We start from the raw sequence: 72,089 nt of genomic DNA on the forward strand, positions 1-72,089 counted from the left end.
CAAAATCTCAAGCCTGATGTAGACCTACAGAACTAGAACGGGTATTTGTCAATTTGTCAATTGGGTGCACATCAAACTTTGAGAAGTACTGTGCTACCCTATCTCCAATATGCCTGACAGCATTTCTAGTATTCTTGAAAATAATTCAAAGCAAAAAATAAAAGTTTAAATATATCATGAATAAAAATTATTTTTACTTTTTGTTTGAATGATTTTTCCAACAAATTAAACTTCATACTATTTTATGCAAGAAATACATAACAAATAAAATAGTCAATGTTTTATATGAAGAATTTCACCTGCTGAAAGGTTAAATTTGATGTTATGATGCTAACATAAATAATGAATAAAAGAATTATTGATTAGGAAGGTAATGGTGCCTAAGAATAGAAACATAGAAATTGTACTGCAAAGTTCAGTTATATTCAACTAGCTGAGAGAAAATTAGAACTATAAATGAGATACTTTATTTTGAGTACTGAAACTTCAAGGATGTAAAGACCTTAGCTAATTTTTTTATAAGAGTATCTTTTTTATTATTAGCATATTATAGTTGTGACACACAAATGCTTACACTATATCTTAATTAGATTCACACCATCCATCTTTCTCCTTTATCCCCCACCCTTCTTAGAACAATTTCAACAGGTTTCATTTCTGTTTCCATACATGAATACAAAATACTTCCACCACATTCACCATCCTTTTTCACTCTTTACTTATACACTCCCCCTTCCACTGGTACCTACTTACCTCTGGACAGAGCCTGTTTTATCTTCCTGTCCTTCATTTATTGAAAAAGAAAATTTTTGTTAGTTTATGAAAGCAATACAAGGAGGTTCATTATGACATTTCCATACATACATATATTATACCTTAAAATGCATCATTGCCTCCATTATTATACCTTCTATCCTGTTTCCCTTCTTATTGTGACTTCCAACAGGTTTCAATGTTCCATATACATATTTGCATAGAAAGTACATCAGCCACATTCACTCTCTTTCTTCATTTACTCTCCCCCTCCCACTGGTGCCCTTCCCTTAACATGACTTCCTTTACATTTCTGACCATCATTGTTTAGGTGACTGTTGTTCAGTGAGAATTCTGCATTGGTATTTTACCTGTAAATATGTTGTGCTTAAGTCAGTCTACCCCCTCAACTACTTTTCCTCACTCTTTTCCACCTATCCTGTGTTGTTCAAGTTTTCAGTGTGTTTCCTTGTGTCCTGTTCCTATATAGATCTATTTCATTATTATTTACTTTCCATAATTCTTTCCTTCTCCCTTAGTCCCACATTTGGAAAAATGATCTGTATAACTTTATATGAACATACAATGTTTGTATTTGTATTAAATTAAAGAGAAAACAGGACACCTTTGTCTTTCTGAACCTGGTTTACTTTACTTAATATGATGTTCTCCAGTCCCATCCACTGTACATAAATACCATTTTCTTAATCTATTCATCACTTATAGAGCACCTTGGCTATTTCCATAGCTTGACTATTGTGAATAATGCTGCAATAACCATGGTGTGCAAGTGTCTTTATTGTAACCTGACTTACATACCTTTTGGTATATGCCTAGGAGTGGTATTGCTGGATCATATGGCAGTTCTAGTTTTAGTTTTATGAAGAGACTCCATATTGCTTTTCATAGAGGTTATACTAATTTACATTCTCACCAACAGAGTATGAAGGTTTCATTTCCCTGAATCCTCATTAACATTTATTGTTGTGTATGTTCTTAACGATAGACACTCTAACAGAAGTTGAAGGCTTTACCACATTTCGTAAACTCAAATAGCTTTTCCTTTCATGTCTCTGGAGAAAACTGAAAACATCAAATGCTCTTGCAGATTCCTGACTCATATCCTCCAGAGTAAGTTTTTTCATGTAATGGAAGAGAAATGGAACATGTAAAGCCTCCACCATGTTTCTTCCACACATACAGATTTTTACCAGTATGAATTTTTTTATGTTTTCTAAAAGAACCTGAAAAACTGAATGTTTTCCCACATTCTTACATTATAGAGCTTCTCTCTACTATGAGTACTTTCATATTTAAGAAGAGAAGTGACCCATCAAACATTCAGAGGTCTTGTTTTCCAATAAGAATGCTTTTATGTTTTTGAAGGATGTTGGGGAAATTGAAGCATTTTTACTTTGGTTACATATGAAGCATTTTCACAGGCTGGGAAGATAGCTGAGGTATAAAGTTTGCATAACACATATAAAGCACTAAGTTTAATCACTTGCATGACAACAACAAAATTCTGCAGTCCTTTTATACCTTTAAAGATAATTGGAACATTGAACATTTTACCACTTTAAAATTTTTTTTGCATTTAAAGGGTTCTTCTGTAATACAAGTTCTATTATGTTTCTTTTTTGCAGTACTGAGGCTTGAACTCATGGCCTTCATCTTGCACCACTCCACCAGCCCTATTTTTCTGAAGGTTTTTTCAAGATAGGGTCTCAGGGAACTATTTGCCTGGGCCAACTTTGAACCATGATCCTCCTGATTTCTGCCACCTGCATAGCTAGGATTACAGGTGTGAACCACTGGCACATGGGTAAGTTCTTTTATGTTTACAAAGAGCACTGTAATAGTGAAAGGCTTTACTCTATTTTTTTTCATTAATAGGGCTCTTCTTTAGTATGAACTCTTTCATGCTTTCGAACATAATTGGTAAAGAAGACTTTACCACACTGTTTACATTCATAGGGCTTCTCTCTACTGTGGACTCGTTCACATCTTCGAAAGCAACTAGAATAAGGAAAGGTTTTACCACACTGTTTACATTCATAGGGCTTCTCTCCAGTATGAATTTTTTTGTGTCTTCTAAATGTACTACCATAATTGAAGGCTTTACCACATTGTCTGCATGTATAGGGCTTCTCTCCCATGTGAGTTCTCACATGTGCTTGAAGGGAACCAGAACACTTGAAGCTTTTACCACATTGTTTACATTCATAGGGCTTCTCCCCAGAATGACTTCACTTATGTCTATGAAAGGAACTGGAAACACTGAAGGCCTTACCACACTGTTCACATTCATAGGGCTTCTCTCCAGTATGAGCTCTTTCATGTCTTCTAAATTCACAGAGAAATTGATAGGCTTTCCCACATAACTTACATTTAAAAGGCTTGTTTTTGGGGTGCTTTAGCATATGTCTTTGAACATCTTTGGCAAAAAAGAAGGCTTTATCACATTGTTTACATTCATAGGGCTTCTCGACAGCATGAACTCTTACATGTATTTTACATGCTTTCCCACCAGCCTTACATTTAAAACATCCATTCCCACTGTGTGCTGTCATATGTTTTTGAACATTTTTTTAAATAAGTAAAAGTCTTACCACATTGTTTACATTCATAGGGCTTCTGTTCAGTATGAGTTCTTTTATGAACTTGAAGGTACTTGGATGAACTGAAGGATTTACTATATTGCTTACATTTATGGGACTTCTCCCCAGTATGAGTTTGTTCATGTACTTGAAGGGAAACAGAATATTTAAAGTTTTTACCACATTGTTTACATTTGTAGGGATTCTGTCCAGAATGAGTTTTTTCATGTTTTCGAAGGTAACTAGGATAACTGAAGGCTTTCCCACATGTTATGCGTTTATAAGGCCCATTTTCAATGCGTGTTACTATTTCTCTTTGATTACTTTTCAGAGTAATAAAGGATTTCCTGTCATCTATAAATTCATAGGGTTTTCCTCCATTTTCCTCACTGTTATATGGTTTAGGTTCAGAGTGAGATATGATGCACCTTAGATTTCTTCTAGAATTTTTGTTCTGGTTTTCAATATCCTGCTCTTCCCACTTGCTACAGCAACCAAGTTCCTGAAGACTTCCTCCATCACATCCCTGTAGAGGTTCTTCTGGGAAGGACCCAGCAAAGCCCACTCATCCTGGGTGAAGTTCACAGCCACATCCTCCAAGGTCACTGAGTGCATGACTGGCTTCTGGGGTGACCCTGGCCCGCCTTAGGAACTTCCCAGCACCCGTAGGTCAAGGAGATAGAGGGTGGTAGGCAACCTGGGTCTTCCCCTTAACTAATTTTATAGTTAAAATTACTCTCTCAGAATCCAATATGCCTTTTATTCTTTTTATAGGCACAATACATTAATCAGATAATTTTCCATACCTACTAATACATTATATATTTTAACATAAATAAATGCCATTGTCTATAAAAAGTCTAAGGTGAGAGAAGCAACTTCAATTTGCTTTCTTGGATTTAAATAATATTACTCCTTTGTCAACTACTCATTCATTTATTTCATTTTCACTTTTACAGAGCTTCAGGCAACTACTTTCTGGCATTAGAGAAATTGATTAAACATATCCATATCTTCATTGCACTGAGTCTGGTAATAGAGTTTTGAATATGAAACTAAAAACACAATAAAAGAAAAACTAAATATATTGTACTTCATCAAAATGAAGAACTCTTGTGTGTCTAAGGACAATGTTAAGAAAGTGAAATGAATTACAAAATGGAAAAAATATTTGAAAATTATGTTTGTTATAGGATAAATATTGAAAATACATAAAGAAATATTATAACTCAACCACAAAAAGTCACACAATAAAAAATGAACAAAGTAATAGAACATGCATTTCTGCAAAGAAAGTATATAAATAGCTAATGAGTATAGTAAAAAATGCCAGCACCATTAGTCATTTAAGAAATTTAAATCAGAAGAACAGTGATATTACTTTGCAGACACTATGATGTTTACAATAAACAACAAGTATTAGTGAGGATATGTAAAATGGTTAGGCCATTGTGGGAAACCATTTGCCAGTCCTCAAAACATTAAACATAGAATTACCAACCCACCAGTTCCACCTTCCAAATTAAAATCAGGTAGACAAATGATACCCTGTGCATAAGAGTTCTTGCCAACGGTACTCACAATAGCTGAAAAATGTAAACAACTCAACGTTCACGAACTGAAGAATGGATAAGCAAATGGGGTATGTTCACATGGGATGTTAGCCAGTCATAAAAAGTAATGATATTTTAATACAGGCTACAATATGACTGAACATCAAAAACATTATGCTAAAATGTCTGGAAAAAAAAGTAAAATATACTGTGATTATACTAAACAATATGCCCAAAATAGGTGAATCCATAGAGACAGACAACAAAGTTTGTGATTACCAGGGCTTGATGGAGGAGGGAGGTACAGTAACTGATGGCTATGGGATATCCTATTGGAATGATAGTGTTTTAGAATAAAAGGAAGGTAATGGCTGTGTAACATTGTAAATGTGTTAGATACACTGTATATGTTGTAATACATTAATGCCACTGTATATTTTGTAATGTATTAATACTACTATGTACTTCATAATGTTTAATTGTATTTTAGGTGAATTTTTCTTCAAGAAACAAGAAAATAAGAGTTAGATAAATGTTAACTCAAAGCTGATGTTAGGACAGTAGGCATAGACCAAGCAAAACTTTGTGCATTATTAGGATTTAACGCTGATGTTTTAAAACAAGGTTGAAACCTGTATAAGCCACATACTCTCTTACTAAATTTTTCATTATCCTCTCTTGGTTATAACTGAAATCCAGACTAAAATAGCAATATTTTCCTCTTACTCTCTCTTCCAGTTAGGAATTTGCTTGGATTATTTGTGATTTCCTTCTATAGGAGAACTTCACATAGGAAATTTGAATGTAGCGGTCTTATTTTCTGTCTCCCAAGAAGTCAACTGTCATATTGGAATATTCTAGAAACAACTGGCTTTTTTTCCAGAGTTAATATGTGTTCTTCATTTTCCTTCTCCAAATCATCTCACAGGGAATTAAGATTAAAAACATATGTCCTGCCACTGGTAAAGGAAGACATGTAAATGTGGAGAGTAGATGGTTGAAATATACAAAGAATGGAGTTTGCACCAGGAGAAGACACCTCACCTGTAAGAAGTTCAAATTCATAATTTAGGCACTACACCAGTTGCACCAAATCTACCTGAAATTCATAATTTAGCCCGTAGTCTGTGAGTTTAAAACTTCAACAAATAAAACCACTGTGTTCTAATAAAAACTGTTTCCATACTCTTACTCAAAAATATTTGAAGATAATGCATAGTAGACAAAAGTTTCTTTATTAAAATTTCCTAAATGTTGACAAAAAATACAGCTAGTAATTTGCTATTTTTCCCTTCAGTTGGACTGTAGTGGTTACTCCAGTGACAATCGGCGTGAGTGTGCTTCCATCACAATCACTGTACTAAAAATTGATAATATCAGAGAAGAAGAACCTTTTAAAAGGTACAAGTGGGTACATAAAATGTTCTCTGTTATCATTCTTACTTAAAATTCAGAGGTTCTTGTACCATGAAAATTCTTTTCAGGCTTCAGTTTTGCTCTTGTTGAGTTTTTCTTTCACCCAGTCATGACCTAGTTTCCTCAACTGTTTCAAAACTCTCAATTATGCACTCTTAGGGACAGTAAAAGATGTGCTGAATTCTGACTTGTCTTCAGAGAAATTAAGAGAGGGGAAGTACACAGGATCTGATGGTTTTCTTCAGTACTATCTTTAGAACTTGCTCTCCTCATTTCTCACATTATTGCCAAACCAAGATTGCTCTGTCCCTGTAAATTTCAGACTGCTCATTATCTGCTGTTATTTGGAAATCAGAGATTTTCCAATCTGCTGGATCCTATTCTAGCTCCCTGACTCTATCTTCTTTCTATATGCACAGTATATTCCTCACACGCTTTTTCCTGTTGCCTTAACTCTCATATAATTTTATGACAAAACTATTATGTGTGTTTTCCATTTTAAGTATAATCATTAATTTTTAGTGCTGTGAAGCAAATTATTCACACCCCCCATATTCATATGTTCAAGCCCTGACCACCAATGTAAGGGTATTTTGACATAGGGTGTGTGAGAAGCAATAGGGTTGGATGAGTGTCTAGAGTGAAACCCAGTGATGGTATCAGTGACTTCACAGGGAGAGAGAGAGAGAGAGAGAATAAGGACACAGAAAGTGGTGGTCTACAAACCATGGAAAACTCCTCCCTAGAACTCAACTATGCTGGCACCCTGACCTCTTACTTCCAGGTTCCATTACTTTGGAAAAAATTAATTTCTGTTGTTTAAATGACTCATCCTATAGCATTTTGTTTTGACAATAGAAAATTCAATTCATCAAGACACTTACTTGTCCTTGAAGAATTTTCTCTCATTTTTGAGATGTTTACTTTTCCAGAGATTTGTAGGGAAATAGGAAGATAGTAACTCTCTCTTCAGTAAACTGGTTTTGACAAATTGAGAGTGCCAATTCACAGAAATTTTCAAATGAAATTCTTAGTAAGCATGATGGAGTATACCTGAAGTACCATTACTCAGGAGGCAGAGGCTGGAGGACCACTGGAGTCCAGGAACTCAAGATCATCCTGACTGTTTCACAGAAAGACCCTGTCTCAAAAATGAAATAAAATATAATATAAATTTCTTATCCAGGCTCAATAAAAGTAAAGGAGAATTTTAACATATTAAGTAATTCAAGGCTATCATCCTATTTCATTCGTTCAATGAACTAAAGAATAGATAGCAGTCAACTTTTACTAAAATATTTCAATCTATTGTTCTTGGTGTCTTCTCTGTTTAATGATCCAGATTGAAGCATCTCCGATCTTGCATATACTCTTCTTATAGTAGTAGGTAGTAAAAGTTAGTCTTGGCAAAATCTTGCAATGAGTAGATTCTTCTTGGATGTCATATGCAATGGTTTATTCTCAAATCCTATTATCCAGAGAAAGTGACACAGCCAAGACTGCAATGTGGATGGGAAGAGGTACAAGTCTCTCCCCAGGAGATACTAGAAGCCAAATGAGCACGGGCAGGGTGTGCACCCTATCCTAGCAAGGGCAGCATCTACCAGGGGCACTTACGAAATCTCACATGGTGTTAAGCAGCTTAAACATGAATGAGTTTTGCAAGCAAAGTTACAGCATACCTAATACTTAATGTGAAAAATTATAATAACATGAATAAGACAGGAATGCATGAAAATAATATTATTAGTCATCTCTGTTTTAGTCAATCAATAATTTACAATGTAAAAATAAAATAATCAGGTTAAGCAAAAAAAAGGCAGTGTATTTTCCTTACTTTGGTAATTTTAATTATTCATATTACAATATTTAGAAAGCCCATGATTCTAAAATTAGAAAGATAGATAAAAGACTGTGGAGTGGCTCAAGTGGTAGAGCACCTACCTTGCAAGAGTGAGGTCCTGAGTTCAAACCCCTGTACTGCCAAAAGAAAAAGGATAGATAGATAGATAGATAAGAGAGAGAGACCAAGAACTTAGGAACAAAATGAATTTTTGTAAAGTCTCTCTAAATAAGCTGGTAATGAAACAACAATCTTGCACTATAGTAGGAAAAACTATACAGTAACTTGGAAGAAAAATAAATAAAGATAAAGAACTGCCTGGGAATGGTGACTGATGCCTATAATACATACCAGCTGCTTCAGAGTAGGAGACAGGAGAATCTCAGTTTGAGGACAGCCTTGGCAAAAAGTTAGTGGGAGCCTATCTCAAAGAACAAGTCAATAATGATGATTCATACCTGTAATCCCAGCAATGTGGGAGGCAGAAGTAGGAGGATCACCATCTGAGACTTGCCCTGGGCAAATGTATGAAATTCTATCTGAAAAATAACTAAAGCAAAAAGGGGGTGTGTCTTAAGTGATAGAGTATTTGCCTAAAAAACACAAGGCCCTGAGTTTAAACCCCAGTAATGATATTATATATATTGACATTATATATATATATATATAATTGTATGTATATTATGCATGTATTATATGTATATGAATATATACACATCATTAAAACATAAAACTCCTAAATAATTTAAGGTATAACCTGAAGATAAGATAAAATACTAAATTCCTAGATTAAATTTTTTTTCTATTTTCCCAGGCTGGTTTCAAACCATAGTCCTCCTGATTGCTGCCTCCTGAGTAGTTAGGATGAGCCACACAAGCCTGGCTTAAAATATTTTATAGAACAAAACAATTGCAGTCATTATGGAAGATTCCTTAAATAAATATAGAACCTAGCATGTATTCTTCGGTAGCAGTGATGTATCGAAACAAAACAGTAGAATTTTGATTTTTTAGTGAAGTTCCTTTAGCATAGTTCTTATACAAAGGATGACTCATGTGTCTGTTTAAATTAGGAAGTTAAAAAAAAAAAAGATTTGCTGGGTGCAGGTGACTCATGCCTGTAATCCTTGCTGCTCAGGAGCCAGAGAACAGGAGGATCACTGTTTGAAGCAAGCCTGGGCATAAGGCTTGTGAGACCTTATCTCAAAAAAACTATCACAAAAAAGGGCTGCTGGAGTGGCTCAAGGTATTGGCCCTGAGTTCAAATCCCTGTACAGAAAAAAAAAGAAGGTTGCTAGTCCTGGTGGCTTACACTGGTAATCCTAGGAGGCAGAGATCAGAAAGATCATAGTTTGAGGCCAGCCTGGGCCAAAAGTTAATGAGACCCCCTCTCAAACCAATAAGCTGAGCATGATGGTGCTTGCCTGTGATTTCAGCTATGAAGGAGGCCTTAGGTAGAAGGATCATCATCTGAGCTGGCCTGGGCAAAAATAGGAGACCTTGCCTGAAAAGTTACTAACACAAAAAATGGCTGGGGGCTTGGCTCAAGTGGTGGAGCACCTGCCTAGCAAGCACAAGGCCCTAAGCTCAAACTCCAGTGAAAAAAAGAAAGAAGAAGGAAGGAATGAAGGGGGGGGGGGGAAAGGAGGGAGGGAGGGAGGAAGGAAGGAAGGAGAGAAAAAAACTAAGAAACATGAAAATATATGTCAGAAATCCACTTATTTTTCAATGAAGTGACCTTCTTTGCTGAATTGGGTAATAGTGTTTAAATTCTGGAAAAATGTTCCTTTTATTTTTGTGTTACTTACAATGTAATGCCTATAGACACAACCAGTTTTAAACTTATTCTATATTATTAAAATTTTTTCTCAAATCTAGAAAAATATAAAATACCTCAAGTCTAATTTGTAGGGTGTTTTCTTTTTATTCTCTGATTTCTATGGTGTAATCCTCCCTCCACTATCAATTTCAAGGTACAATTTTGATGTCAGTGAATGTATTGTTGGAAGACATGTACAGCATGCAGCTTCTGAATATATATATGTATGTCTACAATGTTAATACAATAAATTAAATAACCTCAGCAGCAAAATGTAAAAACACAATCAGAGAGTGATGTATTTGGGGCATTTACTGCCTTTGTTTTTAATTAAATTTATTTTAACAATGACTGCATTTAACTACCAACTTAGAAAACTCCCCTTAATGTGCTGATGAGCTCTACCAGCTGAGCTCAGAGTAACTATTCATTTCACAGAACTGAACTTAGATCCACTCTGGCTAGCATGCAGAGGGAGGTTGGGCGCTACTTTCTTTTTGTCTTCTCCATAGCAGGAAATGGTCCTGTCAAACATCTAGGTGCGTGTATCAGAAATTATTTCCGCTATGCCTAATGGAAGCTTGTTTATGGTCATGCAGACAAATGGGAATTATTTGGTATCATATGAACACAAGTTGGAACGTAGGTAGCCAAGTCAACATTTAGGTAATGCTTCACCCTGATATTAGGAACCGGGATCCTCCCATCTTCCTGATTAGCCATCCTCAGTGTATTGACTATTCTATCATGGTCTCAAATTTATTGTTCAATCACCACAGTAGAGTGCAAGCAAAAGACAAAGAGCTATCAGTTGAGTCTCTTTCTTTCTAGAAAGCTAGGGATTCTCTGAAAGTTCTATCTAGATACTCACTTAAATGATTTTGGCTTGAACTGTGTTAACTGGTGACACTTTTTTTCCATAAATGAGGCTACAAAGAGCAGGCTGGTGGTATCAACCCCTACACTGATGTGATAAATTTTCAATTCTTCTCCATATTGTCCTTAAACCACTTTCCCTACTTCATGAAAATGGACTTCCTAAAGTGCACTTTTGATTATATAACTCCATTGCTCATAACTCTTGATTTCACTGTTTTTCTTTATAAATTTCATTTTCTTTAGCAACACATTAGTTTTTTGACTGTTTTCCTTTCTATTCTTCTCACCAATCCTTCATCAAAAGGTTCAGGTGGCAGTGAAGGGAAGTACAGCTGTAGACCAGAGATAATTCATGCCGAGGGATATTTCTTTGCTTCTCTTTTTCAGTTTTCTTCTTATAAATCTCTGCAGGGACATCTCCTTTTTTAAAATTCTAGAATTAAAATGTTATGAGATTAGAGTTGGCAGGAGAAGAAAAAAAGCAGTTGAAAATCCTGCCCAGAAAACATTTGGAGAGTTCTCATTAGTACAGGTCTTCAAACAGCACTTTTTCAGTTTATGTCAGGCCATCCTGCCATCCCTGAATCCCCAGCTAATCTAAATACTAAGCCAGTGGCTTGGGAACTCTAGATCACTTCTGAGCAATTTTGGTCCTTTTGATAGTAAAACATCAAGTCAATTCACTTAAAATCTTTCAACTTCCTATACACTAATAATCTGGTGGATATGAATTAAATGTAATCATGCAATTATGTTACAGGAATAGCTGTCAAAATGGGTAAGAAGATCAAAGCAGACATTCAAATCCAAAGAAAGAATATAAGAAAATAATATAAGCAGCTTGTTTTAAAAGTAAAATTACATTAGAAGGGAAAATATTAAGTTCTTCCTATATATAAGGCACATTACTGTGTGATGAGCAGATGCTGTCTCTTCAACATAAATGCCATTAGAAGTCACATGAGGAGACAGAAGTTCTACAAAATAAAAAACTTGACAAAACCACACAGTTATTAAAACACTCATCTGATGTTATAATTTGGGAATTTTATTCACCTTCTACTCTTTTTTTCACTACAGGTTTTTCGAAATAAGTAATTGATTTCACACTATCTGGAAAAAATAAAATTCCTGGGACACATTTCAAGCATGATTTCAATTTAGTCCCCCATATAGAATCTCACATGAAATTATAATCAATATACACCTGAGCATGGTGGTTCATGACTATAGTCCTAGTCTCTTGGGAGTATAGAAATGAAAAAGCAAACATAATCACATATAGATACATTTAACATTTATAATACTTCACTCAAATTTCTGAAAACCAAATTTAATGATAAAGAACTTATAAGTTTTGCTTACAAAATGATTAGCATTTTATGCATCGGTATGGAACACAGGGTCAAATAACTTTCAAAATTTTGCAATAATGTTATTATAAAGAGGTTTTAAACAAAACCAATAGATAATTTTTCATTGATTTCCACATGAAACTTTAATTAGATAGATTTTAAAGTTTTATCTGTTTTAAGTGATAAAATTCAAATACTGTCAGTTTCTCTACCAGTATCATTCTTATACCACAGGGATATCAAACATTTGAAGAAAACAACCAGAACTGATTTAAAGACTTGTGAAGAGAGCTAGCTAAATTTCACACAGAGGCAAGAATGAATTCTATTTACTGTTTGGAGAGGAAGATTTCTTTTCTATTTTCCAATTAATGTCTACCTGTCGAAGTCAATAAACATTATATGTGTGTATAAGCAGTACAAGAGTAGATTCAGAAACTTCAGCATACTAAATCTATTCTAGTTTCAGAAATTGTCCTTTAACCATTTTAAAAGATTAAGCTCTTGCTATTGTTACAAATAGCAGACCATTACTTTGAAGACCTCTTCAATATCTCAAATGCATCTGTTGAACACAGATGTCATCCTTGTGTAGTGAGCTAGGAGCTGTTTGTAATTCCACTGACTTGCACAAAAATGTATTTTCATGAGGCAAGCTGTTTTACTTGCATCAAGAATGGATTGCTTAATAAAAATGTACTTACATTTTATAAATTGAATTAATAATTACTGTTTTTAACACTACATATAAAATAGCTTGAACTCACCCCCCCCTTGAATATACTATGAGGAGTTAAAATTTTATTTTCCTGGTCTGGTAGTGAACATTGTAAATTATAGCTACAATGAAGTTAAAAAGAATTTGCAAACAAAAATATTATATTACTAGAACACAGGTTGGTGTCTTGGCTAATTCATTTACTTTATATAACCATCAGCTGTTACTTTGTTTTAAATCATTCCATATATAAAGTGACTATCTTTATCAATAACTTTTTTTTTCTCTGTAAAATGAAATTATTTCTAAAATGCTTTCCGGTGACAAAATTCTTACATTCTGCATATTCTCCTTTTTTCCATCTTTTTTCCCCCTTTTTTCCTTCTTTTTCTGTCTTACTCCTCATTAATCTCTTCTCACTCACAAAGGGTGTGTGTGTGTGTGTGTGTGTGTGTGTGTGTGTGACCACAGGTAAAAAGAAAGTAAAACAGAAATATATATGCACATTTAATTATAACATATTCATAATTTTAAGCTGGTTATTTAATTATGTGAAATCATTTAGGCATAATAAATTCAAATTAAGCTTGATTCTTAAATGTAAAAAATAGATAAGAAATAAATTTTCTTTGACTTTTATGAATTATTATCAGTAAGTTTATAGAAAGGTGATTCATGACCCAAAACAGAGTGAGGCTGCAATTCTTTTACTGCTGGCAGAGATAGACTTATACATATTCTGAAACATGAATGCGCTGGACATTAGTTTTATGAATGGTCTGTTTAAAATCAGAGTCATTAAAACATATCAACAGTACATTCTTGTTCTTTCTTTCTTTTTTTTAAAAAGACTTTGATAAAATTTGACTAATGAAACTTGCTTTATCCATTTCATATGATGGAAGAGGATCCTCAAGAGAACCAAGAATTTGCTTTTCAATATAAACAAGTCCTACAAAGGTGGTAGCATCCATTATTTTCAGTTTTGATGAAAAGTTATTTGCTTTACAATTACTTCTTATTTATTGTGCTCATATCTGCAAGTGCTGATTATGGCCTTCTAACTTTTTTCAAAGTTAGGGGCTATAGAAATGGTTATGATTTATACATTTACTTAATTGTTAGATTTTGCTTAAATTATATTTTCCATATCAGTTGCATTAATAATGACCTTCTATTGTCTTTTCTTTCACTTTCTGGAACTCTGGTTATTCTCAAGCTTCCCATTATGGTGCTCTGTATTTATATTCTCTCATATTGTATGTCCCTTTCTATTTTTGTCTTGTTTCCTTAAAAATTTCTTTGTGTACTTCTGAGCTGAGTAATGGGAGAAATTTTTCAGCACATTGCCTATTTTGTTCTTTGAATGTTCACTTCTAATGTGCTTATAGCATTTTCCCAAATGTCTCTAAAGCTTCAGCCTTGAGTGCTTCATCCCCTCCACTCAGTTCTCCAGTTCCAACCATTTACCTGTGAATGACAAAATTTCATTCATCTTTGTGGTGGAGTAAAATTCCATTGTGTATAAATACCACATTTTCTTAATCCAATCATCTTGGCTGTTTCCATAGCTTGGCTATTATAAATAGTGCTGCAATAAACATGAGTATGCAGGTGAGTGGTATTGCCAGATCATATGGCAGATGTATGTTTAGTTTTTTAAGAAGCCTCCATATTGTTTTCCAAAGTGGTTGTACTAGCTTACATTCCCACCAGCAGGGTATGAGGGTTCTTTTTTGGCAAAATTCTCACCAACATTTGTTGTTGTTTGTGTTCTTGTTGGTGGTCATTCAAACAGGAGAAAAGTGGAATCTTAGTGTGGCTTTGATTTGCATTTCCTTTATGGCCAGGGATAGTAAGCATTTTTTCATGTGTTTTTTAGCCATTTGGACTTTTTCCTTTGAAAAAGTTCCATTTAGTGCAGTTGCCCATTACATTATTGGTTCATGGATATTTTAGGAGTTTAGTTTTTTGAACTCTCTGTATATCCTGGTTATAAGTCCCTTGTCTTATGTATAGCTAGCAAAAGTTTTGTGTGATTCTGTGGGTGGCCTTTTCAATTTACAGAACATTTCTTTTGTAGTTCAGAAGCTTTTTAATCTCATGTAACCCCATTTGTCCATCCCTTCTCTTAGCTGCTGAGCTGTTTAGTTCTATTGAGGAATTCCTTGCCTATGCCTATTGCTTCCAGTGTATTCCCTGCTCTTTCCTATACTAGCTTTAAGGTTTCAGGTCTGATATCAAGGTCCTGAACCCACTTTCAGTTGATACTAGTACAGGGTGACAAGCATGGATCTAGTTTCAGTTCAGTGCAAGCAGATATCCAGTTTTCCCAGCAACATTTGTTGAAGAGGCTGTCTTTTCTCCATCACACATTTTTGGCAACTTTGTCAAATTTAAGTAAGCATAGCTGAACAGATTTATATCTGGGTCCTCTATTCTGTTCGACTGGTCTTCATATCTGTTTTCACATCAGTACCATGCTTTTTTTATTGCTATGGCTCTGTAGTATAGTTTGAAGTCCAGTATTTTTATACCTATAACATTGCTCTTTTTGCTGAGTATTGCATTGGCTTTTTGCGGTCTTTTGTGTTTCAAAATGAACTTTAGGGTAGATTATTCAATCTCTGTGATGAATGTCATTGTGACTTTGATGGGAATTGCATTGAACATGCAGATTGCTTTCGGTAGTATAGTCATTTTTACTGTTGATTCTTCCAGTCCATAAGCATGGGAGATCTTTCCACCTTTGGTAGTCTTCTTTGATCTTTCTTCAGTGGCTTGTAGTTCTCCTTATAGAGGACATTTATATCCTTTGTTAAGTTTATTATTAAGTATTTGATTTTTTTTAGGCTATTGTAAATGGAATTGTTTTCCTCTATTGTTTCTCAATTTGTTCATTGTTGGTGTATAGAAAGACTACTGATTTTTGTAAATTGATTTTGTATCCTGATATGTTGCTGAAGCTGTTTACAGAGTCTAGGAGTTTTTGGGTGTAATTTTTTTGGGTCTTTAAGGTATAAGATTATGTAATCTGTAAAAAGGGATAGCTTGACTACTTCTTTATCTATTTGTATTCCTTTCATTTCTTCTTCTTCCTTTTTGCACTGGCTAGAAATTCCAGGACTATGTTGAATAGGAATGGGGAAAGTGGGACCCATTGTCTCCTTTCTGACTTTTGGGCAAATGGTTCCAGTTTTTCCCTATTAAACATGATGCTGGCTACAGTTTTGTCATATATAACCTTTATAATATTGAGGTATATTTCTTCTAAGCCTAGTTTCCTCAGAATTTTTAACATGAAGTGGTGTTCAATTTTATTAAAGACTTTTCTGTATCTATTGAGATGGTCAATTGATTTTTTGCCTTTGTTTCTGTTAATGTGCTATATTACATTTAATGATTTGCTTATGTTGAAACATCCCTGCATCCCTGGGATGAAGCCAACTTAGTCATGGTGTATGGTCTTTCCTATGTGTTGTTGGATTTTATTTACCATTATTTTATTGAAGATTTTTGCATGAATATTCATTAAGGATATGGGCTTGTGTTTCTCCTTTTTTGATGTGCCTTTTTTGGGTTTTGGGATGACTGTAATACTGGCTTCATAAAATGAGTTAGGTAGTGCTCCTTCCATTTCTATTTTGTGGAAAAGTTTAAGGAGTTGGTATTAGCTCTTCCTTAAGGGTCTGGTAGAATTCAGCAGAGAATCTGTTAGTTCTGGTCTTTTTTGGGGGGGTGTGGATGGAGATTCTTTATTACTGCTTTGATGTCATTGGATGTTATAGATCTGTTTAGATGATTACTATCCTCTTGGTTTACTTTTAGATGGTCATACATATCTAGAAATTTGTCCTTTTTTTTTTCTAGATTTTCCAATTTCTTTGAATATAGGCTCTCAAAGTAGTCCCTGATTATTTCCTTGTTGTTCACTATTATCTCCCCTTTTTTGTTTCTGATTTTACTAATTTGGGTCTTCTCCCTCCTCATTTTAGTGAGATTTGCCAGGAATTTGTCAATCTTGTTTATTGAAACAAAGATCCAGTTTTCCATTTCGTTGGTTTTTTGTATGGTTTTTCTGGTCTCTCTTTCATTGATGTAGGCCCTTATTTTTATTATTTCTTTCCTTCTGCTTGTTTTGGGTTTAGATTGTTCTTGTTTTTCTAGGAGTTTGAGATATAGCATTATTTGAGATTTTTCTATATTTTTAGTATATGCACCCCTGGCTATAAACTTTCCCATGGATTTGGATAGGTTGTATTTTCATTTTCATTAAATTCCAGGAAGTTTTTGATTTCCTCCTTTATTTCTTCTATGAACCACTGATCATTGATCAATGTGTTGTTCAACTTCCAATTGTTTACATTTTTTCTGCTGCTGATTTGTTGTTGAGTTAATAACAGCAGATTTCTAAACAGAAACATAAAAGCAAGAATGGCCAGGAGTGAGGTATTTCAAGCACTGAAAGAAAACATTTTCAGCCCTAGGATACTTTACCCAGCAAAACTATCTTTCAAAAATGAAGGATGAATAAAAGTCTTCCATGATAAACAGAAATTAAAAAAATATATGACCACCAAGCTACAACTACAGAAGATTCTGCAAGGAATTCTACACACGAAAGATTAAAGTAAACAAAACCATTAGAGGATGGTTTAAACCACAGTATTAAACCACAGGAGAAGAAAAGACAAGTAGCCAGAGAGTAGCACTGAAATGCTGCATACACTCAAATCCTTAAACAAAAACAACCAGATGACAAGAATCATCACATACCTTTCAAACACTGAATGTTAATGGACTCAATTCCCCCATGAAAAGACATTGTTTGGCAAACTAGATTAAAAAAAGAAGATCCAACAATCTGTTATTTACAAGAGGCCAACTTTATTAACTGGCTCTGGGTTAAAGACTGGAAAATTATTTACCAAGCTAATGGCTCCTAAAACAGGCAGGAGAAGCAATACTTATATCAAAAAAGTGGAATTCAAACTTACATTAGTCAAATGAGACACAGAAGGAAAAATTCATACAAATAAAGGGGGCAGCATATCCAGAGGAAATAACAATTATCAACTTTTATGCACCCAATGCTAGTGCACCCAACTTCATTATACATACACTGAACAATTTAAAATCAGATATAGACCTCTACACAGTGGTAGTGGGACACTTTAATACACATCTATGTCCAACAGATAGATCATCCACACAAAAAAATCAAGAAATCTATAACTAAATGACACCATAGATGAAATGGACCTAACATATGTCTATAGAATATTTCACCCTACAATAGCACAATATTCATTCTTCTCAGCAGTCCATGAAATTTTCTCCAAAAATAGATCATATTTTAGAGCACAAAGCAAGTCTTAATATAAGAAACTTGAAATAACCCTCCGCATTTTATCACAATGCAATAATGAATATCTAAATGAAATTATTTTCTCTAAATTGATGAATTTTTTGTGTAGAGGGGGGAAAGGAAAAAGAAAAAGAAAAGTGATTGCCAGATTGAAGACTTGATGACTCCCTGCCAACTCCTGGGGAGAAAGAATGTAGAAAACAGTGAAAGTCAATCATTCCACATAATGATCTTTGAATGATCTCCATCCTTCTCCATGCCCTACTCTCATTTTGTGCATCTCCTGGGCTTCAAGGTCTCCCATAATTGGATGTTAAAATAACTCCCAAATCACCTGCATTTTTATGTAGAAATATACTAAGTTAAAACCTTCACAGCTTTCTTATTTCCTCCTTATTTTCATTCCCTCATATACTGGGTCTTCTAGAAATTTATTTATTTATTATTTATTGAAGGCTTTTAATTATTAAATTGTTACTATTAGTTTTATTACTACTACTATTACTACTTGGCTGCACTGGAATTTGAACTCCAGGCCACCTAATGCTTGCTAGAAAATTGCTCTACTACTTGAACCACAACCCTGTCACTCTTTGTTTTTTTAATAATTTTTCAAATGAGGTCTTATGTTTTGCTTGAACACCTCAGGCTGCCATCCTCTCACCTATGCCTCCCACATAGCTGGAAGCCCAGGAGCATTCCACCATACCCAGCTCATTAAATTATATTTGAGTTCCTCAAATTAGAAAAACTCAGTCTTCTTCCATAAAATATCTGTACTTTTTCTGATATAAAGGAGCCAAGTTAACCCTGGAAACAATAGGTATAGGCATGGACTTCTTCAGGAGAACTCTAGAAGCCGAGTAACTAAGAGAAAGGGTGGACAAATGGACTACATGAAATTTAAAAGCTTCCACACAACAAAAGAAATGATCTTAAAATGAAGAGACCACCCACAGAATGGGCAAAAATATTTGCTAACTATGCATCAGAAAAAGGACTGATAACCAGACTATACAGGGAACTCAAAAAATTAAACTTCTCGCAAAACAATGAACCAATGAAGAAGTGGGCAACTGAAATAAACAGAATCTTTTCAGGAGAAGACATCCAAATGGCCAAAAAACACATGAAAAAATGCTTACCATCCCCATCCACCATCCAGATGCTAACCATTCTAAGAAGGGTGAGGTGGAATTTTAGTGTGGTTTTGATTTGCATTTCCTTTATGGTCAGGGATGGTGGTATAGTTATTGCCTAGCATGGAACCCAGGTTCAATCCTCTGAACTGAAAAAATAAAAATAACCTCAAATACCAATTGATCTCATATTCTTCCTAAAACCCACTTGATATTTTTTCTAGTCAAATTTTGTTTATAAAGACATAGGTTTGAGCAAAAATTAATTGCAATACAAACTGACTTTATGATAAATTTTTTGTCTCCATGAACCTATTTCTTCTGCTTTTCTGTATTATGCCATTTATCCCTCTTCATTAAAATATTACTGTTTAGCAGAATCATTCCACCATCCATCTCTTGAAAGCAAAGCTCATGTCTACCTTAAGCCTTTGAAATAATCTGCAGCATAATCACAAAAATATTTGAGTGCATGGTAGCTCTGCTGTTTTGAGAGTTTTACAGACTTCTCTAATAATCAGCAACAGCAACAACAGAGCTAGTGTTCCCTAACTACATTCAACTCCAGAGATAAATAGCATAGGTAAGGTAGAAATGTTATGACACAGAGACATGTAATTCAGCCAGGAACCTTCCTACCCACATTTAAAACTCTGTTTAGGGGCATTTTTGTTTTTGTACTGAGCCCAAAATGCTTCACCTGATATCAGTAGTTGTTTATTCATTGTTTTATATTGATGGCAATAACTTGTTTGTATTGTCCTATCAAAGCATTATTTTGCCATACCAGGATGAAATTCTGGTTGCATTTTGCTAATGACCAAATTCTCCTGGTGACAATTCTATAGCTTGGAAGCCCCTCCCCCTTTTTCCTCTGAACATTACAGAGGAGACTGCTTTCTTGAGCTTCTGCTTAATGTGTTACACAGAACTTGAATAAGGACACATAGAAAGGAAGGAATAGGGTTTTTTGGTCACTGTAAATACATTGTACATTGCTGAAATATTTGGCTAAATTAGTCAACAAGGGATTACCACCTTCTCACCAGATAAAACATTATATAAATTGGAATAACATTTTGTGTAATCTTTCAGAGGCTATTTTCCTCATTTTTACTATCTGGTCTTTTCTTCCAGTGATTATATCCATTCCACCCCTGCTCTAGGAATTCTTTAAAAATGTGTAGTTCCTGAGTAATTCATCCATTGAACATACAGCTGTCCTTCTCCCATGGGACACAGGAGTAGAATAATTGAAAAAAATCTCCTTTGAAATGCAAATAAAGAAGAGTTTAATTGAATGAAAGGCAAAAAAACCAAAAAACAAACAAAAACTTTAAAGCTGTAGATTTAAAAAAAAAACTTTCCTTCCTGAAGATGAATCTTTTTCTCAGAGGAGAATGAGACTGTACCTCCAGTGAGACTGTGGGATTCCCTAGAAGAAACCATTGTCAGTACATTTCTTTGAACTCTCAAGTTCAATTGTTAAAGGAAGCACATTTTGCATTCTTTTGTATGACCTGATTCCTTACAACTATGTTAAAGAAATGTTTTGAATAAATTGATTGCACCAACACCAACACTGAATATAATATCTTAAGAATGAATATAAGGCTGGATGTGGTGGTACATACCTGCAACCCCAGCTACTTGGGAGGCAAAAAAAGAAAGATTGTAATTTGTGTGCTGCCTGGGCAAAAACGTAAGTGAGACTCTACCTCAAAGAATGAGCTGGGTGTGGTAGTATGCATATAATCCCAGCCACATGGAACACATAGGTAAAAGGATCTGGGTATGAGGCTGGCTCAGGCAAAAAGCAAGAGACTTTCTGAAAAATAACTGAAGAACAATAGGGTTGGGGGTGTGGTTCAAGTGGAATAACACTTACCTAGAAAAAAATGAGGACTTTGATTCTGAGGCTTTCTTTAACTCTGCATGCTTAACAACACTGTATCTGTTACTGATTAAATAAGAAAACTTAGACATAGCCTGAGTAAATAAAAACATCAATCTTAATATTCATGGTACTGTACCATTAGTAGTGCTGCCTCATTTTATGAGAAAACAAGTTATAAAAATAGAAATCACAAATATTTTAAAATAATACAAATTCTAAGTAGTATGTTCTTTTGCTTAAGGAATATCTGTTTACCTTTTCCCATAACTTTTCAAAGCTTTAATCTATTGTTCTATATTTTCTATTTTAGAAGCAGTTTGTACAAGAGGAACACTCATGGACTTTCTGTGAAGAGTGTTGGTGACTTTCCACATTGTCACTCATCTGTTCTGAGTGTTCTGATGTGAATTAGTTTTAAATGCACTCAAATTCATTATTCTCCCTTTACATCATTGGAAGTGATGTGTTCATTCTCTTTATTCACTAGCATCCAGTAATCCCAACACCACTCTACAAGAAAGTTTATCATCCTACTGACTTCAGGGCTGCCTTTGTTTTATAATCATTGTGTATTTTCAAAGACAAAAATATTGAGGTTATTTTGTTTTAGTTGCATTAAATATATACACTGACTTAAGTAAAACTGATAATTTTATAATATTAAATCATTCTTTCTAATTCTAAGATTTAGTATTTAGGATATTTTATAATTTTTAATATATTTTTATTCATGCCCAAGTGTTTTATAATTTTTCTGGATAATTTAATGAAATTTTCCATTTTGTCTTGTGTTTTATATATTCTGACTTTTATTTGTATATCCATACACACTTATAAGGATATAATACACATATACAAAGTAAAAGATGTAGAATAATCAATGAACAATTCATCAACAAAAGAAGTCTAAACTTAAAGATCACTTATAAGTCTATATTTTTTGTAGAGTATTCTATAAATATCAATCTAGTTAAATCAATTGGTAGTACTCTTAAGGACACCTGTAACCTTACTGATTTACTGCTCACATGTTCTACCAATTATTGAAAAGAATGTTACATTCTCCAAGTATCATTGTGAACTTGTGTATTTCTTCTTTCATTCTGTTAAATTTCATTTTGTGTATTTTTCTCAAAGCATATACATTTATGATTGCTATGTCTTCCTTGAGAATAGTGACCTTCATTCTAATGAAATGGCACTGAGCTTCTAGTAACACACATAATATAGAAGACTGAATAAAGACAATAATAGAATCATCTATGCCAGATATGGTTTTAATAGTTTAAGCAGGACAACAAGATAGGAGAAATTGTGATTAATTTGGTTAATACTTTCTTCTCAATTTGTGCTTCAGAAAAAAGTCAAAATCAATTTCCATTTATCTTTATAATTTCTAACACACATTTCCTATAGAGATAGTGAGATCACCCTGCCTTTTATTTTATTTTATTTTATTGTTTTAATTTTTCTTTTATTATTCATATGTGCATACAAGGCTTGGTTCATTTCTCCCCCCTGCCCCCACCCCCTCCCTTACCACCCACTCCGCCCCCTCCCTCTCCCCCCCTCAATACCCAGCAGAAACTATTTTGCCCTTATTTCTAATTTTGTTGTAGAGAGAGTATGAGCAATAATAGGAAGGAACAAGGGTTTTTGCTGGTTGAGATAAGGATAGCTATACAGGGCATTGACTCACATTGATTTCCTGTGCGTGGGTGTTACCTTCTAGGTTAATTCTTTTTGATCTAACCTTTTCTCTAGTACCTGTTCCCCTTTTCCTATTGGCCTCAGTTGCTTTAAGGTATCTGCTTTAGTTTCTCTGCATTAAGGGCAACAAATGCTAGGTGTCTTACCTATCCTCACCCCTCCCTTGTGTGCTCTCGCTTTTATCATGTGCTCATAGTCCAATCCCCTTGTTGTGTTTGCCCTTGATCTAATGTCCACATATGAGGGAGAACATACGATTTTTGGTTTTTTGAGCCAGGCTAACCTCACTCAGAATGATGTTCTCCAATTCCATCCATTTACCAGCGAATGATAACATTTCATTCTTCTCCATGGCTGCATAAAATTCCATTGTGTATAGATACCACATTTTCTTAATCCATTCGTCAGTGCTGGGGCATCTTGGCTGTTTCCATAACTTGGCTATTGTGAATAGTGCCACAATAAACATGGACGTGCAGGTGCCTCTGGAGTAACAGTCTTTTGGGTATATCCCCAAGAGTGGTATTGCTGGATCAAATGGTAGATTGATGTCCAGTTTTTTAAGAAGCCTCCAAATTTTTTTCCAGAGTGGTTGTACTAGTCTACATTCCCACCAACAGTGTAAGAGGGTTCCTTTTTCCCCGCATCCTTGCCAACACCTGTTGTTGGTGGTGTTGCTGATGATGGCTATTCTAACAGGGGTGAGGTGGAATCTTAGCGTGGTTTTAATTTGCATTTCCTTTATTGCTAGAGATTCACCCTGCCTTTTATAAGCCTGCTAAGAAAATATTGAAACGTGATTCAATTGTAAAGTATAGCTATTTATTGTATTGATGAAATAATGTTACTATTTTAATATAAATACCAAGTTAGGACTGAGTTATAAATGCTTCTTAATACTACCACAGGAAGGTAGTTGATTAACTCAAGTAATATTCAAGACTAAACAAGAATATTACATTTATTAGTCATATCTTGAGCCAGTACTACTAGGGACATTAATCAACCAACATATTATCTTTTCTTCTGGCTTAAAGACAATGGGAAGAGAGATTAAGACTGGCTGAATTTTTGTTTTGTTTCCATGCATATGTGTAGCTATCTTTAGCTCAAGCTAACAAAAATGTCATGTTTTCTTTTTCTTTTTTTTCTTCTACAAAATCAGAGAACAGAAGGGTAGAACAGGTTCTGTGGAGTGTGCGGCCAGCACCAGTGAGGTGGAGAGGCGGTGGGAGAATGAATATAGTGCAAATAACCTGTACACATGTATATAAATACAAAAATGATACCTGTTGAAACTGTTCCAGGAATCAGGGGAAGGAAGATGAAGGAGAGCCGTGGAGGGGGTGAATTCAAGTATGATATATTTGATATATTGTGAGAACTTTTGTAAATGCCACAATGTACTCCCAACCCGCACAACAATAAAGGAAAAAAAAAAAAGACTGGACCGCTTGAGCCACTCCACCAGTCCCAGAAACCACTGCTGATACTGTAATATTATTAGTCTCAACCCACCAAATTACTTTGAAACAAATTCCAACAAGCCATATAGTGAAGGACTTTAGTATCTTATGATTCCTATGCTTAAGCTATATTGGGAATGTTTGCAATCTGCAGTCATATTAATCAACGCCTTTTTACAAATGGCCATGACCTTCTCCCAGTATGAATACTAGCATCATGGACCAGAAAATGCTTGATACGTCAAAATCTATCATATTTACAAGGGAAATTTGGGCCTGTTATTTTACTTTGCTTTTAAGTACTTCTACAAGAAAGAACATAAAACTGTTCTGAGACCTGAAATATGCACCGTTTGCAGGTGTCATAAATTTATTTGACAGAAACGTAAATGCAGAGAAGTGTTCCTTTATTTTTAAAAATTCAATAGAGGAAAACACTAAACATTTCCATGAATACAAGAACATGTGGTTACTATTTCTTTAGCCCTAGGTTGTCTGCCTGTAAATAAGTAACATTTCTCAGTCATAAGGGTCCCTTTAAATAAGCCACACAATTTAAATATGGTTGCTCAAGAGTTGCAGGTCAACATTGGATGGTGGTGGCTGTGCTTTGATTTAAGGAGAAAACAAGAACTCAATTGGACAGGTATATGATTTTCATGGTATCAGAGGAACTAGAAAATAACAAGAATTGTGTTGTGGGATTTACACCACTTCTTAGGAAATACCCAATCAACTGGAATTCTAGACCAGGAATAGATTTTAAATAAGATTAATGACAAAATACACCCCACTGTGAGGCAATACATTACAAAACACCTTGTGGATTTGAAAAAGAAAATCAAAATGAGACAAGTCAGTGCTTAACAAAAATCCACTTCTGGGCTGGTTAAGTTGCTCAAATGGTAGAATGTCTGCCTCTCAAGTGAGAGGCCTTGAATTCAAATCCCAGTACTGTCAAAAACAAAACAAAAAAGTCTTAGAAGTTTAGATAACAACTGTAAACAGAAAGTACATTCCTTCTTTGCTGTTAGAAGTGATACCTTGGGTACATGATATGTACCCAAGTGATACCTTGGGAAGAGGTAGCATTTTATCAAAGCAAAAATAGGCAGAAAATAAGATATTCCACTATCCTATGCACAGCTTAAAATGTGATTACTGTTCTATTTATCAATAGAAACTGCAAAGAATAAGAGCATTCTGACTTACGTAGTCAGACTTTTGAAATGGTCTATCTATACCTGGTAAGTATATATATGTGCCAATTGCTACCCATGGTCCCAGGTAAATATCAATAGGCTTTGACTGAGGTCAGTTCTCAATCTAGATTTTTACTTGTGTGCTTACTAATTGATGCTTAGAACAGAATTTTAAAAAAATTCTTCCTGCTTCTGTATCATATGATCAACAAGCCCATTACTATAGACAATGCAAACCTAGGGTAAGAATCATTATTTGCTGTGAACTCATATAAATTTCAATATACAAAGTAATGGGCTGATTCAAAGTTGGAATGAGAGACAACATAGAGCTAATATGAGTAAAAGCACATGATTTGAAGTGGAGTGCTAAATGTGAGCTAGATTAGACTGGGGATAATACAGTAACATACATGCATGTCTTTCTCTCTTATGCAAATATTTCTTCCTTGGTCATATGGTGAATTTAGAAGGCTTAGATTACTAAATATAACATGATAACAATAATTTTAAATATTAATTCCTGACTTCCTATGAGAATAATGTTAGATGTAAGATTTCCTGCTTACCTGCCTAGACTGATATTGGTAGTGTGTGCCTCTTTCACAGCCAGTGGATGTGATACAAATTTGTATCAGTCTAACCTGATTCCTTTGCCTAGGAATGGAAAATGAGGGGAGAAATGTTCAAACTTGTACTGATCCCAGGTATAAAGTCAATTCTCTGGCTAGATGTAAATGGTAGAAGAGTCTAGATGAAATTCCATAATTAAAAGATAAATGATAACTGATGGAGAAGAGTAAGACTGATAATGCAAAAAAAAAAAAGAAAGAAAATATTGCCTTCCAAGAGACTAATTAAAAGAATATTATCTTTTAGCTATAGTTACAGATACCCACAAACTGCTCAGATCTTTAATTGCAGAAACCTCCATAGCTTAAATTTCTACCTGGGCCTCAGAAGACAAGAAGGTTTCAGTCTGAGTCATCTGTGAGCTGTATGTTCATGACACTAATATACCCTCTAAATGAATACTTGGAATAATTTCAATGCAGCTTTGTCATTGGGAGTTTACCATATGAGTTTTTTTTTTCTGTTATAAAGTACATCTTTGGGAGGGTAGGAAGTGGAGACTATAGACTCCCATATGTATACAAAGATCTATATAACAGAGTCACAGATCACTGTTCAACTCTTAACCTGTTGGGGATATGTCTGTATAATGGACATAAACATCTTCTTATGACCATATGTGATAATATTGGAAAATCTAATATGTATAGAGAAATTTTTTTGTGTGTGGATGAAGGGCAATAATAAAAATCTGCTTTAAAATTTGAAATCAATGTTAATTTATGAGTCATTTTGTGCTCTCAAATATGTACCACATATAGTTCCATTTTCAGAAGCCCTTAGGGAATCTCTTTGCATAATCAAAGAAAACATGTATAGTTGATAACTATAGATTTGTCACTTTCCAGGAAACTCAACAATTTGCAGTCCAAAATATGCTCAATCAATAAGCACTTAAAGGTAACAAAACATTTAATGAATAAGCCCACATTGGAAAAAACCCAAAAGCCCTTCTCAAATTAACTTAAGCAAAATTGGTACATGTTTGGAGCTATAAGAAAAGCTGAAATCCCTTTTAATAAAGACAGTGTACTGAGAAAGAATATGCACAGGCCTACATGGATCATCAGAAGAGATATCATTTTAGGAAAAAAGGAAATGGGCATCAGATGGATTGTTGACACAGCACAGGTTGAGAAAAATGGATGAAGCTAATTGCAGAGATAGTATGCTAGAGACAAACATGGAAAATTCACCCTAAAGACATTGTTATTTATGCTTCTCCAATAGATGGTTAGTAGCAGAAAGAAAAGTACAAAACCTTAGGATCTTGTTAATAGACCCACGAGAATGGATTTACAGGAGAATTATAATCCCTCTGGTCCACAGAAATTATGTGAAGAGTATAACTTACATTGGTGCTCTGCAATGTCCAATGTCCCATACATAAACAAAAATGAGACCTAATCAATAGTGTGATTAGTCAGACTTAGGACCTATTAAACTGGGCTAAGACTTTAGCTGTTTGAAGAATGATTAAAGGTAAGGCACAACCGGAATCCCTGGTAGAACAATTTAGTTAAAAAATAATGTTTGTTCATGTGTTACTTGGAGGGGTACAAGAAGAATTGGGAAATGTTAATCAAAGAGTACCGTATAGGAGTGGGGAATTCTGGTGCACTATCACACAGTAAGATGAAAATAGACAAGGATAATATACTATATACTTCAAAAAGCTGGGATAGAGTTTGAATATTTTCATCATAAAAATGACAAATGTTTGAGGAGATAAATCTATTACCCTAACTATGTCATCATACAATGCATACCTGCATAAAATCATTACTTGTACCCCATAAATATGTACAATTATTCTGTTTTTTTATATATCAGTTAAAAAGAAGTTCAAATCCAGAAAGAAACATAGATTTAAGTGAAAAAAATCCTTTATTTATTTCTAAATCTATGACAGAATTTGCCATACAAAGAAAAGCCATCTTTGCTGGGAGAATAAAGGAAATATTAGTCCTTTCAAGGCATGATGTAATTGTTATTTGATGCAATATTGGATTAAATTCTCATATTAATTTGATTGATTTTTACAAACACTTGTAATAATACTGATGAGCAAGTATTTTAGGATATTGTATTGAAACCTCAAAATGACTTTAATATTATTATTTACTATCTCACCAATTGTTATATACTATTCTATCCTTATAAACAATCTTTTCTTTTTTTGGCACTGCCAGGGCTTGAACTCTGGGCCTTGCACATGCTAGGCCTAGCAATTGAGTCCCACCCCAAGCTCTTTTTGCTTTATTTCTCATTTTTTGAACAGAGTCCCATATTGATGCCCAAGCTGGCCTAGACCATGATCCTCACTTTCCCAAATAGCTTTGATAGGAGGTATTTACAACCACATCCAGGATTTTATTGGTTGAGATTTGGGTCTTGTGAACTTTTTGCCTTAGCTGGCCTTGAACCATGATTGTCCTGATCTCTTCCACCTGAGTAGCTAGAATTACAGGCATGAGCCACCAGTTTCTGACTGTTTCAAACAATCTTAAATAAATATATGGCAGGTTTTATAAAAATGCATAGTAATCAGAAATACAAACATATACAGTTATATCTGAAGTGTGTCAGCTGTTTTCAAACTTGGTCCTTTCACTGAGGATGAGGGTTCTACTTTTATCACAGCAAATTACTTATTCTTGGGGAGAAAGGTGGTTTTAAGAAACAATAATGTAAGTGAGATAAATTTTATCAAGGTATATTATATGAGTGTTATAAAATACCACAATAAAGACCCCTTATAAAATTAACTTATACAATTGATTTAAAAGAAAATTACTTAGTTTACATTCATGCTCAGCAATAGACAAGACACAATTTGACCTTGCAACAAAGATGGGAGTTTATTCCAAACCCATGGGATTAAAAAGCCCCGGCTTTTCTTATTTTATTCATTAAGTGACTACATGTGAATATGAGTTGTGCCTTGCAGAAGTAGACTTCTATTCCCATAATTATATCTGTGATAGCAGAATTTTTAAAAGTATATTTCTGTGCCAGTAACAGTTTTATGAGAACCTGGTATTCTTCTCAGAAAAGTAAATTATGGAGATATGTATGGACTTGAAATTTGTTGCTGCTTATAATAGAAACTGAATAGATTGTCACTTCTTGATAATCCAACTCAACAGCAAACTCAATACATTTTTATTTCACTTTTTTCTCTCACTTTTATTTGAATTATAGAGGAAATGGAATAAGCATCAGGAAAGACAATATGGTATCATGAAATACACAATGGTTCGATGCCAACAAGCCTGGTACCTAAAGTAGTTTTACATTCAAACTTCAATTTGTGGGAATAAGATGAGAGGTGATTGATATAACAAACAGAAATTAGAAAAAAATATTTTGATTTAATGATTTTAAGCATTAGGGCCCAGAGAAATTAAATAATTCCACTCATCATTCAATACTCTTACAGTTATCATGATTGACATTCCTTGTCAATATTTCTGAATATTTGTTAATCAGTAGAATACAGTATATTCCTGTTCTTTAAATTGATTTCAAACTACTAAATCTAATCTTAATTATGTAATATTCACAGGGATTTCAAGATTTCAGTAACCAAATGGAATATTGAAAACTGACACTGTTTTTATTAGATGAATGTTACTGATTACTTTTCTTTTTAATGAGAGATACCCCAAGGATGTATTCATGAAAAAGAAGGCAATTTTTCTGGAGACAGGAGCTCACTATGGAGCTCAGTCTGGCTTTGAACTCATGATCTTCCTGCACCTGCCCACCTTGAGTGAGAGGATTGCAACTGCGAACCACTGTGCTTAACTTGAATGTACAGATGGTGATAGTATTCTGTGGACTAATAAATCTTTCTCAGGCTGTTAGGTTATATGACCTTATTGAAAGTTAAATGGAGAAGACCTCAATGAGCTAAAATTAGACCACAGATACCCTGATAATGAGTCTCTGTGAGCCTCTGTAGCAACATCTGTAAAGAAAGTGAATGGATGAGTGAGATGATTTAAAACATCATGTCCTTCTCTAAAAGCCTTTTATATGACCCAAGAAATTGGGCACTAGGGGGTCTCTACATTTCCAATTTTGCAAGCTTTAGTAATTTCTTTAAGAGAGTAAAATTTTACCACTTCATTTACCATTCTGCAAATTTAAGTCCAAATTCTTGCTAATTCTCATTCATATAGTTTCAGTGGTCTTGTGATGGGAATCACTTGTGAGATGTCAAATTTTCCTACCATTAAATTTATGATCACTGAAACAACTTTTAATTAGAGTAAATGGGTTTAAAATGGCAGGCTATCAAACCATCAGATACAGATGTGGCTTCATTTTATTGGGATCTATTTGTGTGATGAATCTTTTCTCCATTGGTAATTTATTACTGTAGTAGCAATTAGGGGCTATTGGTCTTGTTAGATATTGTTCAATTCACTCATCTCTCATATGCATCATATCTAAACTTTTAGTTAGTGTTAGTTAAAGTTGAACAGAATTCTAATGACAACTAGCAATCTAAAATAAGAACTTTATTGCCCTAAGGATAAGCTGAGGCATATGTCAATTTGTTTGTATATAGTTTAACTTTTCTTTAACTAAGCAGCTAAAGGAAACTTCAATAAAATCTATGTAAAATATTTACGTTTGATAACATTTCTTATGTGTAAATGAAATTTAGTCAGCATATTCATTGGGAAATTTAGTTCATAAGTTGGAAAATTAGCACTTTACAATTATTTTCATTCAATAAAAGACATAAAATTCTCAACTTCAGTGGCATTCACTGAATTGTATAATTATGCTCTCTCACGTACTTGCATGAGACAAAACTGCTCTTTAGAAGGTACTCATTTGAATTCTCGTAAAATGAAAACAATGGCCTAATTATTTTAATGACAAATATCAGATCAGTTCCTTGGAAAAATTATGGGTTTAATATCTTAGAATAATTTTACCTGGTCACAAAACATTTGAGTCTTGTTTTATATAGTTTCAATTATGTAGTGTCATTTAAAATGAAAGATTTCTAAAACATGGACACATGAGAATCCATATGAAGAAACTCTAAAACAGTCATTTACAGAAAAATGAAAAAAAAAGGAAATTATTTTCTTTCTGTGACTTACAGCCTGTAGAAGAACCTGTGGTCTAATAACTGGAGTTTATACTTTTGTCACAGCTGGAGTTAATGAACTCACTTTAGTATCTCAATGTCCTCAATCTCTTTTTCTCAGTCCTGAAACTGCATGCATAACAGTTTCTGGGCTCACAATAAGTACTAAAGTGAGTCTGATTCCTTTTTCTATTTTAAGGATGACATTTCTTATTGCTATAAAAGCCTTTCTCTTCATTCCAAGACACCATTATCTACTGATACAACCTGATGTTGAAAACAGAAATTCAAAATTAATCCAAGAGGTAGTGTTAAAGACCTCATATCATTGTAGCTTCTTTTTGTAGTATTTTGTATTTAAAATACCTTATATTTACATTTTAATATCTTCATTTCAATTAAATAAAATATTTGAGTTGGCACACAAAACTTGCAGCTTTTATTTGTATATCTTAATCATAGACTGTCTACTTTATTATCATTTAAATGAGCTGATTTTCATCATCATTTAATGAAACCATAGTCATCTCTTTATAGAAAGCAAATATGTGAGAAAAACCTGGTTTGGGAAAGTTATCAATATGTTTAAAAGGGTTTGATTACATAAATATATACAAAACAACACTGAATATATTCACTTATTATGACAAAGTTTTATTCAAAACTTTATCAACATGTTTCATACAAAACAATGAATTTTATGATACTTTATTCAGTATTCATTGTTTTTTTCTGGTGACCTTGTCACTAAATGCACCAGTTCTTTTAAACAACATATTCAGACTGTGTATTTTTACAAAAAGCTCCTTAAAAGAGCAGTAACATAACCAGACATAGTGCTACATACCTATAATTCCAGCACTAGGGAGTCTGAGGCAGGAGGATCATGAGTTTGCTCCCAGCCTGAGCTATGCCATGTGTTTGAGGCTAGCCTGGCCTGTAACGAAAGCCTGTCTCAAAAGGAAATCAAATGATAGAAAAAAAATTTTTACATTGTTGCTCTTACAAGGTGTGATATTCAAACTTTCATTACAATAACAAAAACATGAGATCAGAGAAAGGTTTATTTTCACAGTTTCAGAGGTTTCAGTCTGTGGTCATTTGGTCCTCTTACTTGTGGACCTGTGGCAAGAGTGAACACAACATGGTGGGGAGTGCATAGTAGAACAATGCTATTCATCTCATGGATGGGATACAAAAGACAGAAAGAGGAAGAAGCATATTCCCATTATCCTCTTTGGCATCACTCCCCCAATAACCTGAAGACTTTCTATGAGACCCACTTCTTAAAATTTCCACCACCTCACAATGGCACCAAATTGTAGTCTAAGCTTTTAGTACATTGGACTTTAAGAGATATTTCAGACCAAAACTATAGAAGGCAAAATATTAAAGTTTCTTATAATAACAGTTGTTTTAATGAACACAGAAAATGAAAAAAGTGGAGATGGTTTAGGATCTCCATTATCTCCCCATTCTCATTCCAAAAATCCATTCTTAACAACTTCCCCACTAATACCCCAGCTGTGATCTGTGATCTTTCTTCATCCAGATCTGAAGAAAGGATGAGAACATGATCAGTCCACATCTCCAGAAGTTTCTCCCTCCCTCCCTTCTTCCATCCCTTCTCTCTCTTTCTATTTTTTCTTCAGTACTGCTGTGGTTTGAACTCAAGGCTTTGTGCCCACTAGACAAGTTCTCCACCACTCCAACCACACTTCCAGCCTTTTTTGCTTTCAAGTTATTTTTTAGGTAGAGTCTTGTGCTTTTTGACCCAAGGTTGCCCTTGCATCTCCTCCTCCCAAGTATCTAGGATTAATAGGTGTGAGTCACCGCACCTGGGCCAGACTCTTGTTTAATGATTCTCACATATCCATTTTCAAGAAGTAACTGTTCCCATTCTTTAAATACTTAGGTTTTGATGTTTTATTTGTATATCATGTTGGTTAACTTCATTGTATATCAGTTGCAAAACAGAATTTAAGACTCTGGATGTTACATAGTTAGACCCTGAAATGCAGACAAATAACAAAGGAAGGTGTGCTTGGATGTAGTCACAGCTTTCTTTAACATAGAGCATATTCTCCTCAAAGGCTATTGTTATAACTATAACATTTCTATTCCGAACATGCTTCATTTGTGATTCTACTGGGCAATAGAAGTTTTGGCACTGATCGTAATCTCTATTCTGTTATTTTGTAATCCATAGCATGTTGAACTCTCCCTATTTTGGGGGCCTGTTGTAAAGCATGGACGTGTACAGACATGAGGACAAACAGAATCACCCCTATCCCAGATGTCCTACACTTGCTCTAGTGCATTTACTCTAACAGCTCTATCAGGGTGTGGGGGATTCCCTTCATACTGTACCAATTATTCTGGCAGTTTAATAAAGTAAATGATTTCTGTACTAATTTAATATTCATCTACTTTACACAATTATTTTTATTTGAGTTATGCTTTGCTTAAATGATTCCCAGATAAAACATCAAAGATTATTTTGCTTCCTTTTTCAATTTTCTGTTTCTTAAATTGATGTCATTTGTTTTATTTTATTGGCTCTTGTACCTATTACAATGTTAAATCATAGTAAATGAGATAGTAAAAAATTTTTCTTGTATGTGATCTTAGCAAAAGTGTTGTCTTTGAGGAAAATACTTTATGCATTCCAAAGATGAATCTATCTATCTTTGTATTAAAACAATTAGGAGCCAAAGGTGTGGCTCAAGTGTTAGTGTCTGCCTAGTGTGAAGCCCCGAGTTCAAACTCCAATACCACCAAAATTTCTTTTTAAATGTTATTCAATTCCATTTTCTTGTATTTTTATCAGAAATGATTGTTGTACTTAGGACATGGCCCTGGCAGACCGCATGGTTTAGGACAAGCATGGGCCCAGTGTCCCACAAGGCCACACCAAAATCATGGGCCCAGAGGTGTTTGGGATTTTTCCTGGCCTTGGGAGTTAGAGGTCAGAGGCCTGTGTTGGAGGGCTTGTGCCAACATCTGGAATTTAGACTTATCTCTCCTCTCCTTATCAGCCCTTTGTTGTTCTTGGTAATTATAGACCTTGAAGGCCACATTTAAAATTTCAGCCTGTGGAGTCTGAAGGACATTTTCTAGCCTTTTAAGTTTTCTTCTTATATTTGGGGCTGACTGGGAGATAAAGAGGGTCATAAGAATGATTGTCTTGTCCTGAGTTTCAGGGTCAACTTTTGAATAGTATCATAGCACCTCTGTGAGCCGGGACAAGAACTAGCTGGATTTTCCTCTTTTTCTTGTTGAATTTTTCTGAGTTTATCAAAATTAACAATCTTTTGGGCTGACTTTTTTAATTCTGCCACTAAACAGGTAACCATCTGATCCCTAAACATTCTACCACTGGTTTGGTAATTCCAATGAGGCTCCTCAGTAGGGATCGCTGTAGCCCCTACAGGATGGGGGGGGTGAGATGGACCTCATCTGCATGTACCCTAGCTGCATCCCAGACCCTTTGTCTCTCCTCTGGAAGGAGGGTGGAAGAAAGAATGAGATAGATGTCATGCTAAGTAAGGTCATAGGATTGAGCCAAGTATTGAAATTCTTTAACATAAGAATCAGGGTTAGTGGTGAAGGAGTCAACGTGCTTTTCTATCTGAGAGAGGTCAGCAAGGGAGAAGGGGACATGGACCATCACAATGCTTCCACTCCAACCACTTCCCGGAGAGGGTAGATGGAAACTGGCTGACTAGGGGATTCATGAGAGCGAGTGTGTGGAGGACTCATGGGATCCTGTGGTCTTGGGAGAGTGGAAGGGTGGGTGGAAGGAGGGGCAGGAGAAGGGGTGGAAGGAAGGGCAGAAGGAGGGATGGAAGGCAATGGCTGAACAATGGAAGCCTGTCTCTGATAAGATGGAGGCTCGTTGGCAGGGTCGAAAGAAGGAAAGGCTTCAGAGTCAGGAGGGGGTTCAGAGAAAGATTTGGCTGGTTTTGAGACTGGTTTAGAGGCTAGTAGGACCTGTGCAGGGGAACAGGAGGAACAGAGGGAAGGTTTGGTGTGCAAATAAGAAAAGGATTGGACGTAGAGAAGTTCCTTCCATTTACCAGTGTGCTCACAAAAATTGTATAAATCCCTTAAAATATTGGGATCAAAAGTGCCATTAAGTGACCATTTGAAGGCATTGTCCAATGGTTATTGGGGCCAGGCCTGATTTCAGAGAAAAATGAGCTTTCAGGGATTAAGATCAGGCTTGAGGCATAGGGGCCCAAGGTTGGCCAGGAGACATCCCAATGGAGAGTCTGAAGGAATTTTGGAAGGTCCAACTCCCATGGTGAGGCCTGACCTGAGGAGAGATATGGCAGGCATCCCCGAGATATCAGGTCCTCAGGAGAGAGAGAGAGATATGAAGCACCTAGAGGGAACATCTTCACCACAGGGGGGTCCACAGTCCCTAGTGGGGAACCCAGTTCCCAGGGACGAGAGTGAGCTGAGACCTAGCACTAGGGTTTTGAGGAAATGAGAGAGAGAGAGATCACAGTTCCACATGTGAGGAGGACTCTCTGAGGGAGAGAGGACCTTGAGGGATGGCAGTTGGAGGTATGCTGGGGCAGAAGAACTTCCCTGTGAGCCAGTGAGAAAGTGGTGCTTTTTAGGATTGGGGGTCCCAGTAAAGCAGCTCAGATCCCAGAGGAAGGGAATGGAAGTTGAGAGAGAGAGCGAGAGAGAGGGATGGGGTGGGGGAGGCCAGGAGAGCAAGGACAGTGCTGGGAGTGCACCCCAATCCAAGTCATGGCACCAAATGTTAGGAAAAAATGCAGCTCACAAAGAAAGCCCATGAGAGAACTCATGTCCAAGAGCAGGATTTAATGGCAGGTATGAGGTAGTGCAGGAAGAGAGGGAGATCAGGCCAGGTATGGCCTTTATATAGAAGAGGGCAGGTAAGGGGCTGGCACATGTGCTGGGGTCCCTGATGGGGGTGGAGCTTGGGTGGAGCTTGTCTGGGAGCACAGGAAAACTTGTTAAAGGGAGGGGCTATTTACTAGGAATAGCCCCAAGAGGTGAGACCCTGAGGATAAACTGGCTGCTGATTTATAAAATGGCAGCATTATTGTTCTATCAGATATATTTATGTGACTTATATTAAATATGCTTCCCAATAAGAACCACTATTCATTTATCTTAAAATGTAGTTTTGGATCTTTTTGTTTCTATGGGTACCTTGACTGGTCTCAAACTCTCTATTCTTTTGCCAAAGCTTCCCAAGTGCTGGATTATAGATGTTCCACTCATACAGACTCATCCCACTGCACGGTTTTAGATTTTGATTAGTATTATTTTATTTACCTTTTGTTTGGTGATATGTATAAAGGTCATTGTCTAATTTTTCAATATGTTCACCAGATATCAGTTTTAAACTTGCTTCCAAAACTGGAAGTTTCATCTGGAATAATTATTACAAGCATGGGAGTAATTTGGTTTTTGATGATTTGAAAGTATTTTTAACCATCTGGGTAGGGAGATTTGGCAGAAAGCTCTTCAGTAACATTTTCTACTTCTATTTAAATTAACTCACCTAACTTTATGGCTCTAGTTTTTTAAATTTGATATTGAATTTAAAAATTGTGTTTGTCTGAACATCTTTATTTCATTGGGATTTACATAAAAGGATGTAGAATAACATGATTTCAAAAGTCTTTTGGTTCAATAGCCTTTTACACATATAATTTTTTATTTTGTACAATTTTGCTTTCTTCCCCTTTGTGATTAGGTTAGCTAGTAACAGCTTTTTCTTGTCATGTTTGCATAGAACATAACCTACATTTATTAATTAGAGACACTTTTCATTTTCACCTAATTACATCCTGCTTTTAATTTCATTATTTTCTCTTATCTTTTTGAGTACACTCTAACTATTGAATAATACTAGGAACCCTGGTATACAATTTATCAAATTCACACAACCATTAATGTGTGTCTAATTTGTTATAAAATCCCTGTGTCTCTCTTCCTCTCTTCCTCTTTTTATCTCCCTTCCCTTCTTCCTCTCTATCTTCCAGTTTAAAAAGTAATATAGTTGTTTCCTTTAAATTGAAATACACCATTTTGTATTTCTTATGAAAGATAACATTTGCTTCTGTCACCACTGAGTGACTAATAAAATCAAGAAATTTAGCATGGATACAATATGACTTTCTATAAATCTAATCCATAATCAATATACAAATTTTCTCACTAATCTCAAGTACAATTATCTAAAACTTTCCCCAAACAAAAATACAGTCAAATATGATGCATTTATTTTGCTACCATGTATTTCTTTAAATTGGTATATTCAAAAATTTCATGCCAGTTATTTTAAAGAATGCCCCTGGATTTGATACTCTGTTTAATTAGATTTAAGTGATGTATTTTGGCATGAATAGCACAGAAATACATTTAACACAATATGGATGATATTTGAACACTTGCCAATAGTGTTTCTGCCAAGATTCTTCACTGTAAATTACTAGTTTTCCTTTTTTGTTGAAAATTAATATATAAGGAAAAATTTGAAAATATGTAAGTTTTACCATACTTCTTTTATAATTTTTAATGCTTAAACTGACCTTCATTTGGCCTTTGTGAACCTTCAGGTTCATTCTTTTTTATTTTAATATGTTCTCATCATTCTTTGAGCATTTTTGCTTTATTGAATGAGAAGCTTTTTCAGGAACATCTTGTATATATAATTTTTAACCACAATCCTAAATTGTGCTTTTATTAGAAGGAGATAAATTTCTTTTTAATGAATATTGGGGTTTGAAATGCATGTTCATTGCTATTGTGCCATTGTTGCTTTTGGGCTTTCTCAGTGAGCAGAACAAAGATTTTATATGTATATATATGAATGTATGTATATATACACAAAAAAAATTCTACATGTTTATGCATATATGTAAATATCCACATCATTTTACATGCATGCATGCACACATATACATCTACATTTCTAGGTATCAAATATTCTGACTTTCAACTAATACTGCAGAGTACAGTCTCATCTTCATCAGTGTTTATAATTCAAGCCTTTTCTAATGTTCTTTGTTCTACAAATCAGAGCTCACTTCATTGACATATATCTTCAGACTAAATAATTTTCTTTGGTGTTTCATAAAGAGATAATGTGACAGAGACATTATTTTTCTGGTTCCTTCTCTTTTCTATTCTTCTAAGACTACTAAATTAAATAGTTGTATATTTCTTTAATGCCAGGTACTCCACCTGTTGATTAATGAAGGATGACAAAAACTTCATTTTTAGTTTAATTTTCACTTAAAGTATGTGAGTATTTTAGTTTTTATTATGTCCCTCTGTAATGCATCGCTGCATAGTTATTACTACCTATGATTATAGGGGAAATCAAATGCTATAGCATCAATTTGTTACTCATGAATTATTAGGAAGGACCTTCATGAATGTCCTTAAAGAAATCAAGATTGTCATTATTTTATGAAGTCAACATCTCCTAGGGAAAAATAATTTTATTAGACCTATAGATTCTCCACAGGGGCTTAGCCTAGAACAGCTACTCAAAATTCTGCTAAACTTACTAATAAGATTGCCTTTTAATTTTCCATATTTCTAATGCTTAATGCCACTTACTATTCTATAAGCTGCAGAGAGCAGGTAAACATCAAAGTATATTATATTTAGTTGATAGCTGTTATTAAAATACATTTTATACGGACAATATTATTTCTATAAAACTCAAAGGGAAAAATTAATGCCAATTCAGACTACTGGTGCATCTTCAATTTTGCTTACCTGTAATTAAAAGCTTGTTAAAATTTTATATTCAACATTTATTGAGACCCTATCTGAAAAATAACCTAAAGCAAAAATAAGCTGGAGATGTGGCTAAAGTGGTAGAGTGCCTGTCTAGCAAGCTTCAAGGTTCTGAGCTCAAACCACAGTAGTACAAAACAAACAAATAAATAACGAAGTGCAGCTAAGAAAGAGTTACAGTGGGCTGATTTGGATCAAAGTATATTATGTGGATGTCAGAAATATTGTAATGAAACTTCTTGTACAATCAGTATACGATAATTTTTTTTAATTCAGGCTACCATAATATTATATTCCTTAGTACATATAATATTAGTTGTAAAAATTATAGCTCAAAAGTGAAAGGGAAATGATTTTGCAAACCTAGGTTGAAAATGTTTTGAATCTGGTAACGGACTAGAATGAAGCTTGGAAAGTAAAATAAGACAGCTTTTATTCAATTGATTACATTTGATTCTCTTGAACTATGCACCCAACAATTTTTACTTTAGTTTTTTTCTGTTTATTTTTGCCTGGGGCATCCTAAGCTATAATCTTGGACCTATGGCCTCCTGCATATACCTGAGATATAAGCATCCACCACCACATTCAACCTGTTTCTTCATATGAGGGTCTTGCTAACTTTTTGCATGGGGTGGCCTTGAGCTGTCCACCTCCCACATAGCTGGAATTACAGTTAGGAGCCATTATGCTAGGCCTAATATGATTCTTTTAATTACCTAAAATTTCAGAAAATGAGTGATAGATCCATAATTTACACATCTATCTGTGTGATTTCCAAGCACATATTACTTTAACTCCTAATCAAAACTATGAACACTTTTGTGTTATTAGTAATGACAGCTATACCCCAGAAGTATCACCCAAGTTTTTAAATTATTTATTATTATTACTAGCTCAGATTATTCTCCATCTGTTAAAGAATTAAATCTTTAAATTACTTGAATAATTTCTGCTCCAACAGCAATGTAACACCATGTGGTGGCACATGCTTAGAACAGCAACTACTCAGGAAGTGCAGGCAAAGGATCATGAGTTTGAGACCAGCTCAAAAAAGTTAGCAGGATCCTATCTCAAAAATAAAATAAAAAAAAGGAAGGGCTGGGAGTGTACCTCAAGTGGCAGAGCGCTTGCCAAGCAAGTGCAAGGTCCTGGTTCCAGTTCTGAAGACAAAAAAATGTAACATAGAATTGTGTAGTTATTGTTCTTGATTTTATATATCTTTCTATGTACTTTAGAGTTTATAAAATATTCATAAATAAATTTTATGATTGCACCTAGATGACAATATTATGATATAGACAAGGTAGGGATTAGAGCCAATTTAACTTAGGAGGTAACAATTTTACATAGGTAGAAAAATAATTAATTTGCAGGTTTCTGCAACCTAGTATAATGGTTTTTCTACTGTATCACAGTTATTGTTTATATTTTCTGGGATATTTTTATTAGCATACATTAAAAATACAAGGGTGTTTCATCGTGATATTTCCACAGATGTGTATCATGTATGTGAACAAGTTCACCCCTCTATTATATGCCCTTAACCTCCTTTCTCCTCCCCTCTTTTTCAAACAGTTTGGGTGGGTTTCATTGTGCTATCTTCATGTATGTTGCATACTCCAAAATTCCTCATCCCCAAGTACACTCTTCTTCCCTCTTCCATCCTGCTGACTCCTTTCAGACACTCTCCCCAATATTCTCTTGTCCTATTACCTTTTTCCTTGTTATCATCATCATCCATCTTTATTATTGATATATGTCTAGATTTCACCTATGATGAGAAACATGCAATATTTGGCTTTTGTGTTTTGGCTTAATTTATTCAACATGCTTATCTTCAGTTCCTACTTAATCTCATTCTTCTTTATGCCTATATATATATATATATCACATTTCCTTTACTGATTCCTCAGTTGTTGAATACCTAGGCTGGTTCCACAGTTTAGCTGTCATGAATAGTGCACAAGAAGTGTGAGTGTGCAGCTGTCTGTCTTGCAATGTTGATTTATACTCCAGCACCTATGTGCCCAAGAATGGTGGAGCAGTGTCATGAGGTAGGTTTATCTTTAGCTTTTTGATGAATAATTTTAAACAAACACAAAAAATTAGTTTATAATTTTTTCCCAGATGAAAGTAAATTGTTCTTCTAATTATACAATTGCTCCATGGTTTGCTTTCTTGCCATAAGCTTTTCCTGACACCTCTATATGGATTACTGTTCCATGTGATGGTTAAATTTAGATTTAATTTATTGGATTAAGGAATAATCCAATAAACTAAATTGATAGTGCAAAACTTCTGTGTTTCCCTGAGAATCTTGGCATGTGAAAGGGTGGACTGAATGCAGAAGATTAGAAGATCTGCCTTCAGTTTGGGCAGCCACCATGCAATCAGGTGGCGGTCTGAATTGAACAAAAGACTATTGCTATGATATTTCCTTTTTCTCTCTTAAAGATGGAATACACTCTTCTTTTTCTACCCTGGAACATAAGAACTTCAGGCTTTCTTCCTTCGCATGAGAGGACTTGTTACATTACTGCTTCAGCCCCTCAATCACTGTGTTATTTTTGTCATCATTGTGACCAAATACATGACATAAACAAGAGAGGAAAGTTTTATTTTAGCTCACAGTTTCAGAGAGCTCAGTCCCTGGTTACTTAGCTTCATCTTCTAGGGCAGAATGTGTAACAGAGTGTGTAAGAGGTTACTTAGCGCATGGTAGACAGAAAGGAGAGCTATACAGGAAGGGGATAGGAACCAGAAAGGAGAGCTATACAGGAAGGGGATAGGAACAAGATATTCCCTCGATCCCACTCCCAGTTTGGTCCCAGGGTCTAATTCCCAGAACTTCCAAAAACAGTGTCACCAGCTGGGTATCAAGCATTCAACACAGGAATCTTTGGTGAATACTTCATACTCAAACCACAACATGCCAGTTTTCAGGCTTTCAATCTGGGATTAGGCCTTACTGCACCTGCCCCTGTGGTTCTGAAGCTTTTGGTCTTGGACTATGTATACACCAGCATTCCATGGTCTCCAGCTGGCAGACAGCCAGTCATGGAACTACTCAGTCACCATTTTCTTGTGAGCCAATTCCACTAAAAAAATTCCCTTTCTTATATTTATATGGGTACCTATCAAAAACTATTTATTTACTTCTCCTCAATGACTCTCAGCTTTTATTAAACAAGGTATCTAATTTTCCTTACTATAAATACCCTCCTCAATGACCAGAAAGATCATTTTGTATGTTCTTTCTACATGATGAATATTTTGTTCCAATATTTATTAGTTTTTAATTTTATATTTATTTATTAAAGTAGCTATTTAAATTTCATTCTACTTCACCCGTCTGTAAGCACTGAGACATCATGACTCTATACCATGTTCATTCCTATCCCTTCTGTAACCCTCAACACTTTGCTTACACTGGGCAAATATTCAATAAAGTTTTGTGGAATTATACTGAATATAATTGCTAATTTCCAAAAACTAAGAAGTAATTTATCATGGTATGAGTTTTAGATTAAGTTGGCATTTAGAGTATATGTGGCTATGAATGAGATGATAACTATACCAGGTTTTAATACAAAAGAGAAATTGTCAAAGAAGAAGCAAGTGAATTGTTTTCAAATAGGTTTCTATTTGGTTTTTATGTCTTCCCCAGGGATATGATTTGAGGCCATAGAAGTAAAAGGTCTTCTTTGTGGGTTTGGTAGGTTTCCCCTATTGTCAATATGAAAACACAGAAAGATCTTGCACAATGAGAATATAAGAATTTCTTTTTGGAATCATCTAAGATACAATCATTGAAAATTAAAGAACAACAGAAGACACAGTGAAAGTCCTGCTATGTCCTGGCTAGACAGTACCAGAAATTAATATAACCTAACAATGAACTCATAGTGGAAATACACGTGAGACACACTGGAGTATCAAAAATACATGAGAGAGCTGACGCCTATCACTTATTCAGGTCGAGTTTGTGAATGATCTTAGCTACATTGGGTATGCTACTAATATCACAAAAGAGATTTATGTTTTGAAAAATGTAAATAGGCTATTTTCAATAGTTTTATGAGATGCTTTATTAGGCTATATTATAATTAAGGAAGAAAGCATACACATCCTCCCTTTGCAAGAGAGGAGATTTTCATTCAACTAGCAAAGAAATGCAGAAACAGCAGGAAAATCCACTTCAGTGGTCAGTAGATATTAATAAATGATTGACAGCTTCTGAATTGAGAGAGACATGGGTGGGAATTCTGCTTCTATTTAGAACTTTTGTTCTCTTATTCATCTACTATTTGCATCTGAGATGATGTCTTTTATCCTAATAATGACATTTCAATGATTAAATGAAAGAACAAATATTTCATATCTGTTATTTCAGAGATATAATAAATATTATTCAATATATTTTCTTTCCTTTCTGCCTTTCTTATGTATTTCTGATTTTCCAAAATTTAATTCTTTATGGCATGTGAATTTATGATACTTTTATCCAAGTAACCTTTATGATATCACAGAGCAACATGGCTTTATATTCACATACCTAAAAATGTAGAAAACACCCTTCATAATCAACCACGATGTTGCATATGGTAGAGTTTTTTTTTAAGCTGAATAACATTCCTTTATGTGTGTGTGTGTGTGTGTGTGTGTGTGTGTGTGTGTGTATGTATGCCACATTTTTGTTATTTCTTTACACATTCACCTATTTATTGACATTTAGGTTTTCTGAAGTACAGATATCTCTTTCACATATTGATTTTAAGTCTTTGTGATATATACCCCCAGAAGTAGACACACACACACACACACACACACACACACACACATATAATTATTGATCATGTTAGTCCTATTTTTACTATTAGAGGAAACTCCATATTTTTCCATAATGGTTGCATCATTTTATATTCCTACAAACAGTGGGCAAGGATTAAAATTTCTCCATCCTCTCATTATCACTTTTTTTTTCCTTCTTATCATAGCCACTCTAAGAAGTGTGAGTTAATACAAATTGTGGTTTTAATTTGTGTTTCTCAGATGATTAGTGATGTCAAGCACTTTTTTCAAATGCTTGTTGACTATCTGTATTTCTTCTTTTGAGAAGTATCTATTCATGTATATAGTTTCTGTTGTACAAAATAAATAAATAAATTCTAGATGTCTACTTTATAGTGCTGATGGTTAACAATACAGTGGTGTATATTTTAACATTTGTTAAAGGCATAAACTCTCAGTCCTATGTTAATAAACACATATGAAAATAGAAAGGGAAGGAAGAAACTTTTGGAAAAGATGGATCTGTTGGTTATCTTCATTGGTGTTATTTCGTAGATGTATAAATATATTCAAACTCATCAAATTGTATATATTAGACATGTACTATATATATTATAGCAATTATATCTCAGTACAGATATTAAAAATATGCTTACAAATTGAAACTCAAGTTTGCCATTTAAAAAATACTTGTCTGCCACTTACATGAAAATGTATGATGACTTATTTCACCAGCATTTATATAACTACCTACCTCCCTCTAATTTAACCCAAATTTCCAATCCAGTATATTTTTCTATGTGGACAAGTATGTGAAAAATCAGTGATAAGTGATGAAATGTGTTATACTCTTTCTAGGTCGACTAAAATAACAGAAGCAGCTCTGAGATTTTCATAGATGATAAAAGTTCTGAAGAGTTAAAACCTGAGAAGAATAAACTTCATAAACCGCAGACAAAAAGATGGTTAAGAAACTGTGCAAAATGGTTAGACACAGCTAGGATTAAATAAAGATATAGATGAACTGAGTAAACAATGGTTTAAATAAAGATATAAATGAACTGAGTAAACAATGGTAAGGAAACTAACTGCTTTTTCCAAAGTAAGTTGGTTTTCTTGATTATGAAAGACTGTATTGGTGAATGGGCCATGTAGTATTTTTAAGCATTTGATGCTATAGATTTTAAGACTGGAATGGAAAGAAAAAGGTCTTTGTTAAAGTTCACAAGATAAGTACTGGTAAAGTGCATCCAAATGAAATTCTTAACCTAATCTGACACTACAACTTAATATAGATATCGAAATGCTTATAAGAGTAAAAGATGACCCTATCAACAGTCTGAGCATGAAGATCAGCCCAACCCCTCCCTGGTTTGGTTTGCACAGAGGAAACGAGAGCAAATGATGCCCTGGGATGCAATTCCAACAGGAGAAACAGCTATCACTATTACTTACAAAATGTGCTTTATTGAAAGCACTGCATAAACTTCAGAGGGTATCACAGCTATCCTGTCGCAGTCCAGGTCTCACTGACCACATAGCAATCCATGCAAATGCTGTTCCTTAAAGGTGGTGGCCCTGTTCTGATATCTAGCTAAATACTCCGAAGTGTCTCTACATAGTTCAAATTATTTGTCATCATTACAACTCTGTAGTTGATATTAGTATACTTAGTTTACAGATGCTAAGTCATGAGACTGGTTTCAGTGTGAGAAATCTTTCACTCTATTCCAGGCTTTTAATCATTAAACTAGTTTTTCCTATTAATTGTTCTCCAGTAAGTTTTCTTTAGTTTTAGTCACCATGATCAGAAGGCATAAATAGTTGAGGATCCGCGTACATCTCAAGAAATTATTGCACTCACATTATTTCCATTGTATTAGTGAAAAAATATGTATGGAAATTATGCAGAAGTCAATCAAGAACATTCATGAAGAATAGTTTTAAGTGACAGACTTTAAGTCAGAGCTTCATCACTACCAATTTTATTTTAAATATTAAAACAAATTGCACAAACAATTGCATTCACATGTTTATTATTCAAGGTCCATGAATTCCCACTCATTTAAAGATTCAAAAGCCAAGCTTTTGCGTGTAGTCATGCATGCAGTTCATGACTGCAATTTCAGAACTCAGGAGAACCAAGCAGGAGAATCACCAAGCAGGAGCAAGGCCAGCCTTGGGCTACATAGTAAGAGGCCTTCTCAAAAACAAAGTTTGAAAACTTTTCTACATGAACCCGATCACTCAGTTGACAATATGTTGACCTATTCATCAGTACAAAATTATGTAAATGTACACCTCTAAACATAAAATAATACTTTAAATGGGAAATTAAATCAATCTCCATTTTGAAATGATATCAAAGGTAAAGTAAAATTTGTGCTTAGCCTTGCTGAATGCAAGAATTTTTAAAATTAGTTGTGACATAGTTATATACTGTGTATTCAAATTTAAAACTGAATATGCAAATCAACCAAGTGAAGATTGGGTGCATAATTAGAAGAAACTAATGAGTAGAAAAGGAATTTAAATATTTATCATGACTATGGCTCATTTGTTTTGTACATAGTTCTTAGTTATTCTACAGTATATGGTTAATGTAAAATGGATGTTAACATGGTGAAAATTAATGGTAACAATATTTGACAGTCTTTAGAAAAAATATTAACTTCCCAAAATATTATAATATTATTTGAACTTAACAGATAAAATAAACTGTCTAGCTAGCTAGCTAAATTCTTCTTCAGATAAGAAACATTAATAACTTAGAAATGTGAATATTTCAGATTGATATAGATAGATAGATGATTGATGGATAGATAGAAATATATTGGAATGGAGATAATTAAAATTTCTCTGTGTTTATTACTACATTGTGTGAAAATGTGTAGGTAGGTCAATGTACTTATTGTCACATGATTTGTCACTGTGGTGTACTATGACACATCAGTAATGAAACAAAACAACATGGTTATTGTTGGGAATAGACAGGTAGTTTAATGGGTAATTAAATAGTGACAGTGTGCTTTTAATGAATAATTTTAGACCTGTTAGAGAAAGTTAATTAGTCATATGTGCTAAAAATGTAGGAGTAACCACTGAAGGAATAACAGTAAAGTATGTAACTTCCAAACAAGAAAGGTGAAAAAAGTTAGAAAAGTTTCAACAATCCTGTAGAAAGGAAAAAAACACAAACCAAATCTAAATAATGATAAACAAAATATAGATTTACTTATTACATTGTCCTTATTAACTGAAAAATAAACATTTTTACACTGCCAATATGTTTTGGAGGTTTTTTTTGCAAGAATTGCTTCTTATTGTTATTGAATAAACACAATTCTATCTGTTATCTACTACAGAATCTCAAATCCCCTCATTGTCAGTGGGTATGAGGCACAAGCAAGACATCAGCCATGCCTAGGTCTCCATTCTTGCGTTGGCACTAATTGGTTCTATTGTTAGGAATGGGAATCCTATTCCCCTGAGAGACAGAGAGCCAGGTGTGAATGCAATCAACAAAGCAGAGTTTATTGGGCTGGCTAGCCAGGGTCGAGCTCCCACATGAACACGCAGGACCGGTTAGGAAAACATGACCCTGAGCCTCTTTAGGGGAAATCTTATATAGACCACTATCTGCCGTTACAGCAAAAGCCCACGCAACAATTAACCAATGATTTTGTAACATCTTCTGCAATTTCAGCCTATTGAGTAAAAGGTCAGCAGTTGTGCGCATATTTTTGTTATCAACATTGAGCAAGCAGGCAGAGCACATCTTGCACGTACCTCCTGTCATCTTTCGCAACCTGCTCACATTCCTCACATTCTATATGCCTGAGCCGAGCCCTGCTGCGCTGCTTATCTTATCTACACGGGGGCATTTGGTACCGGTTTCTCCAACAGGGGGGTGGGGTGGATTCCTATTCCTTTCATTCCCCCCTTTTCTTATGGCCTAAATTGAGGAATCATTCTCAAGGGGATGAAGAGCCTGATATTGTTGGCAGAGGACCAGAAGTTGGATAGTATTAATTCGACCTTTGACAAAAGTCATAAGTCGATTTAGAATCCAGGGTCCTATGGTAACAAGTAATAGGAGGATTATTATTGGCCCTGCCAGTGTAGAAAGGAGGGTAGCCAACCATGGGGACTGGTTAAACCAGGACTCGAACCAGCTTTCCCCGGGCTCTTTTTCTCGTTTTCTTTGTTCTAGGCTCTTTCGAAGTTTAGACATGGAGTCATGAACAACTCCGGTATGGTCGGCGTAAAAACAACATTCTTCCCCTAGAGCAACACATAGTCCCCCCTTTTGGAGGAACAACAAGTCCAGACCTCGTCGGTTTTGAAGTACTACCTCAGACAGAGAAGTAAGGGATTTTTCTAGGTGGCTAATGGAGGTTTCTATTCTCTCTATATCTTCGTCTATGGCTGCTCACAGCAGCGAAGACATCCCATTATGCTGGGTAGCCAAGGAGGCTATGCCGGTTCCTGTTCCCGTTAACCCTAGGCTGAGTAGGGTAGCAATAGTTACTGTGGAAATAGGTTCTCTCTTTTTTCTTTCAACCATTTTTGTATTCCAGTATGAATATAGACTCTCCTCCGAATGATAGAGGATGCGGGGCAGCACAGCCACTATGACACAGAATTCTTTAGAGCTGTTAAACACCTTAGTTGATAGGCAAGGGGTGAGTCCGGACAGTGAGCATAGCCACCATCCTTTGTCCTTTGGAATTACCCATTTAATAGTACTTTCCCAGGTAGGACTGGCGTTAACAACAGTACATAAGTCTTGTCTATTCTTTGGCACTTTTCCTAAGCAGGCTCCTTGGCCGCTTACCTGTTGTATGGTCAGAACTCTTTTATGGTCTCCCCAGGAACATTGGGCAGGGTTTTCACTAGTTGAAAAATTATAGGTGACATTTAGCCCTATTGCCTCATAGAATGGGGGCCTCACATCATAACATAACCAACAGGAGTTAGTCATGTTAGGGTTGGTGTGGTTTAACGTCAGGAATGCAGCATCTACTATGCCCCAAAGGGGGTCTTTGGACCTGGTCATGAGACTGGGCCTCACCAGGGGAGGGCTGGTTCCTGATGGTCTTGGAGTTGTAACATTAGCTTGGGCTAAGGTTGAGGGAGGGTGGTGAGTTGTAGAAGGTCGGGGAGGTGGCCTTACATAGGGCAGCCTAAGTATCTTATTAGGGCCTACTGCTGTGGACGGTGGCCCTATGGGCTCAATCTTTAATCTGACTACTATGGTCGAGCCAGCATGTCCACCATATTTATAAAACACAAGTCCCCACACCTTACCTTGTATCCACCCAGGGGTGTCCTCCTTGCCAGTTTCAGTGAAAGTGACCTTGATTCTATCTAGATCTGTAGGCCAGCAACTGTGGGTGTGAATCAGAAGGCTTAGCCCCCCCCAACCTGCTTCCCCATGGTGTTCCCCCCGGTGCCCTATTTACAAAGGCAAATGTGAGAAGGTCTGGTTTTGATACTCCCCATTTCCATTCACCATCGTTAGATGTGACGCATGTCCATGACTTACAGAAAGAGTATTGTATCCCCCCACAGTCTTTGCTCTTTTTGTGGCCCGGGCAAGCATAAAAACCATAGCGTCGAGCTGAATCCGGGGGGGTGGACCTGTAGGCCGGATTGATGTCTCTGAAGCAGAATTGTAGTTCCGGCCACCAAGTTCCCAATGGGGCAGTGTGGGGAGTCTCGTTGAGGGTGGTATGCGTCTCCCCATTGGTGAGTATCCAGGTTTGTTTATAAGGCTGGTGAGGGTTGATTTCGGCAAGGCTCCCGCTCCGGGCAATGAGCAGGATCAGGAAGATCATCCAACTCATTCGTGATGGCTCCTGAAGACTCTGCATGTTTTTGGGGCCGCAAGAGCTTTAGCTTTAATGGGTTGTCTGGGTGCCGCTGTACGGTCCACTCTTTAGCCCCTTCTTGTTTTTGATGATTGGCTCGACGCACGTGGGAGTAATGGATCCAAGGTCCGATGCCGTCAACCTTGAGGGCGGTAGGGGTAGTAAACAGAACAACATAAGGCCCTTTCCATCTAGGCGCTAGGGTTTTGGACTGATGCCTTTTAACCCATACCATATCACCCAGGACTATGCCATGTTCCGTGTTCGGGGTCCTCTCAGCAGTATGGTACACTTGAATTAGGGGCCATATTTGTCGTTGTACTTTAGCTAGAGCCTGTAGCATAATCAGATAATTTGGAGCCAGATCATCTAGTCTCGGGCTTAAGGCCCTTTGAATGATGGGGGGTGGAGCCCCATACAGGATTTCAAAGGGAGTTAGCCCATGGACATAAGGGGAGTTCCGGACCTGGAAGATGGCTAAGGGAAGGAGTGTCACCCAATCTCCGCCAGTCTCCAGGGCCAATTTGGCTAAAGTCTCCTTCAGTGTCCTATTCATCCTTTCTACCTGCCCTGAGCTCTGGGGGTTATATTCACAATGTAGCTTCCAATTGGCCCCCATAGCCTGGGCTAGCCCCTGCAGGACTTTACTGATGAAAGCCGGACTGTTATCTGACCCAATTGCCTCGGGCATCCCATATCTGGGTATGATTTCCTCTAGCAAGGCCTTTGCCACTACCTGACTCTTCTCCTTCTTTGTAGGAAAAGCATCCACCCAGCCCAAAAAGGTATCTATGAATACCAGCAAATATTTGTACCCAAACTTTCCTGGTTTTACCTCAGTAAAATCCACTTCCCAACTTCTTCCCGGAGCCCTCCCCCGTTCCCGAGTACCTGTATGGTGCCCCTCCCTTCGTCCTGGTTTCATGACTGTGCAGCTGGCACAATCTTCCACAATTTGACGGACTGCCATGGTCTGGTTCGGAAATCGGAGCTGCGCAGATGTCAACAAGTCTAGCAATTTTCTCTGCCCCAAATGGGTGGACTTATGTAAGTTAGCCAACAGGAATCGTCCGAGTTTTTCGGGCAGAATTAACCTGCCTTCCAAGTTGCTTCTCCATCCATCTTCCCCTTCTCTAATGGGAGAGTGGGCTCTCATCCAGGTGAAATCCTCCGTGGAGTATTCTGGTCAGGGGGGTAGCAAGGGGAGCTCTGGGACAGGCACATCTACAGCCGTGACCATGGAAGGACTCACTATTGCTGCTCTCTTTGCTTCTTGATCTGCTCTGTTGTTACCGACAGCTTCCGGTGTCTTGGCAGACTGGTGGCCTGGGACATACATCACTGCCACTGCCTTCAGTTTTTCCACTGCCATTAACAGACGCTGGACCTCGGCCAGGTTCTTTAGATTTTTCCCATCTGCTGTGCGGAATCCTCTTTCGTGATAGATGGCCCCGTGGACATGGATGGCACCGAAAGCATAGCGACTATCAGTGTAGATATTGACTCGCTTTCCTTTTGCCCTCTCCAGGGCCTCTGCTAAGGCAATTAATTCCTCTTTTTGGGCTGAGGTTCTGGGTGGGAGGGCGCTGCTCCATACTGTATTTCCTTCTTGGTCGACTACAGCTGCCCCTGCCCTTCGGACTCCATCTTGGACAAAACTGCTTCCATCCGTGTACCAGTTTAATTTGCAGCCGGACAGGGGGGTATCCTTTAGGTCAGCCCGTACCTGTGTAACTTCGGAGAGGAATTCTTTGCAGTCATGGACAGGTGTCAGTAGTTCTGGGTTAGGCAACAGGGTGGCAGGGTTCAGGGTTACGGGGTCTGTGAATGTGATCCAAGGGGAATCCAACAAGAGCCCCTGGCAGTGGGTGAGCCTAGCATTCGTCATCCATTTCCCAGGGGGTTGTTTAAGGATTCCCTCCACTGGGTGAGGGGCCGTTACCCAAAGGGCCTGTCCAAAGGTTAATTTATCGGCTTCTCTCACTAGCATGGTGATGGCTGCTATAATGCAGAGGCAGGGGGGCCATCCCGCTGCTACTGTGTCTAATTTCTTGGAAAGGTATGCCACAGGTCTCTTCCAGGGGCCTAGTTGTTGGGTCAGGACTCCTTTGGCTACCCCTTTTTTTTCATCTACAAATAGAGTGAATGGTCTTGTAGGATCTGGCAAGGCTAAGGCAGGGGCCTGTAAAAGAGCTTCCTTTAGCTGGTAAAAGGCCTGTTGTTCTCTTTCCCCCCATCTCCAATCCGGAGCCTCTTTGGTGGCCTCATATAAAGGTCTGGCTATCTCTGCAAATCCCGGAATCCAGAGTCTACAGAACCCCACGGAGCCCAGGAATTCTCTCACTCCCCTAGTGGATGTGGGGGATGGGATAGCCAAAATAGTCTGTTTCATGGCATCAGTCAGCCATCTTGCCCCGTCTGCGATCCGATAACCCAAATATGTCACTGACCTTTTACAGATGTGGGTTTTCTTGGCACTCGCCCGATATCCCAGCTCACCTAATTCCGTTAGCAGGTGTTCAGTAGCCTCGTTGCATTCCTCTCGGGTTTCTGCCGCTAACAGCAAATCATCAACATACTGTAATAGAGTGACTCGTGGGTGGCTCCAGCGAAAGGGTTCCAGGTCCTGGCTCAGGGCCTCATTAAACAGGGTAGGAGAGTTTTTAAATCCTTGCGGCAGTCTGGTCCAAGTAAGCTGTCCAGATTGGCCCCCATCCTCGTGCCATTCAAAAGCAAATAGCGTCTGGCTAATTTCTGGCAATGGAATGCTGAAGAAAGCATCTTTCAAATCAAGGGTTGTATACCACACTTGCGAGGGGGGTAGGTGGCTGAGCAAGGTATAGGGATTCGGAATGGTGGGATGAATGTCCTCCGTCCGCTCGTTTACCTTTCGCAGGTCTTGCACAGGCCTATAGTCCTTGCTTCCTGGCTTTTGGACGGGGAGCAGAGGTGTATTCCAGGCGGACCGACAAGGCCGCAGTATTCCTTCCTTTAATAGCCTGCGGATATGAGGGGCTATGCCTCTTCGAGCCTCCTCAGTCATAGGATACTGTTTCACCCGAATGGGAAGAGCAGAAGCCTTCAATTGTATAACTACGGGAGGGAGGTGTTTGGTGAGCCCAATTCCCACAGTCTCTGCCCAGGCCGTGGGGAACCTTTTTAGCCATTGGGCTATGTCCCCTTCTGGCTCCTGTCGGTCCTCAAACAGCCGATACTCGTCAGCCAATGATAGGGACAGGACGTGGATCGGGCTCCCCTCCTGATCAGTCACAATTATTCCATTTGGTTCAAAATAGATACGGGCCCCTACTTTGGTGAGTAAGTCCTGTCCGAGCAGGGGAGCAGGGCTCTCAGGAACGACCAGGAAGGCATGTGTGACCTGGTGTTTTCCTAAATCTACCTTTCTTTTGGTAGTCCATAAACATAACTGTGTGTCTGTGGCCCCCTGAATGACACTTATTCGTTCCTTGTTCAAAGGTCCATGTGCCTTGTTTAAGACCGAGTACTGGGCGCCGGTATCCACCATGAACCCCATTGGCTTCCCCTCCACATGTACTGTTACCCAAGACTCGGGGAGGGGATCCGAGCCCCGTCTCCCTCAGTCCTCTTCTCCGGCTAGGAGGACTCTGGCCTGCTCTACTGCTCGTTCCCTTTCCCTTTTATCCCCCGGTCCCCTTTCAAACCCTCTTCTTCCCTTTAACTTAGGGCATTCTCTCTTCCAATGCCCAGTTTCCTTACAGTAAAAACAGTGTTCCTTATCCGGGGTCCTGGCGTGGCTCCCTCCCCTGGGTTGGTCCCGGACACCCACTAGGAAAATACAGGCCATTTCTCTTTGTTGCTTTCGGTTTTCCTTAGCCTGGAACTCCCTGTCCTCCTTTCTGAACTTCTCCTGGACCTCTCTGTCTTCCTTCCTCCGCCTTTCCTCCCTTTCTTCTGTAGTTTCCCTAGCAGTAAAGACCTTCTCTGCTATTTGTAGCATTTCCCTAATGGTCATTTCCCCTAAGTTTTCCTGTTTATTGAGTTTTCTTCTAATGTCTGGAGCTGCCTGATTAATGAATGAGAGTACCACAGCAGACCGGTGGAGCTCCACCTCAGGGTCAATAGGGGTGTACTGACGGTATGCCTCGTAGAGGCGCTCTAAGAAACCGGCCGGGCTTTCGTTTTCCCCTTGGATGACTGCTTTTACTTTTGCAAAGTTGGTGGGCCTTCTAGCGGCCGCTCGGAGACCAGCCATAAGAGTTGGCGGTAGATTCGGAGACGCTCCCTACCTTCTGAGGTCCTGAAATCCCAATCAGGGTGGCATAGGGGGAAGGCCTCGTCTATGGCCGGTTGGAGAGTTGTGGGTCTCCCATTATCCCCCAAGACGTTTTTTCTTGCTTTGTTGAGGATGCGCTCTCATTCCTCCGTGGTAAAAAGGGTATTGAGCAGCTGATGACAGTCATCCCAAGTGGGACGGTGTGTATGCATGATGGACTCCAAGAGATCTATGAGACACTTGGGGTCTTCCGAAAAGGGCGGGTTCTGTGTCCTCCAGTTATATAGATCACTGGAGGAGAAGGGCCAGTACTGAAACTGTTGCCCCCCTCCCGGCCCCCCTTGGCCTACCATTCAGACTGGAAATGTAGGGATAGTTTCCTCCCCCTGTGTTGATGAGGAGGGCCCGTCTTCCCCCTCCCTTTCCCGGGCCCCTCGGGGGCGAAGTCTTCGACCCATTCCTCCTCCTGCTGCCAGTCCTGTTGAGGAGGATGAGGAAATTTCCTCCTCTGGGGCACTGGCTTGGCCAGGGGGAGTCACGTATGGAGGCGGCCGATCTTCCTCTGCCCCTGCGAGGGATGGGTAAAGGGAGGAACTCTCTGGTAAGACCGGAGATGGTAAGGGAGGTGCCCTATTCTGAGGACCGGTCAGGGTGGGAAGAGGAAGTTCCTCCTCCTCCTTTACGACCAAAGCGGGCATGACTGGGGTTTTAGCCCTGGGAGCCGAACTGGAGGGGTGAGTCAGAAAAACTGTTAACCAAGGGGGGGTGGTTCCTTGCCAGATCCTCCCAAACCAAAATGTAAGGGACTTGGTCTGGATGGCCTCGATTGCCTGGCTGAAAAATGACTGCTTTAACCTTAGTGATCAGGTCTAGGGAAAGGGAACCTTGAATGGGCCATCCGACACCAAAGGTGGGCCACTCTGCAGAACAAAGGGTGTCGAACTTACCTTTCTTGATAACCAGACCCGCATTTAAGGCCCTTTCTTTAACTTCTGAAAAGTGAGAAAGGATCAGAGACTTTGGGGTTGTTTGTCCCTGTCCCATTGTGGAAGGAGAATCAAACACCAAGAGAGATAGAACAAAAAGGGTGAAGACAACAATAATTCCACACACACAAAACACTCTCCAGCACTCGCTTGGACCGGTCCTTCTCTCACACTGGTGTGCACCCCATTCAACCTCCTCACCGTCCGACTTGGATATCAGGCCGAAAGGCGTCCACTTGACGGGTGGTTGGTCGACTAGCTCAATTAGTTCTTCACCTGGTGCCAGGGTTCCTAAAATGCTCGAGCCCAAATGAGAGGAGAACCTCTCCCGGCAGGACCCTGCGGTCCTCCGAATGAAATTCTCAGAATAGAATTCCCTGGGGATTGGCTGAATCCCCGCAGCGGCCCAAATGGAACACTCAAGTTCCTCCAAATGAGGGTCTTGGATCCCCTCCCAATGCCTAGGACTTGGGATCGCCCCTGCTTTCTTGCGGGCAAGTTCTGTCTCTCGAGAAAATGGAATCTCGCTGGGGCCTCCAAATGTTAGGAACGGGAATCCTATTCCCCCGAGAGACAGAGAGCCAGGCGTGAATGCAATCAACAAAGCAGAGTTTATTGGGCTGGCTAGCCAGGGTCGAGCTCCCACATGAACACGCAGGACCGGTTAGGAAAACATGACCCTGAGCCTCTTTAGGGGAAATCTTATATAGACCACTACCTGCCGTTACAGCAAAAGCCCACGCAACAATTAACCAATGATTTTGTAACATCTTCTGCAATTTCAGCCTATTGAGTAAAAGGTCAGCAGTTGTGCGCATATTTTTGTTATCAACATTGAGCAAGCAGGCAGAGCACATCTTGCACGTACCTCCTGTCATCTTTCGCAACCTGCTCACATTCCTCACATTCTATATGCCTGAGCCGAGCCCTGCTGCACTGCTTATCTTATCTACACGGGGGCATTTGGTACCGGTTTCTCCAACAGGGGGGTGGGGTGGATTCCTATTCCTTTCACTATGGTCTTCAACAATTTATTTCATCTCAATATGCCTCAATTCAGTTTTACATTTCTTAAATTGACAAAAACCCAAAACTGCATTATTTCCACTAATTTCCAGAGGTTAAGCAAACAATTCAGTTTATTAATATATTTAACATATATATATATATATATATATATATATATATATATATATATGAATTCAAGTATCACTAGAAAATCTCTTTAACAAGGTATTTAACAAGTAGATTTTAGTCTATATTGCACACCACAGTGTTTCTACTTAAAGGGTGACTACCTTATATAAATGTTCGATGAAGATTTTTCTCTGAATGGGTCTTTAGATGGTGAATATAAATCCATATATGTAACTGCCAGACTAGTTTTCATCTCCCTATTGAAGAAGATCAGAAGTCTGTAGAAATAAAAGGAATTATAATGCCATGAATGATCAACATATATGTATCTTGTTTGGGAAAAAGGTGATTAAACACAGGTATCTGAAAAGAACTGACCTGAAGTACAAGTTTCCCAGCTCCTTCTAAAGTGTTATGGTAGTGACTGCCTTAGAATAAGGGACAGCCCCTTAGTGCTTAATTCCTGTAGCTCCAGTTTCTCTCAGGTAAGAACAGGTGCTTAAGAGGTGACCTACCAATATATGAGTAAACCTCACTACTGTCAAAAATATGTGGCTAAAACTCCTTACTCCATGAGTTTGATCTTTTTAGAATCTATATATGTATATCCATACTCATTTGTGTTTTAGCACACAGCTTATTTTATTTAACACAACATCCTCTACTTTCATCCATTTTATTGCTGCTACCATAACCTATGGAGATCAGATTCCAGCTTCTTCAACCTTTCAACACAGACTCATGCCAGTGACTCTCCAAGAAGCTATCAGGCCTTTGATCTCAGACAAGAACTACATTTTTAGGCTCCCTTGTTCTGAGGCTTCCAGATTCTTGGACAGGGAAGGCACTAGTATTTTTTGTTTTTATCCCTCTAGTGTCTAGTGTATGAATGGCAATTGGACTATGCAGACTCCAGTCATATAAGCCAATTCATATCTAAATATTGGGATTTATATACAGAAATTGTTTGCCACAGAAGTGGAATTGTGACTAACTTTGACCATGAGGCTCTTAAGCCTTTGGAGCTGGTTTATGGAAGGAATTTGGAAATGTTTAAAGATGTGGGCTAAGGAATACATACAATGCTATAAGCAGAATTTAATGGGAAATTCCAGTGAAAGCTCAAAAACCAGAATACCAACAGGAATGGCTGAAATGAAGGCCAGATCATGGTGTTTCTGATAGGAACAAGGACTCTTGAGAATTGGACCAGTGTAAATTTAGGGGTAAGGAAGACATGGTCTCTGAAGAGATTAGCACCATTAAGAAGCCTACTACTTTGCTTTGGGCCAATAGGAGCCATGGCTTGAGGGCACCTCAGGATTAACCAGACCTCACCTATCACAGAATTATGACTATGAAAAAGTAAACACATTTGAAAGACATTCCCATGAGAATAGAGTGCCTCTAGGCACCCTGATCAAAAAGAGCCATCTAGGAAAGAGTTCCCATAAATTCATTTCATGCTGATCAGATTTCTAGGCATTTAGAGGCCACTGCAGCTGAGGTCCATATCCATCGAGTTAGTGCTTGAGCTGGTGACAAAGCTTGGTACTATCCACATGATGCTGGTTTTGCAGGAATGAAAAACACATGAGCTACTAGGTCATGAAAATTTCACTCAGATATCAAAATAAAGCTGGGAGGCCAGGCAATGGGTGGTAGTGTCAGGTTCCTGGCAATCAGCCCCTGAGAAGGTGATGTGTAAAGCTGTGAGAGTGTGAAGTCAAAAATAAAATGGAGATCCCAGGATGTCACAGATGATACCAGGAATGTGGAAAGTCTGCCAAGGAGGGTTGCAGGCAATAAGTGGAGCCAGTCCAAGAGAGAGGGCTATGGGCTACAAATAGCAAGGCCATACGAAAAGCTCTGCATAAGCTCACTGAATCTCACATAAAGGCATCATGTGCTCCAGATGCTGGATGTGGAGCTACAGGATTTAATTGAGAATTAAACTCTTGCCTCTTGGGTTTCTGTCTTGCTTTGGTCCAATACTTCATTGTATTCTCTTATTCCTCTCATTTAGAATGGGAAATGTTTACTCTGTGCTGTTGTATTTTGGAAGTATGTGGTATCCATTTTGATTTTATGGGGGCTCACAGCAAAGAGGTAGCCTTGAGTTGCAGTAGAAACTCTAAACTTAGATTCTTGAAGGCTAAGGATGGAATATTATGGTTTGAATATGAATTAACCCCCACAAATTCATGTATTTAATGTTTGTTCCCTAGCTGGTAATGGTAATTTAGGAGATGGCTGAAACATTGGGAGGTGAGGCATAGCTGGAGGAGGCAGGTCACTGTGAGTGTGCCTTTGGAGGTTATTCCTGGTTCTTGGTCTTGGTCTTTCTCTTTCCTATTGTACACTATGAGGATGAACAGCCTTCTTCCTCACATGTTCTTACCACCATGATGCTGTCTCTCACCATTGACCCAGCATCAGTGAGACCTAGCATTGTGAACCAAAATCTCTCAAATTGTGAGCCAAAGTCATTGCCCCTTTAATTGATTCTCAGTTATTTTTGGTCACAGCTATGCAAAAGTAATTAACACATATCTTGCGTCAACAGACAATTTATTGTTTTTTACAGATGACTAGTATTCCAATTTGTGTAAGTAGCACATTTTAAAAACCAGTCACTTGTTGATGGGTGCTTGCAATTTTTCCTTATCTTGGTTTCGCTAGTCATGCTAGAATGAACATACAAGAGCATATCTTTTCAGCATAATGATTTCAATTTCTTTGAATGTGTACTCAGGAGTAGAATTGAAGGATACAGTATGGAGAGTCCTCAAAAAACAGATTCTTCTTTTTTGTTTGTTTTTTGGTGGGTTTGGGGTTTTGCATGCCCGGTAACTCTTGAGCCATCCCTATCCCAGCCCATTTTTGCTTAGTTATTAGTTATTTCTCAGGAAGGTTATTGCCTTTTCACCCAAACCTGACCTCAGATCATGATCCTCCTACCTATGGCTTCCCACATAGATGGGATCGCAGGCACTAACTAACAGACACAGGTCGTTGATTGAGATGGAGTCTTGATAACTTTTTGCCTAATCTGGTCTTGAACCACCTTCATAGTAGCTGGTATTACAGCTGGGCACCACCATACTTGACCTCATAGTCTATTTTCTATCTGCATATTTGTTCATAGTATAATATAAACATAATACTCCAAATAGCAGAACTCTCCCTTCCCAAATGTTGCTAAAATATATGAAAATGTCACACTCCAACTGTTTTTTCCTGTGTCTTACTGTGCTTTTTGAAAAACACATTTGGCTAAGGAAACTGTATGCTCACTAAATACCTAGAATTGCTTTTCCCAGTAGAAATAAAAGCAATTTGCTTCCATCATTGCAAATCTAAGCTACTTCCTTGGAGACTGAACCTCCTCCACAGCAATTCTGAGTATAATGTGACACATTATATTTAGAAATGACATCAATAACAGGAGAAATTCATATTTTCCCTTTCTCACATGGGAAACGTTACAAAGGGACAATATGAAACCTGCCAAAGTGAAAATTATGATCCCTACATTTTTCATTGACCTTTCTACCAAGGTGAAAATAAAGAGTGGTATCACCTAGGTAACTGTATCATTTGCCAGTGTATAAAGGTAAGCTCTTTGTTTTGATTGTTTTTGCCAGATTCTATGGCAATGCAATTATTTTTTTCCTAATTAATATTCTGATATCAACATACATAGAGCTACTATAAGCAAAGATATGGCTTTTTAATACAACTTTTAAACACAAGTAAGAACAAATCTGACTCAAAAGCAAGTTTATGAAATTCAATGAGAGTCCAAAAAATATGAACTTAATATTTGCATAATTCTCTTTACAAATACACTGGAGAAAATCATAGAAACATAACTCTCAGCTGCATTTCTGGCTGTTTGTATTATTCCCCTATTTACTTATTCATCTGCTTCTAAATTCTAGGAAAATACAAATAAATAGAATTTCTCCGCTATCACCCTGACTGCCCTTAAGCACACACATATTTAACAAACTACTTTATAATTCTGAGTCTCACGTTTCTTATAAGGAAATGGAATTGTCAATGGCAAAGGAAAATGTCTACTATGACCTGAACATTAGTCACCCTCCCCCTTTCCAATTCCTATGTTGAAGCTTGAATCTCCAGTGACATGGTGTTTGGAAATGGGGCCTTTGGGATGTAATTATGTTAGTGAAGTGAGCAAAGTGAGTGAAGGATATATAGTGAGATTACTTTTATATAAGAAGAAGAAAAATAGAGCCAGCTCTCTCTCCACCATGTAAAGATACAGAAAGATGATGGAAGAAGATGGCCACTGAATTGATGGTACCTGGATAGATCTTGACTTTCCCCATGCCCCAAAATGTGGGAATATGCTAACATTTACTACCTCCATAGTCCCAATTTTGTTTTCTGACTCCTGTTTCTATCACTGGATCACTGTCAACATTAAATTATAGAAAAATGGCAATTATATTACTTCATCCAATACTAGAGAAGTAACATTCAAACTTCATTTTAATTTATCTTTTGGAAAATAAATTCTTATAATTTAAAAAAGCTCACTAAATGTAACTAATTATATCTATGATATTATTTAAATTTAAGATGTTAAAATAAGCTTAGTTTTCAGCTTAGAAGACTGAAAGGTCATCAAGAATAAGTGAAGAACAAAATAATTAAGTATTTCATCTTTTCATCTAATATATTAAGTTCTTAATAAAGTACTAAAGTAGAGCAAAAGATTGTACATATACTTGTTTTGTTTTGGATTTTTTTAGGGAATTATCTAGTGCCTAAGAAAAGGCCTAGATATTCTTTTCTTTGCAAACTATAGGGATTTTTTTTTTGGTAATCTTTTTAATTCTTTAAGTTATCTCTCCAATATTTGTCTTTTCTGAGAACTAAAATCACATAACTTAGAAGTAGGGTTTTTTTTTTTTCTCATTTTCTACAAGCAAAATGCCCAAAGGTGAAAAACACAGGAACTTTTCAATCATGAATAAAGTAATTCAGAAACTGTCACTGTCTAGCTTCATGGAGCTGCCGGAACACATAGGTTCCAAGAATACCTATCCCACAGATAAATTATTAACATAGGCAGAGAGACAATGCCTGTTGAATGTCCCATAAATGAAAATTACTACAAAATTTTTCACTCCCATCCTTTTTTTTCTTTCTTCCCTTTCTCTTTTATCATCATTGTTACTAATATTATTAGCATAATTTCATTTTTCAAGACATACATGTTTATGAAAGCTTTGAAAGAAATTTATTATTAGACTATCCCATAGTTAGTCTTGTGCTACACAGGAATCAGTGGTGTAATTTATATAGCAACTTAGCAAAATGTAGCAATAGAAAGGGAAAAAAATTTAATGTAGCTTTTCATTTCTTGAAGATCCTTGAGAAAAAATCTTCTCAAATCATGTAAGCAGGTATTCTTTCGATGATTGTTGAATCTCCTGAAAGAAGTTATTCAGATTTGGATATTTAGTCTATCATTTCTTTGAATTCTTAGGTACTTAACAACTTATCAAAGTCACTCTCCTAAGAAGTAGACAGGTGGAATAGAAGTAAATCAAATCCTTCTCATTTAAACATATTACAGTCTCCTTGAGCTGAGCAATATTACATGACACGTGCCACTGAATGTTTGCCAACCATTTTGAATACTGCAATTGTCATTAATAGAGACAGAGAGAGAAAGAAGGAGAGAAACAGAACTGAATAGACCATGAAAAGACATTTGTGTACTGTACAAGGGCTAAAACAGAAAATCAGAGCATCTCTTTATTCAACCCCTGCAGGGAGTACACATAGCAGGTGACTAAAGTGTTTCACTTCTCTGTATATTTCCAACTATTAACTCTGAAGTCACTGTGAGCATTGATTTGGGGACCTGAAATAATTTTAAATAAGCTGTTAAAACATACAAATGCATGACAAATAAATAATGAAAATCAGCTGTATAAGTAGAAATACTGAGTACAGAAACTTCACATTGAAATTAATATGGCAAATATTCCTTGGTTAATACTGAAAGATTATATCTCAAAATGATCCTCTTTCTCTAATTTCCAGATTAATACTCATGTGTATAGTTCTGTTTCTAAAAGGGTTTTAGAAAACTGAATCTCCCTAGCTAAAATTATTGCACAAAACATAATTATTTCAGTCAAATAAATTTTCAATACCATAAACTAGTTTTTCTTCTTGAGGATAAAATAGGAAATGATGTTTTGTTGCATTCATGATTATGAAATAAGAATATAAAAACACATTTTATTATGCATTATTATTAATAGTAAAAGGAAAAAAATAGAAGATATATTTTCTGTGCGTTAATGAACCTTGTGATATATACTGCCATTATCTTCATTTCAAATGAAGTGTTTTAGGCACAGAGATTAAAAAACTTGTTTATGACCTAGAACAACTGGCTGGTGTTGTTGCTTTGTAATATACCACAAGATGGTATATTATACCACAAAATGTACCACAAGAGATATTCTTGTGTTAAAGTTGGAAGGTAAAAATTGCAGTCAAATTTCTAGATCACATACATTTTCACCAGTCAAGTTTTTAAAGATTCCCAAATTCCACCTGATTCTCCTTTAACTTCTTGGTTTCTAAACCAAGAAGGTGTTTAGTTCCATGATGAAGGAATCAACTTTTCTCATAGAAACCCATACCATCCAGGTTGGAGGAAGCAAAAATCAGTTTTTGTCTTAAAAACCCAATGTTAAGAAATATGAAACCCAGGGTTTCTATACAAATATTTCTCCTAGTGTTACTATTCATAATTCATACTGCTGCTGAATAGCTACCATTCTTAGCACAGCTGCTCAAAATTAAAAACTACATTTCCTAGTTTCTTTGAATCCTTGTGAGATCCCACACTTAATTTTGGAGTAGATTCTTACTTTGAGGTAATGGGTTGGTGGCAATGGCTACAGTGATAGAACATCCGCCTACTAAAGACAAGGCACTCAGTTCAAAATGAAGAAGAAAGAGTGAGAGAAGGTGAAGAGGGAGAGGGAGAAGGAGAAGGAAAGGGAGATGTGGGCTGGGCGGAGAAGAGAAATAGCAGACAAATGATCTATATCCATTTTCCTTTTAATTTTATCCTTCCTTTGTTCTGTCACTTGAAACATGAAATTGATCCTCTGGGAGCATAAGAATTAAAGCCCAAACCTAAGAATGGAAAAGGATTGAATCTGGGATAAGAGGATTTCAAAAGGAAGAATCCCATAAAAGCTCAGGACCACATATCTTCTGATAGTTTTCAAAAAAGAGATTGGCTTCTATCTTGGTAAAATTCCTGTTATTTGGGGTCTGCTTTACTTTTTTACTTTATTTTGGTCTTAATCATTGAACAAAGTGCATTCTACACTTCATTTCCTATATCTGTAAAATGGGAGCAGTGATATTACTTATTAAATGTTTGCTCATGGCAACTAAAATAGAAAATGTGGGTGAGATACATACATATTGTCTGATACTTAATACCATAGTAGAATGTGTGGCACACCCAAATAAGAAAATAAACTTACAATTCACCTCAAACAGATAATCCAATGTAAGAGAGAAATGAAAAGAAAATCTCTGAATTTTACTGTTATCAAAATGGTCTAAAAAATATCAACTCTTCAAGTAACAGAGTTAGATTTAAAACTTATTTTCAGCACTGCATGGTGATGCAAGAAGGAAATCCCAGCACAGGCAGGCAGGAAGATAGTAAATTAGAGGCCAGTCTGGGCTACACAGTCAGAAGCTGTTTGAAAAACATATTTACCGACCCTTTCAGACACTAAACCTTTAAAAACTACACTATTCTTCTTTTTAAAATTTGTTGAAAATTTGAAAGTTCAGATGGATATGATAAGTTTGAACCAAGCAAGTCAGGATAGAAAATAGGAAAAAATTGTGACCAGAGCAGATATTTTACTAGAAAATGGTTGACATGCATCTTTTACAATAAGAAGAAGAGAAAAGTTTTGGAAAGTTTTTAACAATCATTGTGGGATTTTATTAAAAAGAAAAAATATATATTTAAAATCCTAATTCTTTTATTCTTTACTGGTGAATCAAAAATGAACATTCATTTTATCTCACAAGAGGTGATACTTATGAAGATGAGAAAATGTATTTCATGTCATTGTTCTAAAATACTTTTTGTATTTTTTAGTATATATTAGTTGTATAGAAGGTTTCCTTGTGACCTTTCTAAATATGCTTACAATATACTTTGGTTAGATTCACCTCTTCCATCAATCTTCCTCACCCACTTCCCCATACTTTAAACAACTTTGACAGGTTTCATTGTTCTATTTTCATGCAAGCATATAAAGTACATGGACCATATTCACCATCCTTCACCCTCTCCATTCACCCTTCCCTCCCACTAGTAGTCACTCCTGAACAGAACCTAAAGACATAACACTTTAACTGGCAATTCAAGACAAGCTTTATCTCTAAATAAAATATATGTAATATTTTATTAACAAGTCCCTCATTTCTTGAAAGGTTGAAAAATTTGAAAATAAGGTTTCTTCTTGTAGGGAACACTTAGGGGCCTTAAAAATCATATATGCCCATTGAAGACTGACCACAATTAGGGCTGCCACTTTCTTTCTTGTTCAATAAAAATAGCTAAGTAACACAAGATAATATTCCTTTCAAAGACCATAGACCAGGATAATTTAATCTTGCTTGACTGAGGATGTGAACGAACAACACTCTATGTTACTGTTGTTTCATGGAACATATTTATTCATCAGGAGCCCTTCAATATCTTCTTCTATCCTCTTTGTCTTTTGTAAAACCTCTGTAACTAGAATGCTGCTAGATAATATCTTCAAGTTCCTCTGCTCTACCCAGTGGAACAAAAACTGATAGATCTTGTAAAATCTTACTTTTCTCAATTTCCCTCCTGAATTCCTCAAGTCTCTAAGGGCTTGTGCCTTTAAATCAAAACTATTCAGGGATCTCTCAGGATAATTGCTTCTACTCGTTAGTTAGAATTACTGTAATGAAAACAAATGAGAAGCTCTGTATTGGTATATTGGGAGTAATATACAAACTGAAATATTGACTTAATTTTTTACAAGTTGTTATAGAGGTTCAAGTTTTTAGATGGTCAGTGAATGCTACTATTGATAAATCCTATCACATATCACTGCTTTAACAGAACTTTGTTGGCACTAAAGAAAATACCCAGAGCCCCTTTACTGTTGTATCTTAAAAGAAATCCTAAATTTTCCTTGTTTCATTTTAATACTTAATAACCTTTGTGTCGAGAAAATATTGAGTAGTCATAACATATGCTGAGTCTGAGTATATGGGCAAAGGATTGTGGCTGGGGGAACCAAAAATAATTCAGAGAATTATTTCCCTGTTCAGAGAATCTGCCAGACATGTACATTTCAAATACCAATGAATAGTTTCCAAAGCTTGTGAAACCAACTGACAAAACAGTACCATTACAATATGAACATTCATCATATCCCTGAATATTTACTTATATGTAATGGAGAATTGGGTAATAATTAGGAAAATGACTTATTTGAAAAATGAGAAAGTGTAAATAATAACATTGTATCCTTAAATACTAGACTGCATAAGATTTTTTGACAGCAGAAGTGGCTGGAAAAAGAATGGGAGAATTTAAGATTTAGATCTGAAAGGGAATAACATCTTAGCAAGTTGTTTACAATATCTGAGGGTTATGTAAAGCTTGGGGAAAAGAAGAAAGGTCGTATGAGGTGACATACTAGGTTTTCCTGAGGATAAACACTTACAATGTTAAGCAAGGTAGGGGTAACTATGAAGATCATAGTACGTTCATAAGGGCATACCCTTCATGTTCACAGGGTCTGCCCTCACACGGAAAACTAAAAGTCCTTAAGGGGTCCCAATCCCCCAGAAGTATACGACATCTAATTACTGAATGGATAAGCTGAGCCATGTGAGCGTTACATGTTGTATTTCAAATTCACCTGACAACTACCATGAGGAAGAAATGACCAAAGCCCCAGTCCAAAACATTTCATCTCCATCTCCTTAGTAAGCAAACAAGACACTGGATAGTTGGCATTGCTAATGAGAGAGAGGTGGACATTATTAGTTCTCAAACATTCCACTAAATGAAAGCGCTAACAAAGCCTGAGAACATCCCTTCATTAATAAAACAAATATGAAAGACTACAAATAGTTCTGTGGAGAGAAATACAAAACAATAACAATTTCATATACAAAAAAGGATGTGACATAAGCCAAACATTCCCCCATGAACCAAGTTTAATAAGAAAGCCCAGGAAAATTTCCCATGAGCTGGAATTTAAAACTACTGTCAATACTACTAGCATGTCTGCTGTGAATCACTGTGTATTTATATGAATAGTAAACACTGAAGAGTACACATTATGAAGGTGCACTTAACCACCTTAGCACATCCTTTTGTCTGAATTAGGAAGTTCCAAGAGAAAGATGTTATGAGATATGGCTTGACCTATGTAAGAATGTTGTAGTTTATTCTTTTGAAAAAGTAACATTTTTCATACAGACTGATAATTGATTCATAAAGAAGCACTCAATTAAACTCCATTTAACATGTAGAAACTTATAGAATATGAAAAATATAGACAGTTCTTATAAAATTTTATTTTAGAATATTGATCACATTTGAGTGTGCAAATTTTATATATGCAGCTAAGATGAAGCCAAATTAAATCTAATTGCATGTTACAACTACGTTCAATGTCCAATACTGCTTTGCAATTTCCCCCTGAAATGCAGTGATGAGAATGGTCATTAGAGAGGCTGACATACATGAGTTTGTGTTCTCTGAGGGTCCACTTCTTTTGACTTCCCATTTTTTTGCCCCACATCTAATTGTGATGGAAAGGTAGCCTTCTTTGTTAATCTAATTATTAACAATGATAGGGAAATTTATATTTTCTCAACATTTGTCCAATCTTCACTTGCAGCCTAATCACAAACTCAAATTTCAGGACTATTTTGCTTCTTCAATATGCCAAGAATAAAATGTCTGATATAAGTTATTCGTGAATAGCATCTTTTTAATGTGTGGTCTCATTTTTGTTAATCTGCATGTGTGCCATCTGTTCTGTACCCTTGTCCCTGTCCAGATGTCTGGTGTCTTACCAAAGCAAATTTGAAGGTGCTTTGGTGAATAGACGCACCTATAGTTTATATTTGGCTTATTTCAGCAGTGAGAATGACATTTAGACTGGATATAAATTGCAACTGGTCACCAGATAGGCAGTAATGAGCCACTTTAAGTGTCACTGAACTCATAGTTGTCTCCCAATGGAAATTTTAATATTTAATTACTTAAAGCCCATTATTGAGTACTGTAATTAGTCACAAAGATGATAAGAGGATGAGCAAACTTGAAATATTATCTTCTTACTATAGCAATGCCTGCTGGATGACCACCAAGAACTTAACAAAGACCCATGAAAGAATTGTTGGTATGTCCAGAATGTGTCTATGACAGGATTCTAAGCTTCTATGACCATCTACAAGCAACTAAAAGAGTTGCCTTAACATGCTCATGATAAAATCCCTTAAGAAACTAGGTATAGAAAGAACATATTTCAACATAACAAAGGACATATATAACAAATCTGTAGCCAAGATTCTACTAAATGAAAAAAATTTAAAGCATTTCTTAAGTCAGGAATGAGAAAAAGGAGTCCATTCTCTTTCCTTCCATTCAAAACATTGCTTGAATTCCTAGCCAGAGCAATAGGGCAAGAAAAAATAAATAAATAAAAGGTACACAAACAGAAAAAAGAAGAACTAACACTATCCCTATTCACAGATGAGCCTATGCTTAAAAGACCTTAAAGACATCAACAGAAAACTATTAATCTGATAAACACTTTCAGCAAAGTATATCCATATGCACTTAGACTGAACCTAAATTTGTAATTCTCACCTTGTTCAAAATTCAATTTGCAATGAATCAAAGGTCTGAAGATAAGACTTGAAATTTTCAAACTGTTAGGAGAAAACACTTGAAACTATAGCATTCAATGACTCTCTGCATACAACTCCAATATCTCAGGAACAATTGAAAGAAATGACAGGTGGTACTACATCAAATTGAAAAGATTCTACACAGAAAAGGAGACAATTGCCAGAGTGAAGAGACAAATTACAAGATGGAAGAAAATCTTTGCCAGCTATTCATTTGGCAAGGGATTAATATCTAGAATATATAAAGAACTGAAAAATTAAACAAAAAAATCCAATCAATAAATGGAAAAGAAGATTGAATGGAAAATTCTCAAAAGAAGTACAAGTTACCAATAAGTACATGAATAAAATATTTGACATCCTTAGCCATAAAAGAAATGCAAATAAAAATTACATTGATATTCCATCTCACCAAAATCAACATCATTTTTATCAAGGAAACAAACAGTAACAAGTGCTGGTGAGATATAAAGAAAAAGGAACCCTTATACACTGCTGGCTAAAGTATAAATTAGTGCAGTCACTGTGGAAATCAGCATGGAGGTTCTTCAAAAAACTAAAAATGGTAGTACTATATCCTGCTATACAACTCCTGGCTATGAATCTAAAACAAACAAACTCAGCATAAAATAGTCATCTGTATACCCATGTTTGTTGCAGAACTATTCGCAATGATAAAGACTCAGATAAAACCACGAATGAGTATTTATATACTAAACATTAAAGTAAAAGGTGGCTAAAAGTTTGCTTATGTTCTACTTATCCCCATCTGTGTCAAGATCTTATTTAATTGTTAATGTTAGAAAAGACAAGTGGTGTTGGTATCTGCTCTGATAAATATTGCTTGTCAGTTTCTGAAGTTTAATGTTAGTGTATTTGTTTCTTTTTTTAACCAATAACAACTTAGTAGGATACCAGGTTTTATTCTTGAGTTTTGGAAAGAGTAATGTTCTTTTATGAATTTCTGCTTCTGCTTCGGGACTGTAATGTCCAGAAGTTTTGTTACATTTCTTTTCTGGTAATTCTTATACCTGTTCCACCTGTCGGTCTAATTATATGGACCTTTCATCACTGACTATGCCACATATTTTTATTTCTTTTCATATCTCCTAACATTTTTATGTCTGACATATTATGTACATTTTATCCCAGCAGAATGCATGCTCTTTTCTGAGGTTTTAGCACTAGCATGAGTTCAGAGAAGCTCCATGCTTCATGATATAATTCTCAGCCAACAATTTTAAACCGTGAGAGCTCTATTTGTCTTTAGAACTTGGTTGCCAGTGCTCCTATGTCTTGGCTATTGTGAATAGTTGTAATGAATATGTCGGATGTTTCTTCAACATACTGCTTTCATTTCTTTTGGATGTGTAACCGATAGTGGAATAAATGGATTATATGGTAGTTGCATTTTAATTTGTTTTGGGGGGTTTTGTTTATTTTTGAGATACAGTGTCACCACATACCCCAGGCTGGCTTTGAACTGTTATTTGTTCTGACTCTGCATCCCGAGTGCAGATTATACTCAGGGATTACAAACATGCCCTCCATGCCTATAATCAGGCACAGTGGCACATGCTTATTAGTTTTGAGTAATCTCCATATCCTTTTCTATAATAGCTTTGCTAATATACTTCCTACCTACAGTGTATGGGTTTCACTGCAGCTTCACCACATTTTTTTTGTCTTATTGGTAATTGGCATTCTAACTGTTGTTATTTTTTTATCCTCCCGATTGACTGAATCCATTTATCAGTTCTAACAGTTTTTGGTGCCATCTTTAGGATTTTCATTATATTAAGTCATGTGATCTGTAAACAGGAATATTTTGACTTTCTCCTTTCCTATTTGGATGTTCTTTATTTCCTTCTGTTGCCTCATTACTACAATTACGTCTTCTAGTACTATCTTGAACAAGAATGGTGAAAGTGGACATCATTGTGTTTTTATCTTGATTTTAGAGGAAACACTCAGTTTTTTTTTTAACCATTCAAAATAAGGTTGTCTGTGAGTTTAGTATATCCTTTATTATGTTGGCATACTTTCCCTCTGCATTTAATTTTTTAAAGAGCTTTTTCATAAAGGGATGTTGAATTCTATGAAATATTTCTGTGTGTATTCAGATTATTGCATGATTTACATCCTTCATTCTGTTCATGTGATATATTGTTTATGATTTGTATATATATTGAACCATCATTCCATCTTTAGGATAAATCCCACCTGATCATGGAGAATGCCATTGGTTTCAGTCAGCTTATATTTTATGGAAGAGTTTTGCCTCTATTTTCATCAGGACTACTAGTGTGTAGTTTTCTTTTTACTATTGTGTTTATTTGGTTTGGTTGCAAGGTAATCTTGGCCTTGTGGAGTAAATTTGAAAGAGTTCTTTCCCTTTCATTTTTAGGAGTAATTTGAAAAGAATGAGTATTTCTTTAAAATTTTGTTAATATTTTACAGTGAATCCATCAGGCCTAGTTGTTCTTGTTTGTAGACATTTTATTAGAAGACATTTTATTAGTGATTCAATCTCATTTGTTATTGATCTATTAAGTTTTTTTTTGTAGCACTGGGGTTTGAACTTAGGGCCTACAACTTAAGTCACTCCACCAGGCCTTTTTAACGAGGTAGGGTTTCGTGAACTATTTGCCTGAGCTGGCTTTGAACCACTCCTGAGCTCTGCCTCCTGAGTAGCTGGGATTACAGGTGTGAGCCACTGGCACCAGGCCTGTTGAAATTTTATGTCTTTGTAGCTCAAATTTAGTAAATTGTGTGTCCAGAAAGTTATTGATTTCTTATAGAGTTTCCAACTTGTTGTGGTGTAATTTTTCGTAACATTTCCTAATGATTCTATTTCTGTGATATCCATTATGTCTTCGTGTTTATCTCTGAATGTATTTATTTGAGTCTTTCTGTTTTGTTTCTTGAGTAGTCTAGCTAAACATTTGTTGATTATATCTTTTCCAAAAATTAGCTGTTTTGTTGGTCATATAATTCTTGTCTCTGTTTCATTCATTTCTGTCGTGATCTTTGTTATTTCATTCCTTCTATCAGTTTTAGCTTTGATTAGCTTTTGTTTTGTATTACTTTGAACTGTATTGCTAGGTTATTTCAATTTTTTCTTATGTTGGTACTTATTGCTTTAATTTCCCCTAGCACTGCTCTGTCCCATAGAATCTGTTACTTTGTGTTTCCATCTTCATTGACTTCAAAGAGTCATGTAATTTCCATGTGATTCCTTCACTGATACATTGGTAATTCAAAATCATCCTCTTTAATTTCCATGACAGTTCCTATAGTTAATTTTGATTTCTATTCCCTTGTGATTAAAGAAGAGTCAGACTATGATTCAATGTTTTTAATACATTACGATTTGTTGGTATAGCCTAGATAATGTTTCATGTGCCGATGAAAAGAATGAATACTCCAAAACTGTTGGATGAAATACACTCTAAATGTGTTAAGTCTATCTAATCTGCAGTAGAGCTTCCCTCTGGTGTTTATTGATTTTTGTCTGGATGATATGTTTTTTGATGAAAATGTGCTGAAGTCCCCAGATATTATTGTATTGTTGTCTGTCACTCTCTTTACATCTAATATTGTTGGTTGTAGAAAACCTGGTGCTCCAGCATTGGGTGAATATATGCATATAACTGTTATTTTGGTGAGATGATTCCTCAATAATTATATAGTGACCATCTTTGTCTATATCTGCAGAAATCACCTAAGCTCTCTTTTATCTAGTATAAATTTAGCTGTTACATTTGA

General features: G+C 36.4%; 1 protein-coding gene across 1 annotated transcript; it reads right to left on the reverse strand.

The window, feature by feature from the left end:
- Nucleotides 1–2,642: 2,642 nt before the first annotated feature.
- Nucleotides 2,643–47,857, reverse strand: LOC141411491 (uncharacterized). The gene is given in 4 exon segments (XM_074043686.1): nucleotides 2,643–3,087; nucleotides 3,169–3,274; nucleotides 3,339–3,893; nucleotides 47,848–47,857. Coding segments are annotated over 4 exon segments (1,116 nt in total).
- Between the last annotated feature and the right edge of the window lie 24,232 nt (nucleotides 47,858–72,089).

This window comes from Castor canadensis, chromosome 1, assembly GCF_047511655.1.
Source record: "Castor canadensis chromosome 1, mCasCan1.hap1v2, whole genome shotgun sequence".
Taxonomy (NCBI): domain Eukaryota; kingdom Metazoa; phylum Chordata; class Mammalia; order Rodentia; family Castoridae; genus Castor; species Castor canadensis.